The following is a 72,089-nucleotide window of genomic DNA, read 5'->3' as shown; positions in this document are numbered from 1 at the left end:
GCAGTTATATCACACTCCCTCAAACCTGAAATGGAAACACTATGTACTTACAATGGTGGCAGCAACTACCAGATGGCTGGAAACATCCTGTGCCTCATGACACTGCCCAGAAGAGTATCCTGGGCCTTGAAAGGCAAGTCTTTTGGTAACATGGTCCTCCGGGGAAGAATTCAGACAACAGGACTCATTTCTGAAACAGTCTCATAGACACCTTGCCCAAAGAGTATGGTATTGAGTGGGTATATCTCATCCCCTATAATCACGCACCAACCTCCAGCAAAATCAAATGATACAATGGACTGTTAAAGACTACAATAGAATAGCCAAAGATATGAATTGTATGATGTTAATTGCTATGTAATGCTTTATGTCATTAGTACTACGGCTCCTGTATGCCATATTAATGGTATTACAGTAAGAGTCACCCAGATAATGATGAATGAATTTTGATAGAACCAGAAAGGTGAAGTGGTGATGGAATCAGAACTGACTTCAACATGCAACAGTCCAACACCACACACAATCTCTTCTGCCCTGAAAGAGTGTTATGACAGATGGAGCCCAAAGTGATGGACTAAACAAACTCAACGGACATTTTAGAGGGATGGCCTATAGACTAAGAAAATGATAACTGTATGTGTGCATGTATTTATATATATTTTTATATATGGATAGGAAAAGTTTTTATTTATTTATTTATTTATTAATTGGGATGTGTTGGAAAGTGTGGGACCCAAGGATGACATAAATGGTCTAGAATAAGGGGTGGATATTGTCCTGGTTTTGGCTGGGATAGAGTTAATTTTCCTCCTACTTACTCGTATGGTGCTGTGGTTAGGATTTAGGAGGAAAATAAAGCTGATAACACACTGATGTTTTAGTTGTTGCAGAGCACTGTTTACAGAGGCAAGGACTTTTCAGCTTCTCATACTGCCCTGCTAGTGAGCATGCTGGGGGTGCACAAGAAGCTGGGAGGGGACAGAACCAGGACAGCTGACCCAGACAGTCCAAAGGGATATTCCATACCATATTGTTCATGCTGATCAATTAATATGGGGTGGCTGGCTGGGTTTGGGGGGGGTGCTGCTTAGGGACAGGCTGTGCATCAGTGGTGAACAATTGTATTGTGCACCATTTGCTTTGTACGTTCTATTATCATCGTCATCATCAGTATTGTTATTATTTCTCTCCATTTTCTGTCCTATTAAACTGTCTTTATATCAACCCACAAGCTTTTATTTTTTTCCCCTCACAATTCTCTCCCCCATCCCACTGGGAGGAGGACGAATGTGAATGGAAAAGGTGCTTAGCTGCCTGCCAGGCTAAACAACAACACTGCCTCAGAGAGACAGTACTGTTTCATCTGATTATTAAAAGTTCACTAACTGCTTCTGTGGTTGCACTGTAGTTGCTCTTCTAATATACATAGTACCATATGTTTTTATCAGAACTCGCAAATGATTAATGAGATAGAGCAAATTCTAATCCTTTCTCTATATAGATTTAATGCCTTATGCCTATTTGACACTAATTTCCCTTACACTTTATTGGTTTCTATACATTGCAGTGTAACTAAAGTGCCTTAGTTGCAAAAACTAATAAAGAATCCTGCCTAGATGTAGGTAACTAAACATAATTCTAGACACATTTAACAAAAAAAAAAATAAAAAATCTTATTATCAGAATTCCTTTGGAATCCTTTTAGAAAATCTACCTTTAGACTCAGTTGTATAACATTCTAACTTAAATAGTAGGAATTCTTAAGTTTGTTACTATAGTTTCCGAAGAACTAGTAAAGTAATTAAGATTTGTGGCATGGTGTTATCAACTGAGATGTTTTTGCCTGTCACTACTTCAAAGACCACACATTCAAAGAGTTGCTCAGTGTCCAGATAGAAAATGATGTTCCTCAGGGGTGTATATTAGGACTAGCACCACCTAACATCTTTTTGATGTGGACCAGTGGGACCTGTAATGTTTAATATCTTTATTAATGACATAGAGAGTGTGACTGAGTGCACCCTCAGCAAGTTTATGGACAACAAGATGAGTGGTGAGGTTGACACTGGAGGGAAGGGATGCCATCCAGAGGGACCTTGACAGGCTCAAGAGGTGGCCCCATGCAAACCTCATGAAATTCAACATGGCCGAGTGCAAGTGACTCGCGGAAAGCTGACTCCACAATCAGTAAGATTGTAAAGTAGGTAAAGTAGGTATGTTTATTCAGTGTTGGGCAGCACAGGGGGTAGTCCCACCAAAGTCATGCGCACCTAACGTGGCAACTTGCTTTGGTTATATGCAGTAAAGAGTTACATATGCATGAAGTTTCCCAATACGCCTATACATATGCATAACGTGTCCCTGCTTAGTATTAAAATTAGCTACAAGAAGTCATTTCCATAAATTCCTCTTGTCTGCGCTTGCGCAGTGCCTTGTGGTGGTGGGCGCTGAGGGTCGTGAGGATGAAGTAAGATGTCTTCATCAAGGTTGAACTTTTCACCTCATCTCTGCACATGTTCTCTGAGGCCTTGGTCACAATCTGGGCCATAAGGTTGTTTTGATCTGGTTCTTGGGGTCCGAGGGGCTCCTGTTATCTGGAGGCCTAAGCGCAGCACAGGCGCAGTACATCGCAAATATAGCACCTATTCATTCTTAATCAATCGCTCTCTAATTTATAATCCCAATGATTCAGTCCCCCCCTTTTCTGGAAAATCTAGTAAATTCTTTTACTTAATACAAACATTCTTCCCAGTCTCTATGATATGTACCCCTCAATGCCTTGCCATGCACTTTTGTCAAGGAAGCTAATATAGACATTCGTTGTAACAATTTCCAATTCCAAACAAGTATTATACAAGACAATATTAAACTTATACCAACTAATATCAATAAAACAATAATTGAGTGACACAATGTGTTCAAAATCCCAGCTGCAGTTGGTGACCATCCAAAGAGTGTATCCCACCAGTTGTGATTTGTATCTTGTTTTACTCTTTGCAAAACTCTTAGGTAATAACTTGTGATACATTGTGTTGTTAGACTTGATCAACTGGTGGGATACCACTGGTGCCAAATAGAGAAAATCACACCCGACGATTCTAACATAGTTACAAATACAAAAGTTAGAATGATTTTTGCTAGGGAGAGTTATGTTCTCCTTATCTACTTCTACAAAAGCACAAGCAGTTCTTAAACACACACAGCCTTGACCAACATATACAAGCACAGTCTTTTGACTAGTATTTGGATGAATTTCAAAGTGGCAAACACCTTGCTCCGTGTCAAGACATACATCCTGAACATCAATTGTGTTGCTTTCACAAATAAATCCCTGTTGTTCCCAGGTAACACATGATTCTAGATTTACAGATTGCCATTTCCCATTCTCCATCCGTGCCCATGTTCTATGCTCCGAAGGACAGAGCACTGTCTCCTCATGGTTTAATCCTAGTGCAATGATGGGGTGGATAACATAAACTGTGGCATTACGTATAGTAAGCACAAAGGCAGTAGCCATGTTAACAATGGGATCATAGGTAAAATTTACCAGAGTCCACCAAGATTGGAACTTCTTCTCAAAATCATTGCCATTGTCCCAAACAGTCTCTAGGACTTCAGCCGGAAAAATGCCTTCACTTCCTTCCCTAATGATCAAGGCAGCCATTGCCTGCATCCATAACTGTGCTTGCATACAACTAAGAGCTAAAGATACATTATCTTGAACCATACTAAGTGCATCTATTATTAGTTTGTGGTCTTGGTCTTCAGCCTTTTCCCATCTCGGTAACACCCTTGAAACTTGCCATTGGCTAGTTCCCAATGCCAATAAGGATGATTGTAGGGGCTGTTTTAGTTTTGTCCCACTGTTGTAGGAAGTACAGCCAAAACCAGCTAATTACTACAGTCTGTGTTAATATAAAATTATACCAGCAATCTTATTTACCTGTGTGGATACAACCTTCTTGTTGGCCACTTTTGGAAATCGGTTTTACTAAAATCCCTGTTACTTTCTCGTGGGTCGTTCCATTAATCATTCGGCACCCTATTTTAATTTCGTCCCCTACGGTTCTTTGGTGTGTCCATTCTTCCCCTAATTTTTGCCATTCTTATAATGTATATAAATGGTCACCATTTGTTCGCCAAATAACCACAACTGCTAACTTTCCATTAATGCTCTATCCTCTGTTGTTATGGCTTCGGACCAAGGCCACTCACCATTCTCTATTATCATAGAGGCACCTTCTTGAATCACAACCACAACTTATAAGCCATAGAAATAAAACAATTCTGTTAACTAAATTCCTACTAACTATATTACTAAATACTCCTGACCATAATGTCCTCATTCTACTTGACTGAGCTTTAGTTTCAGTTCACCGTCACCTGGCGTTACTTTCCAGGGGGTTCTGGAGCTTTCTTCACTTGAGAATGGTGAATCCAGGCACTCTGTTCCTTGATCTTAATTGCGGTGAAGGTTGTAAGGAGCACCTGGTATAGTCCTTCCCACTGTGGTTTCAAAGTTTTCTCTACAAGAGACTTAGTTAACTCTCAGGCTTTGGCAGTCCTAGTGGGGAAAGCCTCTGGCCATCCTGAAAAGGTATCTGTTAACACCTGATTCACAAGGTCCTGGAAAAAAACACACACAAAAACAAAACAAAAAAAAGCCACCCCAAACCCTTAAAACCACTAAACATTAATTGTGTTAAAATTGGCAAGTAATCAGAAAGAGATGAAGAGACCTGAAAGTCAATATCCAGAAAATCTCATTTAAATTTATTTGGAACCAGAAAACTTTTGGAAAATACTGGCGAAGGGGAATAAAGTAATGGACAGATCCCCACTTCAGAGTTTATCCACTTCACTAGGTGTGGAGTGTTACGGAGTTTAGGAGTCAATGTCATGACGTCATGGAGTTAACCCAATGTTCCAGTGAAGCTTCATCCTATTTAAGGGAGGGGGGAGGATAAAAAACAATTGTACAACACAGAAAGTTCCTCAAAGACAGAAAATCCATCTTGGGTAAAAAGTGGGCCCTTTTTATGTCATTGAGATGTAAGAGGGCGTAGGACACCACCCACCACCGCTTAGGTAACCAACAGGTGCTGTTAATTTCAGTCTTCTTCCTGAGACAGCTAATAGATGTTTTTTGTTTTCCATTAATTTCCCTTGAACAAGAGTTTTATTTCTCACATTGATTTCCATTTTCTCAGGCGATAAGTTGTTCCTCTTTTTCTGGTTTTGTTCTTATCAATGGAGAGGTATCTTCATAGCTCCCATATGAGGTATTTAGACACACTTCAAGGATGTCCTTGGTTTCCAGGCTAAGTTATTAGGCTGAGGGCCAAGTTCTCAGGCCTGGATCTCAGGCTGAGTTTTCAGGCTGGCAGACTTTTTATTTTGTCTGTGTTTAGCAGTCATTTTATGTCAGAACTTTTCTTATTACACTCAGGTTACCTCCATAACTGCTCCAATCCACTTCCCAGAGGAGGGGGGATGTTCATGGTTACGGTGTTTATCTTCTCAAGCAAACATTTTATATGTTGAGGCCCTGCTTTCCAGGAAGTGGCTGGAAATCTGCCTGCCAATGGGAAGGAGTGAATTAATTCCTCTTTTTGCTTTGTTTATATGCACAGCTTTTGCTTTTCTTATTAAAATGACCTTACCTTGATCCATGAATCTTTTCATTTTCCTTCTGTTTTCTCCCTGTGTTATGGGAGAGGGAAATGAGCAAGTGGTTACGCAGGTGTTTGGCTGCTGGTTGGGGTCAACTCACCACAATGTGCTATCAAGAAACTCCAGGCACAACTTTGGAGAGGGCTGACTTGGACTCCATAACTGCTAGGAAGGTGAAAAGAAGTGGAACATGATGATTTGTGACATTCAGAGGTGGGGGGGTGCGTGTGGTGTCTGTGGGACTATGCAAAACTTAGGAACGTATATTTAGGGGAAGGGGATGAGGGAAGAACAAAGAGGGGAACATGCAGAATGGGATATAAAAGGGGCCAGTCATGTAAAAAACAAGGCCTGCCAGCATGCATATCTGACTGAGACCTGCACCTGATCACTGCAGTCTGTCCTTTCTTCTCATTAAATCCTTTCTTATATCTCTCTCTCTGCAATCTCAGTTTTCATCCTGTGCATGTGTGAGTGCTGTAAGGACTAGGTGCCAGCCACTGCAGGGACTGGTATGAGTGGACTTGGTACTAGATACTGAAGTCAGACAGGGGGTGTATGCACCCCGCGTCTGTGGTGTCAGCAACTGGAGCAAGTGGTATTTCAGTGCCAGCTACTGGAATGAGTGAGGGTCTTGGTTCCAGTCATTGGGATGGGACCAGTGCGTGTCCCAGACACAGCTACTGGGAGGACTAGCGTGAGTGAGGAGCTCTGTTTCTCTAGCCACAGCTCTCTGTTCAGCCAGGCCGGTCTTCTTCCGCGACGGCTTGTCTTTGGGCATGCGGGGATGGTCTGCTCCTTAGCCTTTAAGATTTCCTTCTTGAAGAGTGCCCAGCCTTCTGGGGCTCCTCTGCACTTCATGACTGCCTCCCAAGGCACTCTGCCAACCAGTGTCCTGAACAGCTCAAAGTCTGCCCTCTGGAAGTCCAAGACAGCAGTTTTACCGATCATCCTCCTGACTTCGCCAAGAATAGAGAACTGTAGCTTTTCGTGGGCACTCTACCCAAGACAGCTCCCGACCAACACATCTCCCACCAGTCCTTCTCTGTTTGTGAACAGAAGGTCTAGCGGGGCACCTCCCCTCGTAGGCTCACTAACCAGCTGCATCAGGAAGCTATCTTCCACGCTCTCCAGAAACTTCCTAGACTGCTTCCTCTGAGCTGTATTGCATTTCCAGGATATGTGTGGGAAGTTGAAGTCCCCCATGAGAACAAGTGCTGGCGATTGCGCGACTTCTGCCAGCTGCCTGTAGAATTCCTCATCTGTCTCCTCATCCTGATTTGGAGGTCTATAACAGACCCCCCACCAGGATGCCTGCCCTGTTGGCCTTCCCGCTGATCCTAACCCATAAGGATTCAACCTTATCATTCCCAGTCTCTAGTTCCACAACATCAAAACACTCTCTAATATAGAGAGCCACACCACCACCCCTTCTGTGCTGCCTGTCCCTTCTGAAGAGCCTATGAAGAGCCTATGAAGAGTCATTGCAGCACTCGAGTCGTGGGAGTGGTCCCACCACGTTTCCATGATGGCAACCAAGTCGTAGCCTGCCTGCCGCACAATGGCTTCCAGCTCCTCCTGTTTGTTACCCATGCTGCATGCATTAGTGTAGATGCACTTCAGTTGGGCTTCTGGACTTCTCCCCCAGCCCTGACATTGTTCCCCCTGGCACACCTCTAATGAGCCCTACTTCATCCCCGTCCCCCTTTTTACCTAGTTTAGAGCCCCCTCAAGGCGCCCTGCCAGCTCCTGGTCTAGGATCCAGAACAATGGATCCTACAGAGCACGGATCCTAGAGAGGTCCTAGTTACAGAGCAATGGAAGCAGAGGAACTGGCAGCACAGAGGCAAACCCATCTAGGCTGCTGCATTGTAGCAAGATATTGCTGCCCGGGTAGAGAAGCTGGTTGTAAAAGTATGCCATGTAGATGCCCAAGAATCGTACCCAAGATTCAGGATACTGAAGAACATCGAAACAACCAGCAGGTGGATCAGGCTGCTTAGATTGAAGTGGCTCAGGTGGATCTGCACTGGCAACATAAGGGTGAATTTGCTGAGGCGATCGGCTCCAGGGCAGACATGTTCTCCAGCGGAGAGGGGGATTGTGGGAGGCAGTGATGAGGTGGCAAAGAGAAGCCCAAGAGCGATCAAAAGGAACTTCAGGGCTTTGGGGCGACTGGTTGAAGGATCAGGTGCACAGGTAGTGTTTTCCTCCATCCTTCTAGTTGTGGGGTCAATACTGAGAGAAACAGGCAAACCCAGATGATCAATACGTTGCTCCGGGGCTGGTGCCACCGACACAATTTTGGGTTTCTTGATCATGGGAAGGTCTACATGACACTGAGCCCATTGACTTCTGATGGGGAGCACCTTTCTCTGAGGGGGAAAAGGATTTTTGCCTGGGAGTTAGCAGGGCTGATTGACAGGGCTTGAAACTAGATTTGAAGGGGGAAAGGGACAAAACCATGACCACCAGTGTTAAGCTATGGGACTGCACGCCAGTTTTTGAGGAACTGCATGCTGGGGAGCCCCTTCAGTCTGCCCCATGAGGGGATGAGTTGAATGAAAGACATCTCAAGTGATTCTATACATACACACGCAGCATGAGAGAGAAGCATTTCAGCTCCCTGAAATGGTATACTAATACATGTAGTATGGGAAACAATCGGGAAGAAATGGAAATCTGCGTGCAGTCCCAAGGCTATGATCTCTTTGCAGTCACAGAGACATGGTGGGATAGCTTGCATGAGTCAGCAATGTGCCTTTGTGGCCAAGAAGGCCAACGGTATCCTGGGGTGCATTTGGAAGAGTGTTGCCAGCAGGTCAAGGGAGGTGAGCCTCCCCCTCTACTCAGCCTCGGTGAGGCCACACCTGGAGTATTGTGTCCAGTTCTGGGCTCCCCAGTACAACAGGGACATAGAACTATTAGAATGAGTTCAGAGGAGGGCTACTAAGATGATTAGAGGACTGGAGCACCTGTAATACAAGGACAGGCTGAGAGAGCTGGGCCTGTTTAGCCAAGAAAAGAGAAGACCGAGGGGAGACCTCATTAATGTATATAAATATATGAGGGGAGGATGTCGAGAGGATGGAGCCGGTCTCTTTTCAGTTGTGCCCAGTGAGAGGATATAATAAATGACTAAGTCCCAAATAGGGTTACAATCACAGTTTACAATGCATTAAACGAATAGAGGTAAGCAAACAGCACTGGGTGCGCCGGGAGTCTCTGCTCCACCAAGATGCGCACCAGTTACACCAAGCGGCTGGTTTTTATGCTCCTGGGCTCCTACATATTCATTATTACTTCTAGAAAAGGAAGCGTTATTATAATTAGTTTCCGGAATCCGAACCCTCCTACTGGCTCATGTGTATCAGTCTCCGGTGGTCCCTCTGGGGGTCTCTCATGCTGAAGGCTCATAGTTTTCCTCCCAGGCTTTTTTTCTTCTCCTTCTCCTTTGTCCAACTTGGCTGTATGTCAGAGACTTGTGCAGCGTCCCCTGAAAGCTTTGTCTTTTAGTCATACTTCAGCTTTCCCCTTCTCCTTAATCTCTTGGCCAGATAGCAGAGACTTGCATAGTGTCCCATGCAATAGTCATAATAGTTAGCAGCTATTCTGAAACCCCTTTGTACTCTTATCCCCTATTGACACAAATTGCTGGACCATTCCTTTTCAAGATACAAGAACATAAACTATATACGTTAACCACTCTGTTTTTCTTAGACTTGTGGTTACACAAGGGTATGTAAGACAGAAGGTCACATTTCATCATACCATGAGGCCCTAGCATTGTTCCATATTGACATGAATCAGATGAACATATCTCACAATCCCCCATCTCCTTTTTCATGGCATTGATTCGTGTTTCATTTCTAATCAAGTTAATACTTGTCAAATTGATGCCGACTTGATACCAATTTTGGATCTGTGTTTGTTTTTATTATCATCAGGGAATGGGTTTTATCTTTCCCTGGTTCTGGGTCAACAGGTACCGCAGATATTTGCATTCCTTGTATAACCGAGTGTATTAGTCTGATAATACAAGGTATTAAACATAGAATTATTAACAATGCTCCACATATCCCCAATACAACCAATTCTTGTATCTTGCAAAGGAATGTTTTAGCAATTTGTGTCAATAGAGAGCTCAAAGGGAAATGTATTTGTAGACTTTTCCTTGGAGTCTCTGATATCTGGGGGGGGGTTCAGAATAACTGCTAACTATTATGACTATTGCATGGGACACTATGCAAGTCTCTGCTATCTGGCCAGGAGATTAAGGAGACGGGGAGAGCTGAAAAACAACTAAAAGACAAAGCTTTCAGGGGACGCTGCACAAGTCTCTGACATACAGCCAAGTTGGACAAAGGAGAAGGACAAGAGGGAGGAAGACTATGAGCCTTCAGCACGAGAGACCCCCAGAGGGACCACCGGAGACTGATATGCATGCTCCAGTAGGAGGGTTTGGATTCCGGAAACTAATTATAATAACCCTGTTTTTTTTAGAAGTAGCAATGAATATGTATTAGCCTAGGAGCATAAAAATCAGCTGCTTGATGTAACTGGTGTGCATCTTGGTGGAGCAGAGACTCTCGGTGCACCCAGCGCTGTTTGCTTACCTCTATTCCCTTAATAAATTGTAAACTTTGACTATAGTCCTATTTTGAAGACTGAGCCATTTATAACAACTTGGGGCTCGTCCGGGATGGCTTTGGTTCCTGAATTCTGATTTGATTTAGGAGAGGCGCCCCACCATTTGGTGGCTCCTGTTCGAGTCAGGTCGGGACTAATGCCATCTTGAACCTGAATAAAGGTAAGCAAAGAATTTGATTTTGTTATGAGCTCCCTTGCCGGCTGCAGCACTGTATTTTGCCCATAATTCTGCACGCGAAGATCCGAACGAAGACGACGGAGTCGTAAGCATTTAAGGCGTATACCGTTCGGTTGGGTAGGATTTGGTTGCCTGTGTGTGTAAGAGTGTGACTGAGACGGAACTTAGTTCCGAAGTGAGTGTGGAGGTCTCCTAACCGCGGTTCCAGTCTCCCGCGAGGGATTTGGCCGGTGAATGACCGAAGCGATTCCTATAGGATTTGTGGGTGGATGATAGGTCCTAAACCCCCTGCAAGACACTCTTACTAAGGTAACCAAGGCCTGTGGGAATTGCCATAGTAAAATTCCTAGATGGGTCAGACAGAATTGAAGACCAAGGACCAGAAGAAAGGGAGCAAATTACCAGAAAGTCCATTAGGAATAATGATTAGAAATTGGAACAATAGGGGCCCCAGAAAATGAAAGAGTAAATTTAAAAATGGTCCAGTATTATATGATAGAATGACCAAAAGAACCCTTAAGACCCCATGTATTTTGATTGATATTTGGGTCCACGGAGGACGGGGTCTGTCAGGCTTTGAACATTAATGTTAATAGTAGAATACCCGTGGATCCGGAAGAGAGCAAGTATGCTGCAGCTGAAACATTGGAATTAGAAATTAGAGAGCAGTTGATTAAGAATGAATATGTGCTACATTTGTGATGTACTGCGCCTGTGCTGCACTTATACCTCCAGATAACAGGAGCCTCTCGGACCCCGAGAACCAGATCAAAACAACCTCATGGTTCGGACTTTAATCAAGGGGTCTGAGATAAGGAGGACTGTTCACAAAGGGACAGGTTATGCATATGTATAGGACTGTTGGGAAACTTCATGTATATGTAACTCTTTACTAGATATAACCAGAGCAAGCTGCCATGTTAGGCGTGCATGACTTTGGTGGGACTACCTGCCCCGTGCTGCATGGAACTGAGTAAACATACCTACTTTACAATCTTACTGATTGTGGAGTCAGCTTTCTGTGAGTCATTTTGGTGAGCCAGGCAGGAGACACTCTGCTCGGCTGTGGGATCAGCTGCGGAGCGGACGCCCCTAGGTGCACCCTGAGTGTTTTGCTCAGAGGGGACTCCACTCTCAGCCGCTCACCGCAGGAGCAGACAAAGATCTCTTGAAGCTGCGGACAAATGGTATGTTTTCAGCTGCTGGAGGGATGCTAACTGGAGTGTTAATAATTGTATGTGTTATTCTGAAACGTCCAGGTATTTTGTGTTGAAAGCATTTGTGTAAGTGTAAGGGTTTGAAACCAAGTGGAGTCACACCATGAAGAACACAGTCAGAGACAATACTTGTTTGGTTGGTTATCATTCTAAATTATATTCTTGTGGTATGAATGAGATGTGCTAGAGGCCTCTCTGTGTGATTGCGCGATTGTGCTGTGTGAGTGAGACGCAGCGTCACTGCAAAGCGAGTGCGGAGTTCTGATCCACGGTTCCGTATTCTTTGCAAGGGGAGCGGCCGGAGATGAACGAAGTGCGTGACAGACCGAAAAGAAGTGCTGTTTTATCCAAGTTTTGAGTGGTGGTGCCTAATATATGGGCCTGGCAGTGTATCTTGTGATCCTATTTTTGCTCTTAAATGCTTTGAGTGTGACAAGAAAAAGGCGGGAGCATTATCTAAGTAACTAGCAGTTGAGAAGCCTTGGTGTATTTGCTGTGGTGTGTGGTCAGTTTCCCAAGTACTGGGGGGGGAGGGGGCTGACTGATTGTCAAAGCGATAGAACGGAGAGAGTCATTTCTTTGGTGGTTCCGGCTTGAGCCCTGGGAATTTGGTAAGAAGGAGGAGAGCGAGTTTATTTAGGCGTCAATACCTTTTAAACTCCCATATTGACGGATACACAGGAGTGATTCCTTGTTTTGTATGGGCTTACTAACAAAGTGCATGAGAAAAGTTGGCATTCAGCTTGAAATTCGGTCCTGTTGAAATGTAAATTTTAGTGGAAAAGGTGGTAATGTTTGTCTAGAAGACGGAAGGCTGAGTGCTTCAGCTGTTTTCCTAAAGTTCTGTGGATTTATGATTGAAACAGGGCTCATTAATAAAATGAAATAGTAAAGTTTGTATGTGGGAAGAAGAGTTTAATCCCAGAGAATTGGGACATTTGGGAAGAAGATTAGGAGAAGATAGTAAAAACCCGCAGTAAAAAGGTTTGCGTGGAAATTGAAACAAAGGACAGTAACTAGTAAGGAACAGTAATAAATAAACAAATAAAAGGGAATGGGAAATCAAGGAAACGGGTAATATCCAAAACAAAGACGTTTTAAAGAAAGCCTCCTTGGGTGCATATTGGCACATTGGAAGGATATTGTTAGAACTGGGGGCACAGAAAGCAAGAGGACTTTCACTAAGTATTGCAATCAGAGGTGGCCATTATATAAAGTGAATGGCCACTTTATGCCAATATAATCGACTATAACACTATCTTGCAATTAATGTTGTTTTTGAGGAGAGAAGGAAAATAGGATGAAATGTAGTATACTGATAGGTTGTTTCAGCATCTTAGAGAGAAAAGGAGTGAAATTAATTGGCCCTTGATTAATTGGCCTTTGGTGTTGGCATGAGAAAAGTACAGGCTGGAGAAAGATAAAGGAAGAGTTAAAAGAGTTGTTGAAGGTGTTAAAGGTGTGGCATGTAGTATTTAACAGAGCTGTTTGAAGTTGAATGAGCAGGGAAAGAGGATGTAGGAATGTTAATAGTTCTGCCTCAACAGGAGGCTGTGATCTCAAAATCACCGGTGTGAGCCCTTTGGGGCAGAGGGACCATGACAGTCCCAGAGTTGTCACGGAAACAGAAACACAGTTAACCCTTAAAACAACCTGAGTTTATGAGTGAGCTCAGATTGCCAATGGGACCGCTCAGGGAACTGCTGACGATTGCATTCCCCTGACCGACCCCACACTGAGACTATAGTCACCCCGGAAATAATGAACGGAAAATACCAAAATCTGGTTAAATTGGGAATGGAGAATCTGTTCCAACAAAATCCAAAAGAAACCCCTACGGAATTTTTGGACCGACTATGAAATGCAATGGAAAACAAAACAAAACAAAGAAACGAAACTGGAGAAAATAGGGGCTAAATTAGAACAAGGAAAATGGATACTGCCAGACAGGCAAGAGATATTGCCAAAAGCTTATGCGAAGCAAATATTGGGACGTTTGCATGCACAAACACATTGGGGTACAAAGGCATTAAGTGATCATTTACTAAAACAATTTGGTGGTTTTTTTTGGGTTGTTGGGTTTTTTTTTGAAATAGCAAAGCAAATTACATAACCGTTGCTTAACTTGTCAGAAGATAAATAAGAAAGTGTTTCAACAAGCAGCCACGGGAGGCAGAAATAAAACAAAACAGCTTATAGGGCTTTTGAGAAAGTACAAGTTGATTTCACTGAATTGCCCAAAGTAGAGAGGATAAAATATCTATTGGTAATAGTAGATCATTTAACACAATGGGTAGAAGCTTATCCCGTAGCAGGAGCTACGGCACAAATGGTGGCAAAAATTCTATTAGAACACCTGATACCTAGATATGGGATAATCCAGTACATTGATTCTGACCAGGGCACACACTTTACTTCTAAAATAATAAAATTATTATGTCAGTCATTAGGTATTCAGTGGGAATACCATACTCCGTGGCACCCACAAAGCTCAGGGAAAGTAGAGAGAATGAATCAAACAATAAAACAACAATTGGCTAAATTAATGATCGAGACACAAATGCCCTGAACGAAATGCTTACCATTGGCACTTTTAAACATAAGAACTAAACCACACAGTGAGACTGGATTATCACCATATGAAATGTTATATGATATGCCTTATTCTCAAGGGATGACTCTAGGGAACAATGTAGTTGAGGATTGTAGCATCCAGAAAAATATAATTACTACTGGAAGGAGATTACAAGAGCTAAGAGAAATTGGAATGATGGCTCAAACACCACCTTTAGGATTTGCTATTCATAAGATACAACCAGGAGACAAGGTCTTAATAAATAAACCTGGAGAGAAGAATCACTGAACCCCCGAAGTGAGGGACCGTACCTTGTTTTACTTGCTACTGAAACAGCTGTGAGAACCGCAGAAAGGGGTTGGACCCACGCATCCAGAATAAAAGGACCAGAAACTACCAAAACTTGGAGGGTTGAGTCCGCTCCTGGGGAACTGAAACTCAAGCTAAGGAAGAACTAATATTCTGGCAACGAGGCTCTGCATGAATTAAGGATGCCAAATAAAAGGGACAAGCCTAAAGGGAGGAAAGGGAGAAGGCAAGATACAGATGCAGGACCCTCCACTGTGGTGTGTATGGTCTACCGAGGGAGGCAACCCCTATGGGTATTGACTGCCGAGTGAGAGGGCCTCAACTGGACTTCTCCCACGCTAAGGTCAGGTTGTCCCGAGAAAATAACATAAGAACCTCTTTTTTTTAAACCTATATAAAATTGTGATTCGTTTTCCAGGAGCTGGATCACCCTGACAGGCCGAACGGTAACACAAGCCTGAATCGACCCTGAAAGCAGGCCCAACCCCTTGATTGAAGGCGTTTGCCTATTATGATTCAGCTACGTGGGCAGAAGACAGATCCTGGGGCTATAGGACCCCAATATATATACTTAATAGAAGAATTAGGTTACTAGCTGTAATAGAAATAGCTATAAATAAAACCGGAGATGCACTTGGATTAATTGCAAAGCAAAATACCAAGATGAGAACTGCTTTGTATCAAAATCGCTTAGCTTTGGATTATTTACTAGCACAAGAAGGAGAAGTCTGTGGAAAATTTAACTTTAGTAATTGCTGTTTAAAGATTGATGATAAAGGTGTTTCTTCCTAGTAGCTGGAAGAATGCTATGTTCTGGTTTAGGATGAGAAGAATGCTAATAATATGCTGATGTTTTAATTGTTGCAGAGCAGTGCTTACACCAAGCCAAGGACGTTTCAGCTTCTCACTCTGTCCTTCCAGTGGCCAGGCTGGGGGTGCAAGAGCTGGGAGGAGGGCCGGACTGCTCGGGGTTAGGCTGGGCATCGGACAGCAGGTGGTGAGCAATTGCATTGTGCATCACTTGTTTCATACACGTTATTACTAGTAGTACTATTATTATCATTATTGTCATTATTATTGTTATTATTTTTGTCTTTATCTCAACTCACAGGCTTCACTTTCCCATTTCTCTCTCCGATTCTAAAGAAGGAGGGGGTGAGGTGAGCAAGAGGCCGTGTGTTGTTTAGCTGCCCGCTGGGTTAAACCACAACAGAAAGAAAAGCTGTAATTGAACTTGTAAAGGAAATGAAGAAAATTGCACATGTCCCAGTTCAAATTTGGAATGGAATCGATCTGAGGATTATGGGAGGGGGCTTTATGGGTGGTGACTGGTTTGCTAAAATAAGGATGGTTGTATTGGGGATATGTGGAGGATTGTTAATAATTCCATGTTTAATTTTACCAGACTAATACACTCGGTTATACAAGGAATGCAAATATCTGTGGTACCTGTTGACCCAGAACCAGGGAAAGAGAAAACCCATTCCCTGATGATAATAAAAACAAACACAGATCCAAAATTGGTATCAAGTCGGCATCAATTTGACAAGTATTAACTTGATTAGAAATGAAACACGAATCAATGCCATGAAAAAGGAGACGGGGGATTGTGAGATATGTTCATCTGATTCGTGTCAATATGGAACAATGCTAGGGCCGCATGGTATGATGAATGTGACCTTCTGTCTTACATACCCTTGTATAACCACAAGTCTAAGAAAAACAGAGTGGGTAATGTATATAATTCTTGTATCTTGCAAAGGAATGTTTTAGCAATTTGTGTCAATAGAGAGCTTGAAGAGAAATGTATTTGTAGACTTCCTTGGAGTCTCTGATATCTGGGGGGTTTCAGAATAACTGCTAACTATTATGACTATTGCATGGGACACTATGCAAGTCTCTGCTATCTGGCCAGGAGATTAAGGAGACGGGGAGAGCTGAAAAACAACTAAAAGACAAAGCTTGCAGGGGACGCTGCACAAGTCTCTGACATACAGCCAAGTTGGACAAAGGAGAAGGACAAGAGGGAGGAAGACTATGAGCCTTCAGCACGAGAGACCCCCAGAGGGACCACCGGAGACTGATATGCATGCTCCAGTAGGAGGGTTTGGATTCCAGAAACTAATTATAATAACCCTGTTTTTTTTAGAAGTAGCAATGAATATGTATTAGCCTAGGAGCATAAAAATCAGCTACTTGATGTAACTGGTGTGCATCTTGGTGGAGCAGAGACTCCCGGCGCACCCAGCGCTGTTTGCTTACCTCTATTCCTTTAATAAATTGTAAACTTTGATTATAGTCCTATTATGAAGACTGAGCCATTTATTACACAAGTGATGCACAATGCAATTGCTCACCATCTGCTGTCCGATGCCCAGCCTAACCCCGAGCAGTCTGACCCTCCTCCCAGCTCTTGCTGCACCCCTAGCCTGCCCATTGGAGTGAGAAGCTGAAACGTCCTTGGCTTGGTGTAAGCACTGCTCTGCAACAATTAAAACATCAGCATGTTATCAGCACTCTTCTCATCCTAAGCCAAAACATAGCATTCTTCCAGCTACTAGGAAGAAACACCTTTATCATCAATCTCTAAACAGCAATTATTAAGGTTAAATTTTCTTCCTTCTTGTGCTAGTAAATAATCCAAAGTTAAGCGATTTTGATACAATTCAGTTCTCATCTTGGTATTTTGCTTTGCAATTGACATTGTTCCCCCGGCACACCTCTAATGAGCCCTACTTCATCCCTGTCCCCCTTCTTACCTAGTTTAGAGCCCCCTCAAGGAGCCCTGCCAGCTCCTGGGTGAGGATCCATTTTCCCCTTAGAGATAGGTGGAACCCATCTGCAGTTATCAGGCTGGGTGTCAAATAAAGCACCCCATGGTCAAAAAAAAAACAAATATCTGTGATGGTACCAGCCTCTGAGCCACGTGTTTATCAGGTGGGCTTTCCGTGTTCTCTCTGTACCCCTCCCTGCCTCTGCAGGGGTTGTGGAATACACCACCTGTACTCCTGCTCCATCTACTAACTGTCCTAGTCCCCTAAAGTCCCATTTGATAGCCTTCAGGCCTCTCTCAGAAATTTAATCACTGCCAGCCTGGACTATCAATAGAGGATAGTAATCAGAGGGGTGAACTAGGTTGGGAAGGTTTCTGGCAATGTTCCTGACCCTGGCCCCAGGGAGGCAGCAGACTTCCCTACGGGTTGGGTCAGGCTGACAAATAGGGCCCTCTGTTCCCCTGAGAAGGGAGTCGCTTACAACCATTGTCCTTCTTTATTTCTTAGTGGAGGCAGTCTTGTGGCGTGGAGTCAACTTCCTTGCCCTAGGCATGGGCGGGGGCCCCAGCAAGGGTTAGGCGAGGGGGCGCTGCTGGGTCTGCCTACGCCTGCCTCATCAGCCTCCCTCGGGAGGGCTGCCAGGTCCTGGCGGCTCCCTTGACTGCCTCGAGTGGCCTTGATGCCAGAAAAAAAGCCCTGCCTACCTCGATCCCCCTCTCTGCTGCTGAATGCATCTGCCCTGGAGCTGATCGAAGTCCCAATCCATCCATTCCAAGCAGGAGACTGGGTTCTGATACGAACATGGAGGGAATCAAAGCTACAACCTGAGTGGGATGGACCTTTCCAAGTACTCCTGATTACTGAGACGACAGTAAGAACAGCTGAGAAAGGGTGGACTCACTACACCCAGGGGAAGGCATCAGTTGACCCTGAGACCTGAGAGAATGCTCCTATAGGAGAACCTTTAAAATTAAAAATTAGGAGGAAGTGTGAATCATAGCTGTAAACTAACCTTCAACTTCTCCTTAGGGAAAAATGATGAATATCACGTGTAATTGTGGAAAAGAGTTGGATTACATAGAATTAGAGTGTTTCCAGGGTGTTTTTTTATATATTAATATGCATATCATTCTTCATACTTATGGAAATTCAAGGGGCAATAATACTGATCCTAAATGTGGAAATGTTACCTGTGAGGTAGGGAATTATCTATACTGTACTGAATATGGTAATTACAGGAGTGCTAAAATATATAATGCACACCAAACACAGCATGGGAATCGTTATACTAATCAGATGGCCAGTCCCAAATAGCAAAGGGTGATATTGGCTATGTGGTAATAGGGCCAGGAAAGTTTTGCCCCTAGGATGGAAAGGAGCTTGCACCCTGGGGCAATAATTCCTAACATAACCATTATTGAGGATATGCAAAGCCAAAGCCCAGGTTTCCTTGAGACCCACATACGCAGAATCAAGATGACTTCAATTAATCCTCTAACGGAGAGAGGAAGGGCATTTCACAGTTTGATGAGGTTGTTTATCCTTTGGTTAGGGGTGAATGAATTAGAAAAAGCTATTGTGAATATCCCAGCCATAGTCAAAGAATTAGACAATAACAGTCTGTGGTGTAATTGCCTGAGGTAACTAGGGAAATAAAACTAACATTCACATTTTAAAGAAAATGTACAGCATTGAAGAGGCTTTCAGGGTAGGGCATAACTGCATTACCTGAGCCTTCCCTGGGCTTCCAACCTTAGATGCTATGGCGCTGGGGAAACTTGGTGTGCTAGCCCTAAGGAACAGTATGGAGCATAGAGTGGAGTGGAGACACCACGGCTAGGCTCTGTGACTAGGTGGGGACTCTATTGTTCTTGCACACACTGAGACTGATAAGCTGCACTTTTTGCCACCCTGAGCCAAAGACCTGTCATGTTTTGACAAATGCTGTACCCTAGTGTACTTTTTGCTCATTATAATATCATTATAATACCAAAACACACCTCCATCCCAAAAGCTACCCGCCTCCAAGGTGCAACCACCCCTTACCGAGCATGCGCTCTGAATTTCTCGGAGCCTATTACTTTAAACGGAGACGGGATAAATTTTCACCAATCACAACTAAAATATGCTTGACTAGAGTCACTCAAGCTCCACCTAAAAGACAGAAAATAATATAAATTGGCCTAAGAGAGAGGGGATGTTGGGGAAGATACCACCGTCAGGGGAGATACCATCCCGAGGGAATACAACATCCGTAGGACCCCCTGACTCCTGGGACCAGTCGACTGGCTGAGCCTCACTTTCCCTCCCATTGGGACGCCTTTGGGTGAGATTTGAACACTTGGTTATAAATCTTTCTAGAGTCTTTGATCTAACACGTTAATTTCTAGGCTGAGCACCTGTAACACCTGTGTATTTCATGCATGCTAGCTTGCTTTTGCAGACAGTCACTATTGCCGGCAATCCAAAGAACCTGTGTACCTGTTGCTGTAATAAATCACATTTGATTGCATTGTTATAGCTCTCATTAAGTGTAACTAGGGTAAGGGTGGTTATACATTATTGGTGAATCCGCGACCGTGATAGTTCAGTGTTCTGAATCCAACCAGACCCCAGACGGTTAATACGTTATTGGTGAATATCCAACCGGACCCCAGACGGTTAATGCGTTATTGGTGAATCCGACTGGACCCCAGACAGTTAATGCGTTATTGGTGAATCCGACTGGACCCCAGATGGTTAATGCGTTATTGGTGAAATCTGTGTTTGTGATAGTTCAGTAACCTGAATCCGACCGGGCCCGTAACGGTTAATCAGCTACACCCCTTAATGTGACACAGTCCAGATGCAATCCAGGCGCTGCAAGAGGAGATGAAAAGTCTGTCAAAGATGGTATTCCATAATCTAATGGTACTGGATTTATTACTGGCCTTGCAAGGAGGGGTTTGCACTATAATTAATGCCAGTTGCTGTATGTATGTAGATCAAACAGGGTGAACTGAGACTAATCTCAAAAATATTTGGGAGAAAACCAAGATCTTACGTGAGGTGGCCCAAGATGATGACCCTTCTTGGGGATTTAGAGACATTTGGGAAAAATTGACCTCATGGTTGCCTGGATGTGATTGGCTCAAGAAACTATTTGTTAGTATTCTAGTAATAATGGCATTGTGTATCTGTCACCCCCTGTGACATCTGAAGAAAAATATTGCACCCTAATGTTGGAAAAACTCAAGAGTGGGGGGATATGAAGAGGTACAAAAACAACAATAAGAGTAAGAAAAGAAGAGGGTGGAAATGTGGAAACAAAGCTGTGTTTTTGCAGTAGAATGTGTTTTTGCAGTGCAGAACTCCACTAACCTTAACCTTGCATATTCAAAAGTGCAGTGGCATAGCAGTGGGGAGTATGTTAAGCAGATAAGGGGAAGATCCCACTGTCCCAAAATAAGGAGAGCTAAGAAAAACAAGGCAAGCAGTGCGGAACCAGTAAAAACAAAAAATCACGGGCCCTCTAATCATGAGAGAAGAAGGAAAAAAAACAAACAAACAAACAAAAAGGAGAAATTAACATTTGGTCAAATAAAATTGTACATATATGGTATAGAACGTTGAGTAGGTTGTGAACCTGTAGTACTCGGCCAAAGAGGAAACGGGAGGAATTAAGTGTCAGGTAATAGGGAATATAAGGTTATGATACACTTCTGCTGTGTGCTCCTTCTTTCAGGACACCTACCATTGCAATCACGAATAAAAACGCTATTTCACTGAGATCCTCACCTGAGCCTTTTTTATTGGCTGCAGATTGTTTCTTACGGTACCATGGGGTCCATTCGTCAGGAGCAAACTCTTCAGAAGGGGAGCCAGCTCCTGCCAGATCATCTGCTCCTGCATTTGTGTTATGGTTTAACCTGGCAGGCAGCTAAGCAGCACACAGCCATTCACTCACCTTCCCTCTTCCTTCTCTGGTATGGGGGAAAGAATTGGGAAAAAAAAGTAAAAGCTTTTGGTTTGAGATAAAGACAATTTAATGGGACAGAAAAGGAAGAGAAAAAATAATAATAGTAATAATAATAATATGTACAAAGCAAATGATTCACAAAGCAATTGCTTACCACCTACCAACAGATACTCAGTTTATCCCCAAGCAGCAGTTCCCACCCCCCACCCTGGCCAGCCACCCCATATTAATTGTTCAGCATGACATCACATGGTATGGAATATCCCTTTGTCCAGTTTGGGTCAGCTGTCCTGGTTCTGTCCCCTCCCAGTTCCTCATGGTGGGGGCTCTCCACAAGCTGCAGCCTCCATCAGGGCAGATCCACGTGCTCCACTGTTGTCTCCTCCACGGGCTGCAGTGTGGAAATCTGCTCTGCTGTGGTACACCATGGGCTTGAGGGGACAACCTGCTCCACCATGGTCCTCTCCACAAGCCACAGGGGAGCTTCAGTTCCAGAGCCTGGAGCACCTCCTCCCCTTCCTTCTTCATTGACCTTGCTGTCTGCAAGGCTCTTTCTAGCTCCTTTCTCTCCCAGCTGCTGTTGTGCAGCAGTTTTTTCATTTTCTTAAATATGTTCTCACAGTGATGCAGCCAACGTTGCTGTAGTGGGTTTACGTGGCAAAGTTTTGGTAGCAGGGGGCCATAGGGGTGGTTTCTGTGAGAAAGATCTAGAAGCCGCCCCATGTTTGGGAAGGGCCCCATTGTTTTCCAGATCTGAGCCAATAAGCGATGTTGTTTTGCGCCTCTGTGAGAGAATATTTAAGAAAGGGGAAAAAAAACTGCTGGGGAACAGCAGCTGGGAGAGTGAAGGGAGTGAGGAACGGCACCAAGGTCAGTGAAGAAGGAGGGGGAGAGGTGCTCCAGGCGCCGGAGCAGAAGTCCCCTGCGGCCTGTGGTGAGGACCATGGTGAAGCAGGATGTTCCCCTGAAGCCCATGGAGTACCACGGTAGAGCAGGGTTCCACGCTGCAGCCCGTGGAGGAGACCACGGTGGAGCAGGTGGCCCTGCACCGACGGAGGCTGCCGCCTGTGGAAGACCCCTGCCGGAGCAGATTCTGGGCCAGACCTGTAGCCCGTGGAGAGGAGACCATGCAGGAGCAGGTGACCTGGCAGGAGCTGCTGCCCGTAGGGGAGCCAGGTTGGAGCAGTTTTCTCCTGAGGGATGGACCCCATGGTACGGACCCATATCTGGAGCAGTTCTGGAAGAGCTGCTGCCTGTGGGAAGCCCACGCCGGATCAGTTCATCAAGAACTGCATCCCATGGGTGGGACCCCACAGCACAGGGGACGAGAGTGACCGAGAAGGAGCGGCGGAGAAGTGCTGTAGACTGACCATAACCCCCATTCCCCCCGTTCCCCTGCGCCGCTCAGGGGGAGGAGGTGGAAGAGGGTGGATGGGGGGGAAGGTGCTTTTGGTTTCTTTCCTTTCCTTTGTTTCTCACTTCTCTAGCTTGTTAGTAATGAGCAATAAATCTTACTATCTTCTTATGCTGAGTCTGTTTTTCCCGTTACAATAATTATTGCGTGATTTTCTTGTCCTTATCTCAACCCTTGAGCCCTTTTCACATATTTTCTCCCCATTCCTCTTTGAGGAGGGGGAGTGAGAGAGCGGCTGTGGTGGAGCTCGGCTGCCCACTCGAGCGGAACCACCACAGTTGCTTATTGGCTCAGCTCTGGCCAGCAGTGGGACCCTTTGGAGATGGCTGAAACTTACCCTTATCTAACATGGGGCAGCTTCTGGATTTTTCTTGCAGAGGCTACCCCTGCAGCCCCCCCACTATTGAGCCCTTGCCACATAAAATCAGTACAGTTTTTTAATATTCTAATAACCTTTAATGAGCAAAAGTTTACTAAAAAAAGTTGAGTCTGGAATCTTCCTTCAACTGTTTTCCTCATTCTTGCTTTCATTCCTTACCTCCTTTCTTTTTTCTAGCTCAAGGCTACCAGTCTTGTAGTTTTCTTTAGCTCAGGACTACATTGGGGCCTGCCCCCACCCCTGCCAATGGCCCAGGACCCCATTTCAGCGCAGCCCAAGGTCATCAGTCCCTGCCCCAGAGATGCTGTAGGAATGCTGATCTTTAGCTCCACCTCAGCCCTGGCCTGTCTGGCCATGGGCCCCGCTGAGCAGGGCCAGATCTGTGTGCTGATATCCCAGTCTGTCCTTGGCCCATCCCATTACCTACTGCCCCCAACTGTTTCCCCACCAGCCTGCTTTGCTCCCTTGCTTGGGGTGGTGGAACAGGCCCTGACTGGCAAGGCCCTGCCCTGCCCATCCATGAAGCCCTCATGGCTGCAGGTTCTCCAGGCCTCAGGGAGCTGCCCACCTGCATGGTACCCTCACAACATGTTCCTTATCATGAAGGAATTAAAAAACAACTCTCCCTCTTCAGACCTTCATGTTGAGTACTGCCAACTACCTTAATGAACTGTTTTCATGCATAAAGTAGTCAAAAGTAATTCTAATCAATGAACTAGTGCCAAGATTTGCAAAATTATATATGAACCTCATCTATCTCAGATACCCCCTGTGGAATAAATGCTGGATGTGACTTATTGAGAAAAAAGGTATGTCCACATCTTAAGAGAAGGTACGGCACTGAGGAAACTTCCAGGGTGAGATGTGGCAGATATGCAAGGAATCTGTTCCATGACAGGGATAGACTCTAAGAGAAATAGCACAGAGGGTGGAGTGGAGACGCTGTGGCCAGGCTCTGTGATACCACTGAAGGGATGGGGAACTTGATAGTACTATGGAACTGATAGAATGCATGGCCAGTCCTGAGCCAAACTGGTAACAAAATAATTTGCTTGTTTGACTATTCTGAAGCAATTACCATTTTTTCGAAAAAAAAAAAGGATTTTAAAAGAAAAATATTTCAGAACATGAATTAATTCCAATTATAAACCGAGTATATAACCTGCAAATATATTTATTTTGCTTCCTCAAAGAGATTTTAGAAATAATTGTTAACATTTTTTTCATAAACAGCACTAAGCTATATCTTCAATTTTCTATTTTTGTTAAATGCACAATTACTGAAAAAAGAACACAATTCAAGGTCAGAAAAACTTTAAAACTGCATATTTTAAACAAATCATTCATCCTTATATTTCTAACCTGTCTATATCATTAGAACAGATACATGCACAAAAGGAGAGTGTTTTGCAGCTAGATATATTAGTTAGATTTGTTCTGAAATTTAAGCAGATGCACAGAAAAGACCAGTAACTAACCCTGCCCTGTCTCCTCTGGCTTTTTTGTCTGGGAGATGGTTCCAACTGTTTTTGTAAGAAAAATCACCTTGCAAAAGATTTAGAAAACTGTAATCTGTGGTTTGAATATCTTAACTGGGGAATCATGTTGAAAGTTAAAAAGCAGAGTTAGCATTAACTCAGTACTGTCAGGAGCTGCTCTGTGTGGCTGTAATCCCAGATTCAAGAGGTCAAAAGCACCTCTTGCTTTTCTTCCCAGAATAAAGTCACTGCTATATTCCAGATCCAGGAAGCATTCTCTCTTTAAGGACTCAGGTTAGGCGTGAAATTCAGATGTCTGCTGATTTGTGATGACTTATTATATTTCTGAATTTGAACAAGAATATGAACAGTATTCTGTATACAGCATAAGATAGCGTGGTGTCCTAATAAGCAAGAATGCACAGACAAAATAGAGTGAAATCCCTGTCTCACTGCAGGGAGTTCAACAAGGTCAGGTGCCGGGTCCTGCACCTGGGGCGCAATAACCCCAAGCAGAGCTACAGGCTGGGAGATGAGTGGTTGGAGAGCTGCCAGGCAGAGAAGGACCTGGGAGTGATGGTGGACAGTCGGCTGAATATGAGCCAGCAGTGTGCTCAGGTGGCCGAGAAGGCCAACGGCATCCTGGCTTGTATAAGAAGCAGTGTGGCCAGCAGGGCTAGGGAAGTGATCGTCCCCTTGTACTCGGCTCTGGTGAGGCCGCACCTCGAGTACTGTGTTCGGTTTTGGGCCCCTCGCTACAAGAAGGACATGGAGGTGCTTGAGCGAGTCCACAGAAGGGCAACGAAGCTGGTGAGGGGTCTGGAGAACAAGTCCTACGAGGAGTGGCTGAAGGAGCTGGGCTTGTTCAGCCTGGAGAAGAGGAGGCTCAGGGGCGACCTTATCGCTCTCTACAGGTACCTTAAAGGAGGCTGTAGTGAGGTGGGGGATGGCCTGTTCTCCCACGTGCCTGGTGACAGGATGAGGTGGAATGGGCTAAAGTTGCACGAGGGGTGTTTTAGGTTGGATGTTAGGAAGAACTTCTTTACTGAAAGGGTTGTTAGGCACTGGAACAGGCTGCCCAGGGAGGTGGTGGAGTCACCATCCCTGGAGGTCTTCAAAAGACGTTTAGATGTAGAGCTTAGGGATATGGTTTAGAGGGGACTGTTAGCGTTAGGTCAGAGGTTGGACTCGATGATCTTGAGGTCTCTTCCAACCTAGAAATTCTGTGATTCTGTGATTCTGTGGTACTTGCTGTTCTTCGACCCTCAGCAACCCCTCAACAGAAGCGTCCTCCGAGAGACTGGGCAAAGTAGACAACTGTTTAATGTCCTCTGTCTCTAAGGCAGCTATACTGAAAGCCCACCGGTACCTTTTTCAGTCCTTTGAAGATCCTCTCCTGAGACAGTCTATGCCAAGGATGCACGGAGCATCTGGGCCAGTCACAATACAAATACAGATGGGTTCTGTCCCTTTATAGATTGATGGCAGTCCAGTACACTGTGCACCGGTGTCTACTAAAGCCTTATACTTCTGTCTGTCTGACGTACCTGGCCATCAAATCCACACAGTCCAATAAACCCGCTTTTCTCTTTTCTCCCCCTGGCTGGAGGCAGGGCACCTGGTCATAATATTCATGTCTGTGTCTGGAGGAATGCCTGCTGGAAGTTGGAGCAGCAAGCTTCTTAGAGAACCCCCGTTTTGTGACTGTTTTTCCTTGCAACTCATGCACCCACGCCTCTAGGGTCGAGGTAGATTTTCCATCCCATTTTCTCATGTCCTCTCCATGGTCATGTCAGTAAAACCACAGGGTGGCACGGGGTGTGGACCGCTATATCTTCTTTCGTGCATGGAAGGATGCTTACTCCTGACAGCTGAGGCACTGGTTTGTACAGCTGGGGAGGGAGATAAACTCTCTTTAAGTTAGTGGACCTCTTCAGAAAGTTTCTCTAAAGTATTCTCTTTTAGTTGGTGGAACTCTTGAGAATGTTTTTCCACAGAAAACTGTGGAAACTGCGGAACTGTGGGGAAGAGGAGAAACTTTCTTTGTACTGCCGGAGTTGTTTAGCCAATTCATCCACCATGGGTTCCTCATGGTCTTTCCAGGTCATTACTGCCAATGAGTTGGCACGTGATGATGGTGCACTCAGTACAAACTTCTGCCACATGGGTCATGTACACTTGACTTCATCTGGATCTGTGGGTATTTGTTCGTTGTTTAAGTCCCTATAAATCACCTCCCGTACGGCTAATTCCCTCAGGTACTGGATTCCCATCTTGTCCTTCTTTCGGCAAGGATAGAGTTAATTTTCCTCCTACTAGGTGGTATGGTGCTGTGTTTGGGATTTAGGATGAGAATAATGTTGGTATCACACTTATCTTTTAATTGTTGCAGAGCAGTGCTTACATTAAGCCAAGGACTTTTCAGCTTCTCACTCTTTCCTTCAAGCAGGAAGGCTAGGGAGCTGGGAGGGACAGACCCAGGACAGCTGACCCAAACTGGCCAAAGGGGTATTCCATACCATCTGACGTCATGCTGAACAATTAATATGGGCAGGCTGGCCAGGGTGGGTGGGCTGGCTGCTCGGGGATAGGCTGGTCATTGGTCAGCGGGTGGTGAGCAATTGCATTGTGCATCGTTTGTACACATTATTATTAGTAGTACTATTATCATTGATATTATTTTCCTTTCATTTCTGTCCTAACTGTCTTTATCTCAACCCACAGGTTTTCCACAGCCTTTTTTTTTTTTTTTTTGATTCTCTCCCCCATCCCAGAGGGACTAGCAGAACAATCAGTGTCAATCTTGAGTATATTATTCACTGGAGAAGAATGCTTAGGAGGGGAATGATTTGGCAGGCAGCTACGCAAGAATGATGAAGAACTAACCCTCCAGAACAAGAGTAATTCCGATAGAGCAAAAATATCCGCTTATTCAACTGGGATAATAACAACCCACAACACAAAAATCATATGAGAGACTCAGGGCCAGAATAGAAAGTACTTGGGGATGAATCCTGAGGACACGGTAGCCCAAGGGCTCTTGAAAGTTCATTTTGTGATTAAAGCCTGGCCAGATATGCAGAAAAAGCTCCAGAAGGTGGGAGGATGGAGTGAACAGTGTAGGTAGTATAAAGGTGTATGCTAGGAGGGGAGATGAGAAGGAAAAGCAGAGAGCGAAACAAATGGTATTCACAGCGTACTGGGTAGTGAGGCAGAGGGTTGGAGATAGAGGGACTTTTGGGAGGAGTCAGACCCAGGATGGGAAGGAGAGGAAGAGTGATGAAGGAATGGCAGGCAAGGAAAGCTAACTGTGTTGTAGTCTAAATCCTAGCAGGGACAGGCTATGAGAAGATAAGTGTGGCCAGGCTGGCTTAATAGGAGTATCCGGAGTGGAAGAAAGAGGAGAGATTGCAATTGAGATGACTCAATTGTAAATATGTGAACTTAGGGATTTCTTACTTTCAATCCTTTCAAGTTTTTTATAAATACAAATATTGAGACCCTGCCAGAGACAGTAAGACAGCATAACTAAATAAATTACTAAGTCACACAGAATCACAGAATCACAGAATCACAGAATTGTAGGGGTTGGAAGGGACCTCAAGAGATCATCGGGTCCAACCCCCCTGCCAAAGCAGGTTCCCTAGAGCAGGCTGCCCAGGTAGGCGTCCAGACGGGCCTTGAACATCTCCAGAGAAGGAGACTCCACAACCTCCCTGGGCAGCCTGTTCCAGTGCTCCGTCACCCGCACCGTGAAGAAGTTCTTTCGCATGTCGGTGCGGAACTTCCTGTGCTCAGTTTTTTGACCGTTGCCCCTTGTCCTGTCCCCGCAAACCACAGAAAAGAGGCTGGCCAAATCCCACTGTCTCCCACACTTAAGATATTTGTAAACATTGATAGGATCCCCTCTCAGTCTTCTTTTCTCCAGGCTGAACAGACCCAGGTCTCTCAGCCTTTCTTCATAGGGAAGATGCTCCAGGCTCCGTATCATCTTTGTGGCCCTCCGCTGGACTCTTTCCAGGAGATCCCTGTCTTTCTTGTACTGGGGAGCCCCGAACTGGACACAGTACTCCAGGTGAGGCCTGACCAGGGCAGAGTAGAGGGGGAGGATCACCTCCCTTGACCTGCTGGCCATGCTCCTTTTAATGCACACCAGGATCCCATTGGCCTTCTTGGCCACCAGGGCGCACTGCTGGCTCGTGGTCAACCTGTCGTCCACCAGGACCCCCAGGTCCTTCTCCTCAGAGCTCTTCTCCAGCAGGTCATCCCCCAGCCTGTACTGATACATGCGGTTGTTCCTTCCCAGGTGCAGGACTCTACACTTGCTCTTGTTAAACTTCATTTGGTTTCTTCCCGCCCAGCTCTCCAGCCCGCCCAGGTCTTGCTGAATGGCAGCACAGCCTTCTGGCATGTCGGCCACTCCTCCCAGCTTTGTATCATCGGCTTACTTGCTGAGGGTGGACATTATTCCCTCCTCAAGGTCGTCGATGAAGATGTTGAAAAAGACCAGATCAGCACTGACCCCTGGGGAATACCGCTAGTCACAGGCCTCCATCCGGACTCTGCACCGCCAGTCACCACCCTCTGAGCTCGGCCAGTCAGCCAGTTCTCAACCCACCTTACTTTTGTGAGAAACTAATTTGTGTCTTTGCAGTAGAAAACTAACCTTCTGTATTCAAAGGTAGTTCTGTAGTCATAACAAGGAGAAATGCTAAGTAGATAAGTGGACAATAGAAGGCCTCAATGATCCTAAATAAGGTAGAAGACTGAGAAAAACAGGATGAGCAGTGTGGGAACTGTTAGCTCAAACTCCACCCTTGAAAGCCCTGATCCACCCGTTCCGAGCAGGAGATTGGGATCTGCTGCGGACATGGAGAGAATCAAAGCTGCAACCTGAGTGGGATGGACTGTTCTAAATGGGCATTCGAGTAGTAATTTGTTAGACTGGAATAATGGTGTTATTAATGGAGTGCTCTCAGACCCTGGGAACAAAGACATATTTGCCTTTGAGTGGAAAGACCCTGAAATGGGGCGGAAGCAGCAATACAGATGGACAATTTTACTTCAGGGTTTTACAGGGCCACCAATTTATTTGGGCAAGTTCTAGAACAAATTTTGGAGCAATTCCAACCTCCAAAGGAGGTATTACTGTTACAATATGTGGATGATGATCTTTTATTGTCAGGACAGGAGAAAACAGTTGTGAAGGAAGCCACTAACACGCTATTCGACTTTCTGGGAAAACAGGGCTTGAAAGTATCGGAAAATAAATTACATTACGTAGAACGAGAAGTCAAATATTTAGGGCACCTAGTGTCTGAGGGGGAACGAAGAATAAATCCGGAGGGGATTCAGGGAATTGTTGAGCTACCCCTACCCAAAACTAAAAAGAAGTAAAAAGTTTTAAGAGAAAGAGGTTTTTAAGGAATTAGGAGTCACAAAGTCCAAAGGAAAATACATACTCCCTGGTGAAAGGAAAATGCTGAATAAAGTGCTAATGAGGGAAATATTAACTGTTTTGCATCAAGAGGGTCACTGGGGAATTCAAGCAATGTGTAACGCTGTGCTATGGAAATATGTATGTGTAGGAATATATATATATACTCTAACCGAACAAGTATGCAGGAGTTGTGTAGTATGTCAAAAGGTAAATAGGAAAATTATCCGCGGTCAGCCCAAAGGGGGGTGAGAACCAGGAATTCAATGCTTCCAAAATGTACAGGGAGATTTTACAGAACTCCTTAGAGTAGATAGATTTACATACTTATTAGTCTTGGTCGATCATTTGTCAGGGTGGGTGGAAGCTTTCCCTTCAGTATCTGCAAATGTGGTAGCTAAGGTAATTCTAGAACAAATAACTCACAGGTATGGAATTGTTGAAAATATTGACTCTGATCAAGGAAATCACTTTATGTCAGACATATTGCAAGGGCTAATGTGTCTCTAGGAATCAAGTGGAAATTTCACACTCCTTGGCATCCTTCCTCTTCTGGAAGGGATCAGACAATAAAGAAGTTCTGGAAACTCGGCTCCCCTGAACAAAGTGCTTAGCTTTGGCACTTCTCCAAATTCAAACTGCATAAAGAAAGGATGTGGGAGTTTCACCATAAAAAAATATTTGGATTGCTGTACCTGGACAAAGGGAATTAATTACCTCAATTTGAGACAAAAGATGCTTTTCTTAAGAACTATATATACTGGGGCTGTTGTCCTCTTTGTCATCTCTCAGGGCCCGTGGACTGTTAGCTCAAACTCCACCCTTGAAAGCCCTGATCCATCCATTCCGAGCAGGAGATTGGGATCTGCTGCGGACATGGAGAGAATCAAAGCTGCAACCTGAGTGGGGCGGACTGTTATAAGTGCTCCTGATTACTGAGATGACAGTGAGAACGGCTTAGAAAGGGTAGACACAGACCTGGGTAAAAGCATCAGTTAACCCTGATACCTGAGAGACTGCATTAACAAAGACTTTTAAGGTTAAAACAGTTGAAACTATCTACTGTAAACCTTTAACTTCTCCTTAGAAGAATTCTTAATGAATTAATGAGTAAAAGGGATTGAATTACACCGAATCGGAGTGTTTCCAGGGAACACTCCCTGGAAGTGGGAAAAAAAAAGAAAGAAGGGGGGTATATTAATCCCCACCAGAAGAATCCTTATTAGTTTGTGATTTTTATTGTTTGTTTTTTTTTTTTTCTTCCTTAATTATTATTTATTAATTATTATAGAGGTGTATATATATTTAGAAATTATGTATTTTGAGTTTATTTTAGTAATATCTGTTCTCAATGGATGGAAGGAAAAATCAGCATTTCCAATTAATCCAGAACATTTCTTGAGTTCTCTCTCGAAATAATTGTTGGATTTGCACCCAGATGCCTAGAAAGACTGAAAAGGCCTTGTCCCTGATTGCTATTTCCAGCAGCAACTGAGTCTGGATTCTCTAGATTTCTAAAAATGACAGATCATACTCAGTCCCGGGAAGGAATAGATTTTGAAGTTGAGCTCCCTACACGTAGTCCTGGCTACAATATACTGTGTTATCAAAGGTGCCTTTTAAACAACAATGATAGAAAACTCAGGGGGCAATAGTACTGACCCTGGGTGTGGAAATATTATCCATGAAGTAGGGAATAATCCATACTGTACTGAATATGGTAGCTACAGGAATGCTAATATACATAACGCACACCAGATACAACAGGAGAATCCTGTAACCGGATGGCCTGTCCCAAATGGCAAGGGGTGGTACTGGCTGTGTGGCCATGTGGTGGTTTTACTCAGGTGGGCAGCCGAGCTCCACCACAACCGCTCTCTCACTCCCCCTCTCCTCAAAGAGGAAGGGGAAGAAAATACAACACAGAGAACTTGAGGTTTGAGATGAGAAAGGTTTAATTAAAGGGAAAGGGATTGGGGAGGAAAAAAAAGAAACAAAAGAAACAATGAGTCCACGCGGAAGCACAGAGAGAGGGGAAAAAAAATTATTCTCTACTTCCCATCAACGAGCGATGTTCGGCCACGTCCTGGGAAGCAGGGCCTCAAAACGCGTAGTGGTTGTTCAGGAGGAACAGCCCCCTCCCCCACGAGAGCCCCCCTTTTTATTGCTGAGTGTGACATCAGATGTTATGGAATATCCCTTTGGTTGGTTTAGGTCAGCTGCCCCGGCAATGTCCCCTCCCCATCACTTGCCTGCTGGCTCTTGGGGGCTTGGAAGAGGTCCTGATGCTGTGCCAGCACTACGCAGCAATAGACACAACACTGGAGTGATATCAGTGCTGTTCCAGCTACGAGTGCAGAGCACAGCACTGTGCGGGCTGCTGCAGGGAAAAGGTGACTCCAGCTCAGACAGACCCAACACAGGCCATCAAGCCAGGAAGGTGTTGCCCCTAGGATGGAAGGGAGCTTGCACCCTGAGGGCAATAATTCCAAATGTAAATATTATTGAAGACCCACAAAGCCAAAGCCCCCTTGAGACCACACGCAGAATTAAGCAGGATTCCAGATAATCCTCTAGGAAAATTCTCTAGCATTTCACAGGTGGTTTAGGGGTGAGTGAATTAGAAAAAAGCTATTGTAAATATCTCAGATGTTTCTAGAAGATCTAGAAAGTAACGGTCTGGATGCAAGAAAAAGGAGATAAGTTGGCAAAAATAGTACTCTAGAATTGAATGGTATTAGATTTATTAATAACCTCATAAGGAGGAATGTGCACTGTAATTATACTAGTTGCTCTATGTATGTAGATCAAATGGGACGAATTTGACTGATCTCAAAAATATATGGGGGAAAACAAAAACAAGATCCTACATAGAGTAGCTCAAGATGCCACTTCCTGGGGATTTAGAAACATTTCTGAGAAAGTAACTTTGTGGTGACCCGAATAGAATTGGCTCAAACCACTATTTGTTGGTATTGTAATAATAATGGCATTGTATATCTGTCATCCCCCGTGACATCTGAAGATTGTACCTTAATGTTGGAAAAACTCCAGAGTGCGGTATGTGAAGAGGTACAGAAACAACAATAGGAGTAAGAAAAGAAGAGGGGGGAACTGTGAGAAACTCAGTTGTGTTTTTGCAGTACAAAACTAACCTTCTGTATTCAAAGGTAGTTGTGTAGTCATAACAAGGAGAAATGCTAAGTAGATAAGTGGACAGTAGAAGGCCTCACTGTTCCAAAATAAGGTAGAAGACTGAGAAAAACAGGATGAGCAGTATGGGAACAGTAAAAAAACAAAGATCACAAGTTCTCAAAACATAAGAAAGGAGAAAGAAAAAAAAAAGGAAAAAGGAGAAATTAAAGGGTTGATCAAAAAAAATTGTACATATATGGTATAGAGGTGCGTCGAGTAGCTTGTGAACCTGTAGTACTCAGCCAATGAGGAAATGGGAGAGGTGATCAGGTGTCGGGTAATAGCGAATAAAAGGTTATTATATATTTACTATGATGCACTCCTAATTGGCTGGACGCCCGCCACTGCAATCACGAATAAAATAGCTTCACAGAATACCCTGTCTGAAGAAAATTATTGAGATTTTTCTCACAATTTGGGGGCTTATCCGGGATCTTGTCTCCTACTGAAGGGTTCTTGCCACCACAGACAGGAAGGTGCACCCCGCTGATTTCAGCGGTCTCGTCGGGGGTGGTGGGTTCTCTTGGTACATGTATGGCCAGCAAATGACCAAGACTGTTAATCTGAAGACAGGCTCTGCGAAGCTCTGGGGAGAAGGCAGGCCAGCACTGACATACCACAGACACAGCACAGACACAGCACGGACACAGCACAGACACAGACAGGCACAGGGATTACTGCTGATAACCTAGACTGGGAAGCCGTGCACGGACCAAGGTAAGGGAAACTTTACCATATCTTGCCCCGGGGTGGGTTTGGGGAGACTCTTGTGTGGAGTGTGAATGAGACGCACTTATAGTGTGAAACGAGTGTGGAGTCCCAATCAGTGAGGTTCTGTAGTCCTGCGAGGGAACAAACAAATTCCCCTCTGCCAGAGACGGACGAAGCGAAAGATAGACGAGCAAAAGAGAGTCTCGGGAGTTTGGGCCCTTAGGTGCACGGTACCCTGAGCATGGTGAAGTGAGGTGCTCAGCAGTACACCCCACCTCTGTCCTAATCCTAGGTGAAGGCATGTGGTACCCTGTGGGTGGTAGCTACAGGAATGCTAATATACATAACGCACACCAGATACAACAGGAGAATTCTGTATCCGGATGGCCTGTCCCAAATGGCAAGGGGTGGTATTGAAATTTTTCTCACAGTTATGTACTGTGAGCAAGATATTTGTGTATTGATTGATAATGTGGTGGTTTCACACTGATGTGCAGCTCAGCTCCACCACACTGCTCTCTCACTCCCCCTCCTCAAAAGGACAGAGGGACAAAATACGATGAAAAAAAGGTTCATGGGTTGAGATGAAAACTCACCAATTTCTCTCACGGGCAAAACATGCGCGGGCAGATTCATGTAATTTACTGCCTATTTCTCCTGGTTTTGGCTGGGATAGAATTAATTTTCTTCAGAGTAGCCGATATGGTGTTGTTTTGGATAATGGTGATAACACACTGATATTTTAGTTGTTGCAGAGCAGTGATTACACAGAGTTAAGGATGTTTCAGCTTCTCATACTGCCCTGCCATTGAGGAAGCTGGGGGTGTACAAGGAGCTGGGAAGGGACAGAACCAGAGCAGATGACCCAAAGTGGCCAAAGGGATATTCCATATCATGTGATGTCATGTCGAACAATTAATATGGGGTGTCTGGCTGGGGTGGGGGCACCGCTTGGGGACTATCCAGGCATCAGTCAGCAGGTGGTGAACAACTGCATTGGGCATCACTTGCTTTGTATATTTTATTATTATTGTTGTTCTTGTTGTTGTTATCATTTTCTCCCTTCCTTTTCTGTCTTATTAAATTGTCTTTATCTCAACTCATGAGTTTTTACCATTTTTTCTCCCGATTCTTTCCCCATCCCACAGTGGGGAGGTGTGAGTGACCGTCTGTTTCGTGCTTAGCTGCCTACTAGGTTAAACCACAACATTATTGCTAACAACAGACTAGAGCAGTGAGAACTAAAAGCATACTAAAAACACCTTCCTCTCATCCACCCTCTTCTTACTCCACCCCCTGAGCAGCGCAGGGGAATGTGGGTTATGGTTCCAAAGAACTTCGTCTCTGCCAATCCTTCATCTTCACTCTTTTCCCCTACTCAGTTTAGGGACCCTTTCACAGGATGCAGTCCTTCATGAACTGGTCTTATGTCGGCTTCCCATAGACATTAGTTCTTCAAGAACTGCTCCAACATGGGACCATATCATGGGATGCAGTCCTTCAGGAACAGACTGATGAAGAATGGGAAAGGTTGGGCATCGGTCAGCAGGTGGTGAGCAATTGCGTTGTGCATCACTTGTTTTGTACACGTTATTATTAGTAGTAATATTATCATTATTATTATTATTTTCCCTTATTTTCTGTCCTAATGAACCATCTTTATCTCAAACCACAGGCTTCATTTTCCTGATTCTCTCCCCCATCCCAGAGAGGGAGGGGGGAGGGTGAGCGAACGGCTGTGTGGTGTTTAGCTGCCGGCCGGGTTAAACCACAACAGTCCTTTTTGTGCGCAACGAGGGGCTCAAAGGGTTGAGATAACGACAGATCTGACCAGAGTGTGTTAAACCAAAATTGTTGTAAGCATTAGATCTGCTTAATAGTTGCTAGTCACAATGTTGATTGCTTTGATCTCAGGTCTGCTGTGCCTGTTTTCCAAATTGAGTTATATAGCACGTTACTTACTGTATGTGTTCCCTGTCATGCTGTTTATCCTTTCTGGGGGCTGGTTCAAGATGATTATTTTACTGTGTGGTGTAACAATGGCTTATGATATGATAAAATTTCTGGTCATGAGACTAATCTGGTATTTGTACTCAGCACTGCTGTCGACTCTATACTTTGGAAACCATATCTCAGAAACTATTAACAATTACACCTATTGCCTTTTTTTCTTCAAGGAAACAATCTGTGGAGGGGACAGGGGAAGATATTTTTTCCTACTTGTTCACTCTCCCTTTCTCCTTCACCGCCCTCTTATCCTCCGGGCTAGTTATGAGAGCTCTTCAAGATGTTGAATATCCCTGGGATGTTCAGACCAGCATGTTCTTATTGTTATGTCTCCTGAATGTGCTTCAGGTTTTGTTTAAGGTTAAACAACTACTTAGGAATGCCATCCAGAGATCTGTCCTGAGGCAGGATAATTATTAATGCCAGGATAAGTGGGAGGATATGGGCAGGCATCTAGAGCAGTGGGCACCTCTAGCGCTTTGGAAATTCACCCCTGAACAAGTGCAAAATCCTAAAAAACTGGTTGAGTGTTAGAAAAAGGTGTGTCATCACCCTGGCAATACCAGAGATACACAAATCACTGCAACATGTTGGGGCTTGACCTATGCTTACCGAGCTGCAATCAATTGGATTGTGCCTAAAGATAGTCATTTGGGGAGAATGATAAGGATTTGGAAAAACAACCCAAAAACTAGGGAAAAAAGATTTAAAAAATAATAATAAAAAGGTTAGATACTGTGTAATTGTCTGGCCTAAAAAGCCAATAAAAGGAACTTCAGTATTTTGGCCAAAATATGGGTCTGATGAAAATTCAGGCTTTGAATTTATGTGTAAACAATAAGACTCTTTTTTCAGAGGAGGAATCACGTTATACTCCCTATAATCCTAATATTGCACCAGAGGCAGCAGCTGCTCCAGGAGGGGAGACAGGGACTGCAATGGACGCTGTCCCTGGAGAAGTCGCGCCGAGGAGCACGGAGCAGCGGGAGTTGAGGCGGGGATCCCGGTGGGCCTCAGGACCGTGCAGGGGCGCCGCAGTGCCAGTGCCACTCCTCCCCTTACCAGCAGAGAGGTTATCAGTTTTAAGAAGGAAATGAAGTCTTTAATTGAGGGCCTACGAGAACAGTCAAATCCATTTCTAAGGACTAATTGGTATTCCTAGGGGGAAATGTCAATCTTGAGTATGCTATTCCCTGGAGAAGAATGTGTAGGGGGGAATGGTTTGGCAGGCAGCTATGCAAGAATGATGAAGAACTAACACCAACACCCTGCCCCGGACCGAGAGTAATTCCGATAGAGCAGAAATATCTGCTTATCCAACTGGAATAATAGCAACCCACAACACAGAAATCATATGAGAGACTTGGGGTCAGAAAAGAAAGTACTTGGGGATGAATCCTGAGGACACGGTAGCCCAAGGGCTCTTGAAAGTTCATTTTGTGATTGAAGCCTGGCCAGATATGCAGAAAAAGCTCCAGAAGGTGGGAGGATGGAGTGAACAGTGTAGGTAGTATGAAGGTGCATGCCAGGAGGGGAGATGAGAAGGAAAAGCAGAGAGCAAAACAAATGGTATTCACAGCGTACTGGGTAGTGAGGCAGAGGGTTGAAGATAGAGGGACTTTTGGGAGGAGTCGGGCCCAGGATGGGAAGGAGAGGAAGAGTGATGAAGGAATGGCAGGCAAGGAAAGCTACCTGTGTGGCAGCCTAAATCCTAGCAGGGACAGGCTTTGAGAAGATGTTTTAAGTGTGGCCAGGAATATCTGGAGTGGAAGGAGGAGAGATTGCTGTTATAAATTCAGAGTAGGGGACTCGGGGCTTCTCAGAAAGCTAGTTTATAAATAAGATTTATAAATCTTATAAATAAGATTTATTACCTATTGCTGACGGGCTGATGCGGTGAGAAACAAAGAAACAAGCTGGGGGCACCTTCCCCCATCCACTCTCTTCTACCTCTTCCCTGCCCTGAGTGGTGTGGGGGTGGGTTGGGAGTGGGGGCTGCAGTCAGTCCATGGTGCTTCATTTCCAATGCACCTTCACAGTCACTCTCTCCCCTGCTCAGCTGTGGGGTCCCTCTCGTGGGGTGCTGACCTTCCTGGTCTGGTCCTGTGTGGCTTTCTCCATGGGCAGTGGCTCTTTGGGAGCTGCTCCAGGTGTAGGTCTGTGCCGCAGGGTCTATTTGTCAGGAGCGGGTTGGTCCGGCTTGGGACCCCCTGGGGTCCACCCCCCTCCCAGTCACCTGCTCCTGAATAGGCTCCTCTCCACGGGCTGCAGCATGGAGATCTGCTCCACTGTGGTACACCATGGTCTGCTAGGGGTCTGCCTCTCCTGGAGCACCTCCTCCCCCTCCTCTGCACTGACCTTGGTGTCTGTAGGGAGGTTTCTCACTCCTCACTCTCCCAGCTGCTCTTGTGCAGCATTTTTTTTTTCCTTTTTTTTGGATGTGCTCTCACAGAGGCACAAACTGCTTTGCTCATGGCTCGGCCTGTGTGGTGCCAGGAGTTGGACTCGATGATCCATATGGGTCCCTTCCAACTCAGGATATTCTATAATTCTATGATTCTATGACTCCTTTTGCGTAGGAGGAGTCAAGTTATCCAGCTTGTTGGGTGCAGGGGGTAAATAAGTTTTTACTGAAAAAGGGTCAGAACCAGAAGAAAGAAGAGTCAGAGAGAAGGACAGGTCAATGGGAACCCTTGGATAATTTACCGCCTCCCTTTAATCCTAATATTACACTGGTGGCATCAGCAGCAACTCCAGGGAGGGAGGAAGGGACTGCAATTAATGCTGTCCCTAGAGAAGGAGTGCATTCTAGGCTCTGGCAAGAATTAGAACAATGTAGGTATTAAGAACTTCCCCTTCCCTGGTGGTAGTGGGTTTATGTGGCAAGGTTTTGGGGGAAGAGGGGGGGAGGGGGACATAGGGGTGGCTTCTGAAAGAAGAATCCAGAAGCTGCCCCATGTTAGGTAAGGGCCCCGCCACCGGCCAAAGCTGGGCTAATAAGCGATGCTGTTTGCACCTCTGTGAGAGCATATTTATGAAAGAAAAAACAAACAAACAAACAAACAAACAAAAAACTGCTGGGGAACAGCAGCTGGGAGAGAGAGAGGAGTGAGAAACAACTTTGCACATGCCAAAGTCGGTGAAGAAGGAGGGGGCGAGGTGCTCCAGGCACAGGAGCAGAAGCTCCCCTGTGGCCTGTGGTGAGGACCATGGTGAAGCAGGTTGTTCCTCTGCTACCCATGGTGTACCATGGTGGAGCAGGGTTCCACGCTGCAGCCCATAGAGGACACCACGGTGGAGCAGATGGACCTGCACAGGTGGAGGCTGCGGCCTGTGGAGGACTCCCATCGGAACAGATTCCAGGCCATACCTGTAGCCCATGAAGACAGATTCCAGGCCATACCTGTAGCCCAGTGGCCACTCCAAGCCCTGCGACAGGCCTGAAGGCTGAGCCAGGGAAACAGACTGTACCAGTGTCAGCTGCACCTGTATCCAAGATGAAACAATGGATGACAAAGTCAGGTCATTTAGAATGCAGATGAACTCATACTAGGGATGAAGAAGAAGAAAGGGCAGGCTACTCCAAAGTCGCTGGGCCATCAGAGGAACAGAAAGACGAAGAGGAAGATATCACATAAGAACATCAATAACTACCCAAGTCTTATCCCAGAATGAGCTGTAGGATATGCAAAAAGATTTCAGTCATTGTCCAGTTGAACACCTTGTCACTGGCTGCTCTGGTGCTGGGACAGTGGAGCATTAGAGGGCAGGGAAGCCAGGCAGCTGGGATCCCCTGCTAGGGACGCAGGCATTGACAAAGCAACTGGAAAAGGAGTACAAGGCTTCAGCCTCTGGAGCTCCTGTCACCTGTGAAGTATCCCTTCAAGGAAGAACTTGTATGTCTACCAGGCAAGTGGACCACTATGGAGAAGGGAATCCAGTACCTGAGGGAATTAGCCGTACGGGAGGTGATTTATAGGGACTTAAACAACGAACAAATACCCACAGATCCAGATGAAGTCAAGTGTACATGACCCATGTGGCAGAAGTTTGTACTGAGTGCACCATCATCACATGCCAACTCATTGGCAGTAATGACCTGGAAAGACCATGAGGAACCCATGGTGGATGAATTGGCTAAACAACTCCGGCAGTACAAAGAAAGTTTCTCCTCTTCCCCACAGTTCCGCAGTTTCCACAGTTTTCTGTGGAAAAACATTCTCAAGAGTTCCACCAACTAAAAGAGAATACTTTAGAGAAACTTTCTGAAGAGGTCCACTAACTTAAAGAGAGTTTATCTCCCTCCCCAGCTGTACAAACCAGTGCCTCAGCTGTCAGGAGTAAGCATCCTTCCATGCACGAAAGAAGATATAGCGGTCCACACCCCGTGCCACCCTGTGGTTTTACTGACATGACCATGGAGAGGACATGAGAAAATGGGATGGAAAATCTACCTCGACCCTAGAGGCGTGGGTGCATGAGTTGCAAGGAAAAACAGTCACAAAACGGGGGTTCTCTAAGAAGCTTGCTGCTCCAACTTCCAGCAGGCATTCCTCCAGACACAGACATGAATATTGTGACCAGGATTAGAGGGGCCCTGCCTCCAGCCAGGGGGAGGAAAAGGACAATCGTGTTTATTGTATTCTATGGCCTGGCACGTCAGACAGAAGTATAAGGCTTTAGTAGACACCGGTGCACAGTGTATTGGAATGCCATCAATCTATAAAGGGACAGAACCCACCTGTATTTATGGAGTGACAGGGGGATCCCAGAAGTTAACTGTATTGGAGGCTGAAGTGAGTCTGACTGGGAATGAGTGGAAAAAGCACCCTACTGTGACTGGCCCAGATGCTCCGTGCATCTTTGGCATAGACTATCTTAGAAGAGGATATTTCAAGAACCCAAAAGGGTTCTGGTGGGCTTTTGTCATAGATTCCTTAGAGACAGAGGACATTAAACAGTTGTCTACTTTGCCCAGTCTCTCGGAGGACGCTTCTGTTGAGGGGTTGCTGAGGGTCGAAGAACAGTGTTAGAAATGGCTCAGTCTTCAAAATAGGATTAAATAAAAAAATAGGATTTATTAAAGGAATAGAGGTAAGCAAACAGTGCTGGGTGCACTGGGAGTCTCCGCTCCACCAGGATGCACACCAGTTACATCAAGTAGCTGATTTTTATCCTCTTAGACTAATACATATTCATTACTACTTCTAAAAAAAATAGGTTATTATAATTAGCTTCCGGGGTCCAGTCCCTCCTACTGGAGCATGCACATCAGTCTCCGGTGGTCCCTCTGGGGGTCTCTAGGGGTCTTTCATGCTGAAGGCTCGTAGTCTTCCTCTCCAAGTTTTTTTCTTGTCCTTCCCCTTTGTACTCCTTGGCACCGGGTCAAGTTTATACAGCATCCCTTGCAGGTCTTGTCTCCTAGACGACCTTCAGCTTCTTTTTTTTCTTCTTCTTAATCTCTTGGCCACCTGGCCAGATATCAGAGGCCTGCATAGTATCCCATAACAGTTACTAGTTATTATCAGTTGTTCTGAAACCCCCAGACATCAAAGACTTCATACAAACACAAATAGCTTTCTTATTGACACTTCACCAGTAATTAAAACATTCCTCACCAGCCATTCACAGGGACAGTCACACCTATAGCAGTGTTAAGTTAATCTCGAAGAAGACAAAAAAAAGGCTGTAACTGTTAGAAACAGAAGTTCGGAATAACAAAAGCAAACAGGTTCATAAATTTGAGGAGTACTTTCTGAAGACTTGATAAATTGACTAGAATGAGGGGGAGACTGGGACACACTGCATCTGTGGTTCAAGAATTAAATTGCCAGTGCAGGGCCCAGAGGCAGACAGGACTGTTCTTTATTGACACGAATTGTTAAAACATTCCTCACAACAGCAAGTGCCAATCACTATCACAACTGTGCACCAGTGGCAATATTGCACCAAACGAGACTCCCTGATTCCCATCCGTAAGCTAATTCATCAATTGGAGAGCCAAGGAGTGATCAGTAAACTCATTCACCTTTTAATAGTCCCATATGGCCAGTGCAAAAGTCTCATGGTGAGTGGAGACTAACAGTGGACTATCGTGGCCTGAACGAAGTCACACTACTGCTGAATGTTGCAGTGCCAGACATGCTAGAACTCCAGTACAAACCAGAATCAAAGGCAGCCAAGTGGTACACCACAATTGATATCACTAATGCATTTTTCTCCATCCCTCTAGCAGCAGAGTGCAGGCCACAGTTCGCTTTTCCTCGGAGGGGTGTCCAATACACCTGGAATCGACTGCCCCAGGGGTGCAAATACTGCTCTACCATTTGCCATGGACTGATCCAGTCTGCGCTGGAACGGGGGGAAGCTCCTGAACACCTGCAGTACATTGATGACATTATTGTGTGGGGTGACACAGCAGAGCAATTTTTTGTTATCAACAAAAAAACAGCTTTGTCTTCAGTAGTTAGCAAAAAAGAAACACAAACTTTTCTAGGTGTCGTGGGGTTTTGGAGAATGCACATTCCAAATTACAGTCTGATTGTAAACCCGCTGTGCCAAGAAATCTTTAAGAAGAACGATATCAAATGGGGCCCCGAGCAACGACAGGCCTTTGAACAAATTAAGCAGGAAATATTTCATCCAGTAGCCCTTGGGCCTGTCCGAACAGGATCAGATGTAAAGAATGTGTTCTACACCGCAGCCAGGGAGAAAGGCCCCACCTGGAGCCTCTGGCAGAAAGAACCTGGGGAAACTCGAGGTCGACCCCTGGGGTTTTGGAGTCAGGGATACAGAAGATCTGAGGCCCGCTACACTCCAACCGAAAAAGAGATATTGGCAGCATATGAAGGAGTTCGATCTGCTTTAGAAGTGGTCGGTACTGAAGCGCAGCTCCTCCTGGCACCCTGACTACTGGTACTAGGCTGGATGTTCAAAGAAGGGTCCCCTCTACACATTATGCAACTGATGCTACATGGAGCAAGTGGGTTGCACTGATTACTCAGCAGGCTCAAATATGAAACTCCAGTCACCCAGGAATCCTGTAAGTGATTATGGACTGGCCAGAAGGCAAATACTTTGGGATATCACCAGAGGAGGAGGTGGCCTGTGCTGAAGAAGCCCCACTGTACAACAAGTTACCAGAAAATGAGAAGAAATATGTCCTGTTCACTCATGGAACCTGTTGTATTGTGAGAAAGCATCGGAGATGGAAAGCTGCTGAGGGAGAAGGTGAATGGTGTCAGTTTGCAGAAGTGAAATCTGGCTTTAGATATTGCTGAACGAGAAAAATGGCCAGTTCTCTATCTCTACACTGATTCATGGATGGTAGCAAATGCCCTCTGGAGGTGGTTACAGCAATGTAAGCAGGGGTGGAAGGTCTGGTGTGTACCTCAAGGGGATTTAATACTGGGTGAGAATAGCCCATGAATTGAATTGTATTATGTTAATTATTATATAATACTGTATGTCACCATTACCATTATTGCTATATGTCAATGTCCTATTAATGGTATCATAGTAACAGCCACATAGATAATAATGAATGAATTTTGATAGAAATGGACAAGCACAGAGATGTGATGGAACAAGAACAGGCTTCAACGTGTGATGATCCAATATCACACACCATCTCTTCTGCCCTGAAAGACTGCTGTGACAGATAGAGCCCGAAGTCAGTCACGGACTATGCAAACTCAATGGACATTCTATATACCATAGATTACAATGGTGATTAATTGGAATGTATTGGAAAAAGTGTAACCTGAGTGTGACATAAATGGTATGGAATAAGGAGTGGAGATATGTCCTGGTTTCATAGAATCATAGAATCATAGAATATCCTGAGTTGGAAGGGACCCTTAAGGATCATCAAGTCCAACTCTTGACACCGCACAGGTCTACCCAAAAGTTCAGACCATGTGACTAAGCGCACAGTCCAATCTCTTCTTAAATTCAGTCAGGCTCGGTGCAGTGACCACTTCCCTGGGGAGCCTGTTCCAGTGTGCAACCACTCTCTCTGTGAAGAACTTCCTCCTGATGTCAAGCCTAAACTTCCCCTGCCTCAGCTTAACCCCGTTCCCGTGGGTCCTGTCACTGGTGTTAATGGAGAAAAGGTCTCCTGCCTCTCAACACCCCCTTACGAGGAAGTTGTAGACTGCGATGAGGTCTCCCCTCAGCCTCCTCTTCTCCAGGCTGAACAGGCCCAGTGCCCTCAGCCGTTCCTCGTACGTCTTCCCCTCCAGGCCTTTCACCATCTTCGTAGCCCTCCTCTGGACACTCTTCAACAGTTTCATGTCCTTTTTATACTGTGGTGCCCAGAACTGCACACAGTACTCGAGGTGAGGCCGCACCAGCGCAGAGTAGAGCGGGACAATCACCTCCCTCGACCTACTAGCGATGCCATGCTTGATGCACCCCAGGACACGGTTGGCCCTCCTGGCTGCCAGGGCACACTGCCGGCTCATATTCAACTTGCTGTCTACCACGACCCCCAGATCCCTCTCTTCTAGGCTGCTCTCCAGCGTCTCATCGCCCAGTCTGTACGTGCAGCCAGGGTTTCCCCGTCCCAGGTGCAGGACCCGGCACTTGCTCTTATTGAACTTCATGCGGTTGGCGATCGCCCAGCTCTCCAACCTATCCAGATCCCTCTGCAAGGCCTTTCCACCCTCATTCGAGTCCACAACTCCTCCAATGAGTTATGGAATAAGGAGTGGAGATATGTCCTGGTTTCAGTTAGGACAGAGTTAATTTTCCTCCTAGTGGCTGGTAGGGTGCTATGTTTTAGATTAGGATGGAAAGAGTGCTGATGGAGGTGGAAGAGAGTGGATGGGGGAAGGTGCCCCCAGTTTGTTTCTTTTTTTCTCACTGCTCCAGCCCTTCAGTAATAGGTAATAAATTTAATTAAATTCCCTACACTAAGTCTGTTTTGCCTGTGACTATAATTATGGAGTGATCTCCCTGTCCTTATCTCAGCCTTTGAGTCCTTTTTCATTTATCAGGGGTTCTCAGTGGAACCAACTTTCTGAGAATCCCTTACTTCCTTATTTTCAATGTACAACAGCAAACAATCTCTCATTCTTCCAATCCGGACATCCCAATTTGAAGTGACCAGCACTGCCACACTTGAAACATCTTCTCTGTCCCTGATGTGATTTAGGCTGCCACACAGGTAGCTTTCCTTGCCTGCCATTCCTTTGTCTCTCTCTCTCTCCCATCCTGGGCCCGACTTCCCCTAAGAATTTCTTCCTTCATCTCCAACCCTTTGATTCATTACCTGATTCACTGTGGAGACCATTAGTTTCGCTCTCTGCTTTTCCTTGTCATCTCCCCTCCTGACACACACCTTCAGGGCCTCCCACAGGAGGGCCCCCCAGTGACTGTTCACTCCATCCTCCCACCTTCTAGAGCTTTTTCTGCATATCTGTCCAGGCTTTAATCACAAAATGATCTTTCAAAAACCCTTGGGCTACAGGGTCCTCAGGATTCATCTCTGAGTACTTTCTCATTCTGACCCCAAGTCTCTCATATGATTTCTATGTTGTGGGTTGTTATTATCGCAGTTAGATAAGCAGATATTTCTGCTCGATCAGAATTACTCCTGGTCGGGGGGTGTGTGGGGGGGTGGGTTGGTTCTTTCCCATTCTTGCATAGCTGCCTATCTAATCATTCCCCTCCTAAAAATTCTTCTCCAGTGAAAAACATACTCAAGATCGACATCACGCCCCCACCCCCAGCCAGGAATACAAATTAGGCCTTAGAAACTGATCTAACTGATCTAACTGTTCTGCTAGTCCTAAAGGGTCCTCAATTAAATACTTCATTTCCTTCTTAAAACTACTAACCTCTCTTCTGATAAAGGGGCCGTGCACATAACCTCTTTGTCCTTGCCTCACTGGGTCCTCTCTAAGAGGCCCTCTCTAAGGGCCTCTCTACAGTTGGTGTTAGTCCTGTTAGTATGAGTGTGGTGGTATTACTCGGGTGGGCAGATGAGCTCCACCATGGTCGCTCTCTCACTCTGCCTCCTCACAGGGGAAGAAGGAGAAAATATGACACAAAGGGCTCAAGGGTTGAGATAAGGATGGGGAGATCACTCAACAATTATCGTGATGGGCAAAACAGACTCAGAGTAGGGAGATGGTAAGATTTATTGCCTATTACTAACAAGCTAGAGAAGCGAGAAACAAAGGAAAGAAACCAAGAACTCCTTACCCCATTCACCCTCTTCCACCTCCTCCCCTCGAGCGGCAAAGGGGAATGGGGGCATGGGGTTTGCAGTCAGTCTATAGCACTTCATCTCCACTGCTCCTTCTCGGTCACTCTCTTCCCCTGCTCCAACGTGGGGTCCCTCCCATTTTGATGCAGTCCTTCCCAAATTGATCCTGCATGGGCTTCCCACAGGCAGCAGCTCTTCAAGAACTGTTCCAGATATGGGTCCATACCACAGGGTCCATCCATCAGGAGCACACTGCTCCAACCTGGGTCCCCCATGGGCAGCAGGTCCTGCCAGGTCACCTGCTCCTGTTTTGTCTCTTCTTCATGGGCTACAGGTATGGCCTGGAATCTGTTCCGATGGGGGTCCTCCACAGGCCGCAGCCTCCACCTGTGCAGGTCCATCTGCTCCACCGTGGTGTCCTCTATGGGCTGCAGCGTGGAACCCTGCTCCACCATGGTACACCATGGGTAGCAGAAGAACAACCTGCTTCACCATGGTCCTCACCACAGGCCACAGGGGAGCTTCTGCTCCTGTGCCTGGAGCACCTCGCCCCCTCCTTCTTCACCGACTTTGGCATGTGCAAAGTTGTTTCTCACTCCTCTCTCTCTCCCAGCTGCTGTTCCCCAGCAGTTTTTTTTTTTGTTTGTTTGTTTGTTTGTTTTTTCTTTCATAAATATGCTCTCACAGAGGTGCAAACAGCATCGCTTATTAGCCCAGCTTTGGCCGGTGGCGGGGCCCTTACCTAACATGGGGCAGCTTCTGGATTCTTCTTTCAGAAGCCACCCCTATGTCCCCCTCCCCCCCTCTTCCCCCAAAACCTTGCCACATAAACCCACTACCACCAGGGAAGGGGAAGTTCTTAATACCTACATTGTTCTAATTCTTGCCAGAGCCTAGAATGCACTCCTTCTCTAGGGACAGCATTAATTGCAGTCCCTTCCTCCCTCCCTGGAGTTGCTGCTGATGCCACCAGTGTAATATTAGGATTAAAGGGAGGCGGTAAATTATCCAAGGGTTCCCATTGACCTGTCCTTCTCTCTGACTCTTCTTTCTTCTGGTTCTGACCCTTTTTCAGTAAAAACTTATTTACCCCCTGCACCCAACAAGCTGGATAACTTGACTCCTCCTACGCAAAAGGAGTCATAGAATCATAGAATTATAGAATATCCTGAGTTGGAAGGGACCCATATGGATCATCGAGTCCAACTCCTGGCACCACACAGGCCGAGCCATGAGCAAAGCAGTTTGTGCCTCTGTGAGAGCACATCCAAAAAAAAGGAAAAAAAAAATGCTGCACAAGAGCAGCTGGGAGAGTGAGGAGTGAGAAACCTCCCTACAGACACCAAGGTCAGTGCAGAGGAGGGGGAGGAGGTGCTCCAGGAGAGGCAGACCCCTAGCAGACCATGGTGTACCACAGTGGAGCAGATCTCCATGCTGCAGCCCGTGGAGAGGAGCCTATTCAGGAGCAGGTGACTGGGAGGGGGGTGGACCCCAGGGGGTCCCAAGCCGGACCAACCCGCTCCTGACAAATAGACCCTGCGGCACAGACCTACACCTGGAGCAGCTCCCAAAGAGCCACTGCCCATGGAGAAAGCCACACAGGACCAGACCAGGAAGGTCAGCACCCCACGAGAGGGACCCCACAGCTGAGCAGGGGAGAGAGTGACTGTGAAGGTGCATTGGAAATGAAGCACCATGGACTGACTGCAGCCCCCACTCCCAACCCACCCCCACACCACTCAGGGCAGGGAAGAGGTAGAAGAGAGTGGATGGGGGAAGGTGCCCCCAGCTTGTTTCTTTGTTTCTCACCGCATCAGCCCGTCAGCAATAGGTAATAAATCTTATTTATAAGATTTATAAATCTTATTTATAAACTAGCTTTCTGAGAAGCCCCGAGTCCCCTACTCTGAATTTATAACAGCAATCTCTCCTCCTTCCACTCCAGATATTCCTGGCCACACTTAAAACATCTTCTCAAAGCCTGTCCCTGCTAGGATTTAGGCTGCCACACAGGTAGCTTTCCTTGCCTGCCATTCCTTCATCACTCTTCCTCTCCTTCCCATCCTGGGCCCGACTCCTCCCAAAAGTCCCTCTATCTTCAACCCTCTGCCTCACTACCCAGTACGCTGTGAATACCATTTGTTTTGCTCTCTGCTTTTCCTTCTCATCTCCCCTCCTGGCATGCACCTTCATACTACCTACACTGTTCACTCCATCCTCCCACCTTCTGGAGCTTTTTCTGCATATCTGGCCAGGCTTCAATCACAAAATGAACTTTCAAGAGCCCTTGGGCTACCGTGTCCTCAGGATTCATCCCCAAGTACTTTCTTTTCTGACCCCAAGTCTCTCATATGATTTCTGTGTTGTGGGTTGCTATTATTCCAGTTGGATAAGCAGATATTTCTGCTCTATCGGAATTACTCTCGGTCCGGGGCAGGGTGTTGGTGTTAGTTCTTCATCATTCTTGCATAGCTGCCTGCCAAACCATTCCCCCCTACACATTCTTCTCCAGGGAATAGCATACTCAAGATTGACATTTCCCCCTAGGAATACCAATTAGTCCTTAGAAATGGATTTGACTGTTCTCGTAGGCCCTCAATTAAAGACTTCATTTCCTTCTTAAAACTGATAACCTCTCTGCTGGTAAGGGGAGGAGTGGCACTGGCACTGCGGCGCCCCTGCACGGTCCTGAGGCCCACCGGGATCCCCGCCTCAACTCCCGCTGCTCCGTGCTCCTCGGCGCGACTTCTCCAGGGACAGCGTCCATTGCAGTCCCTGTCTCCCCTCCTGGAGCAGCTGCTGCCTCTGGTGCAATATTAGGATTATAGGGAGTATAACGTGATTCCTCCTCTGAAAAAAGAGTCTTATTGTTTACACATAAATTCAAAGCCTGAATTTTCATCAGACCCATATTTTGGCCAAAATACTGAAGTTCCTTTTATTGGCTTTTTAGGCCAGACAATTACACAGTATCTAACCTTTTTATTATTATTTTTTAAATCTTTTTTCCCTAGTTTTTGGGTTGTTTTTCCAAATCCTTATCATTCTCCCCAAATGACTATCTTTAGGCACAATCCAATTGATTGCAGCTCGGTAAGCATAGGTCAAGCCCCAACATGTTGCAGTGATTTGTGTATCTCTGGTATTGCCAGGGTGATGACACACCTTTTTCTAACACTCAACCAGTTTTTTAGGATTTTGCACTTGTTCAGGGGTGAATTTCCAAAGCGCTAGAGGTGCCCACTGCTCTAGATGCCTGCCCATATCCTCCCACTTATCCTGGCATTAATAATTATCCTGCCTCAGGACAGATCTCTGGATGGCATTCCTAAGTAGTTGTTTAACCTTAAACAAAACCTGAAGCACATTCAGGAGACATAACAATAAGAACATGCTGGTCTGAACATCCCAGGGATATTCAACATCTTGAAGAGCTCTCATAACTAGCCCGGAGGATAAGAGGGCGGTGAAGGAGAAAGGGAGAGTGAACAAGTAGGAAAAAATATCTTCCCCTGTCCCCTCCACAGATTGTTTCCTTGAAGAAAAAAAGGCAATAGGTGTAATTGTTAATAGTTTCTGAGATATGGTTTCCAAAGTATAGAGTCGACAGCAGTGCTGAGTACAAATACCAGATTAGTCTCATGACCAGAAATTTTATCATATCATAAGCCATTGTTACACCACACAGTAAAATAATCATCTTGAACCAGCCCCCAGAAAGGATAAACAGCATGACAGGGAACACATACAGTAAGTAACGTGCTATATAACTCAATTTGGAAAACAGGCACAGCAGACCTGAGATCAAAGCAATCAACATTGTGACTAGCAACTATTAAGCAGATCTAATGCTTACAACAATTTTGGTTTAACACACTCTGGTCAGATCTGTCGTTATCTCAACCCTTTGAGCCCCTCGTTGCGCACAAAAAGGACTGTTGTGGTTTAACCCGGCCGGCAGCTAAACACCACACAGCCGTTCGCTCACCCTCCCCCCTCCCTCTCTGGGATGGGGGAGAGAATCAGGAAAATGAAGCCTGTGGTTTGAGATAAAGATGGTTCATTAGGACAGAAAATAAGGGAAAATAATAATAATAATGATAATATTACTACTAATAATAACGTGTACAAAACAAGTGATGCACAACGCAATTGCTCACCACCTGCTGACCGATGCCCAACCTTTCCCATTCTTCATCAGTCTGTTCCTGAAGGACTGCATCCCATGATATGGTCCCATGTTGGAGCAGTTCTTGAAGAACTAATGTCTATGGGAAGCCGACATAAGACCAGTTCATGAAGGACTGCATCCTGTGAAAGGGTCCCTAAACTGAGTAGGGGAAAAGAGTGAAGATGAAGGATTGGCAGAGACGAAGTTCTTTGGAACCATAACCCACATTCCCCTGCGCTGCTCAGGGGGTGGAGTAAGAAGAGGGTGGATGAGAGGAAGGTGTTTTTAGTATGCTTTTAGTTCTCACTGCTCTAGTCTGTTGTTAGCAATAATGTTGTGGTTTAACCTAGTAGGCAGCTAAGCACGAAACAGACGGTCACTCACACCTCCCCACTGTGGGATGGGGAAAGAATCGGGAGAAAAAATGGTAAAAACTCATGAGTTGAGATAAAGACAATTTAATAAGACAGAAAAGGAAGGGAGAAAATGATAACAACAACAAGAACAACAATAATAATAAAATATACAAAGCAAGTGATGCCCAATGCAGTTGTTCACCACCTGCTGACTGATGCCTGGATAGTCCCCAAGCGGTGCCCCCACCCCAGCCAGACACCCCATATTAATTGTTCGACATGACATCACATGATATGGAATATCCCTTTGGCCACTTTGGGTCATCTGCTCTGGTTCTGTCCCTTCCCAGCTCCTTGTACACCCCCAGCTTCCTCAATGGCAGGGCAGTATGAGAAGCTGAAACATCCTTAACTCTGTGTAATCACTGCTCTGCAACAACTAAAATATCAGTGTGTTATCACCATTATCCAAAACAACACCATATCGGCTACTCTGAAGAAAATTAATTCTATCCCAGCCAAAACCAGGAGAAATAGGCAGTAAATTACATGAATCTGCCCGCGCATGTTTTGCCCGTGAGAGAAATTGGTGAGTTTTCATCTCAACCCATGAACCTTTTTTTCATCGTATTTTGTCCCTCTGTCCTTTTGAGGAGGGGGAGTGAGAGAGCAGTGTGGTGGAGCTGAGCTGCACATCAGTGTGAAACCACCACATTATCAATCAATACACAAATATCTTGCTCACAGTACATAACTGTGAGAAAAATTTCAATACCACCCCTTGCCATTTGGGACAGGCCATCCGGATACAGAATTCTCCTGTTGTATCTGGTGTGCGTTATGTATATTAGCATTCCTGTAGCTACCACCCACAGGGTACCACATGCCTTCACCTAGGATTAGGACAGAGGTGGGGTGTACTGCTGAGCACCTCACTTCACCATGCTCAGGGTACCGTGCACCTAAGGGCCCAAACTCCCGAGACTCTCTTTTGCTCGTCTATCTTTCGCTTCGTCCGTCTCTGGCTGAGGGGAATTTGTTTGTTCCCTCGCAGGACTACAGAACCTCACTGATTGGGACTCCACACTCGTTTCACACTATAAGTGCGTCTCATTCACACTCCACACAAGAGTCTCCCCAAACCCACCCCGGGGCAAGATATGGTAAAGTTTCCCTTACCTTGGTCCGTGCACGGCTTCCCAGTCTAGGTTATCAGCAGTAATCCCTGTGCCTGTCTGTGTCTGTGCTGTGTCCGTGCTGTGTCTGTGCTGTGTCTGTGGTATGTCAGTGCTGGCCTGCCTTCTCCCCAGAGCTTCGCAGAGCCTGTCTTCAGATTAACAGTCTTGGTCATTTGCTGGCCATACATGTACCAAGAGAACCCACCACCCCCGACGAGACCGCTGAAATCAGCGGGGTGCACCTTCCTGTCTGTGGTGGCAAGAACCCTTCAGTAGGAGACAAGATCCCGGATAAGCCCCCAAATTGTGAGAAAAATCTCAATAATTTTCTTCAGACAGGGTATTCTGTGAAGCTATTTTATTCGTGATTGCAGTGGCGGGCGTCCAGCCAATTAGGAGTGCATCATAGTAAATATATAATAACCTTTTATTCGCTATTACCCGACACCTGATCACCTCTCCCATTTCCTCATTGGCTGAGTACTACAGGTTCACAAGCTACTCGACGCACCTCTATACCATATATGTACAATTTTTTTTGATCAACCCTTTAATTTCTCCTTTTTCCTTTTTTTTTTCTTTCTCCTTTCTTATGTTTTGAGAACTTGTGATCTTTGTTTTTTTACTGTTCCCATACTGCTCATCCTGTTTTTCTCAGTCTTCTACCTTATTTTGGAACAGTGAGGCCTTCTACTGTCCACTTATCTACTTAGCATTTCTCCTTGTTATGACTACACAACTACCTTTGAATACAGAAGGTTAGTTTTGTACTGCAAAAACACAACTGAGTTTCTCACAGTTCCCCCCTCTTCTTTTCTTACTCCTATTGTTGTTTCTGTACCTCTTCACATACCGCACTCTGGAGTTTTTCCAACATTAAGGTACAATCTTCAGATGTCACGGGGGATGACAGATATACAATGCCATTATTATTACAATACCAACAAATAGTGGTTTGAGCCAATTCTATTCGGGTCACCACAAAGTTACTTTCTCAGAAATGTTTCTAAATCCCCAGGAAGTGGCATCTTGAGCTACTCTATGTAGGATCTTGTTTTTGTTTTCCCCCATATATTTTTGAGATCAGTCAAATTCGTCCCATTTGATCTACATACATAGAGCAACTAGTATAATTACAGTGCACATTCCTCCTTATGAGGTTATTAATAAATCTAATACCATTCAATTCTAGAGTACTATTTTTGCCAACTTATCTCCTTTTTCTTGCATCCAGACCGTTACTTTCTAGATCTTCTAGAAACATCTGAGATATTTACAATAGCTTTTTTCTAATTCACTCACCCCTAAACCACCTGTGAAATGCTAGAGAATTTTCCTAGAGGATTATCTGGAATCCTGCTTAATTCTGCGTGTGGTCTCAAGGGGGCTTTGGCTTTGTGGGTCTTCAATAATATTTACATTTGGAATTATTGCCCTCAGGGTGCAAGCTCCCTTCCATCCTAGGGGCAACACCTTCCTGGCTTGATGGCCTGTGTTGGGTCTGTCTGAGCTGGAGTCACCTTTTCCCTGCAGCAGCCCGCACAGTGCTGTGCTCTGCACTCGTAGCTGGAACAGCACTGATATCACTCCAGTGTTGTGTCTATTGCTGCGTAGTGCTGGCACAGCATCAGGACCTCTTCCAAGCCCCCAAGAGCCAGCAGGCAAGTGATGGGGAGGGGACATTGCCGGGGCAGCTGACCTAAACCAACCAAAGGGATATTCCATAACATCTGATGTCACACTCAGCAATAAAAAGGGGGGCTCTCGTGGGGGAGGGGGCTGTTCCTCCTGAACAACCACTACGCGTTTTGAGGCCCTGCTTCCCAGGACGTGGCCGAACATCGCTCGTTGATGGGAAGTAGAGAATAATTTTTTTTCCTCTCTCTGTGCTTCCGCGTGGACTCATTGTTTCTTTTGTTTCTTTTTTTTCCTCCCCAATCCCTTTCCCTTTAATTAAACCTTTCTCATCTCAAACCTCAAGTTCTCTGTGTTGTATTTTCTTCCCCTTCCTCTTTGAGGAGAGGGGGAGTGAGAGAGCGGTTGTGGTGGAGCTCGGCTGCCCACCTGAGTAAAACCACCACATGGCCACACAGCCAGTACCACCCCTTGCCATTTGGGACAGGCCATCCGGTTACAGGATTCTCCTGTTGTATCTGGTGTGCGTTATGTATATTAGCATTCCTGTAGCTACCATATTCAGTACAGTATGGATTATTCCCTACTTCATGGATAATATTTCCACACCCAGGGTCAGTACTATTGCCCCCTGAGTTTTCTATCATTGTTGTTTAAAAGGCACCTTTGATAACACAGTATATTGTAGCCAGGACTACGTGTAGGGAGCTCAACTTCAAAATCTATTCCTTCCCGGGACTGAGTATGATCTGTCATTTTTAGAAATCTAGAGAATCCAGACTCAGTTGCTGCTGGAAATAGCAATCAGGGACAAGGCCTTTTCAGTCTTTCTAGGCATCTGGGTGCAAATCCAACAATTATTTCGAGAGAGAACTCAAGAAATGTTCTGGATTAATTGGAAATGCTGATTTTTCCTTCCATCCATTGAGAACAGATATTACTAAAATAAACTCAAAATACATAATTTCTAAATATATATACACCTCTATAATAATTAATAAATAATAATTAAGGAAGAAAAAAAAAAAAAACAAACAATAAAAATCACAAACTAATAAGGATTCTTCTGGTGGGGATTAATATACCCCCCTTCTTTCTTTTTTTTTCCCACTTCCAGGGAGTGTTCCCTGGAAACACTCCGATTCGGTGTAATTCAATCCCTTTTACTCATTAATTCATTAAGAATTCTTCTAAGGAGAAGTTAAAGGTTTACAGTAGATAGTTTCAACTGTTTTAACCTTAAAAGTCTTTGTTAATGCAGTCTCTCAGGTATCAGGGTTAACTGATGCTTTTACCCAGGTCTGTGTCTACCCTTTCTAAGCCGTTCTCACTGTCATCTCAGTAATCAGGAGCACTTATAACAGTCCGCCCCACTCAGGTTGCAGCTTTGATTCTCTCCATGTCCGCAGCAGATCCCAATCTCCTGCTCGGAATGGATGGATCAGGGCTTTCAAGGGTGGAGTTTGAGCTAACAGTCCACGGGCCCTGAGAGATGACAAAGAGGACAACAGCCCCAGTATATATAGTTCTTAAGAAAAGCATCTTTTGTCTCAAATTGAGGTAATTAATTCCCTTTGTCCAGGTACAGCAATCCAAATATTTTTTTATGGTGAAACTCCCACATCCTTTCTTTATGCAGTTTGAATTTGGAGAAGTGCCAAAGCTAAGCACTTTGTTCAGGGGAGCCGAGTTTCCAGAACTTCTTTATTGTCTGATCCCTTCCAGAAGAGGAAGGATGCCAAGGAGTGTGAAATTTCCACTTGATTCCTAGAGACACATTAGCCCTTGCAATATGTCTGACATAAAGTGATTTCCTTGATCAGAGTCAATATTTTCAACAATTCCATACCTGTGAGTTATTTGTTCTAGAATTACCTTAGCTACCACATTTGCAGATACTGAAGGGAAAGCTTCCACCCACCCTGACAAATGATCGACCAAGACTAATAAGTATGTAAATCTATCTACTCTAAGGAGTTCTGTAAAATCTCCCTGTACATTTTGGAAGCATTGAATTCCTGGTTCTCACCCCCCTTTGGGCTGACCGCGGATAATTTTCCTATTTACCTTTTGACATACTACACAACTCCTGCATACTTGTTCGGTTAGAGTATATATATATATTCCTACACATACATATTTCCATAGCACAGCGTTACACATTGCTTGAATTCCCCAGTGACCCTCTTGATGCAAAACAGTTAATATTTCCCTCATTAGCACTTTATTCAGCATTTTCCTTTCACCAGGGAGTATGTATTTTCCTTTGGACTTTGTGACTCCTAATTCCTTAAAAACCTCTTTCTCTTAAAACTTTTTACTTCTTTTTAGTTTTGGGTAGGGGTAGCTCAACAATTCCCTGAATCCCCTCCGGATTTATTCTTCGTTCCCCCTCAGACACTAGGTGCCCTAAATATTTGACTTCTCGTTCTACGTAATGTAATTTATTTTCCGATACTTTCAAGCCCTGTTTTCCCAGAAAGTCGAATAGCGTGTTAGTGGCTTCCTTCACAACTGTTTTCTCCTGTCCTGACAATAAAAGATCATCATCCACATATTGTAACAGTAATACCTCCTTTGGAGGTTGGAATTGCTCCAAAATTTGTTCTAGAACTTGCCCAAATAAATTGGTGGCCCTGTAAAACCCTGAAGTAAAATTGTCCATCTGTATTGCTGCTTCCGCCCCATTTCAGGGTCTTTCCACTCAAAGGCAAATATGTCTTTGTTCCCAGGGTCTGAGAGCACTCCATTAATAACACCATTATTCCAGTCTAACAAATTACTACTCGAATGCCCATTTAGAACAGTCCATCCCACTCAGGTTGCAGCTTTGATTCTCTCCATGTCCGCAGCAGATCCCAATCTCCTGCTCGGAACGGGTGGATCAGGGCTTTCAAGGGTGGAGTTTGAGCTAACAGTTCCCACACTGCTCATCCTGTTTTTCTCAGTCTTCTACCTTATTTAGGATCATTGAGGCCTTCTATTGTCCACTTATCTACTTAGCATTTCTCCTTGTTATGACTACAGAACTACCTTTGAATACAGAAGGTTAGTTTTCTACTGCAAAGACACAAATTAGTTTCTCACAAAAGTAAGGTGGGTTGAGAACTGGCTGACTGGCCGAGCTCAGAGGGTGGTGACTGGCGGTGCAGAGTCCGGATGGAGGCCTGTGACTAGCGGTATTCCCCAGGGGTCAGTGCTGATCTGGTCTTTTTCAACATCTTCATCGACGACCTTGAGGAGGGAATAATGTCCACCCTCAGCAAGTAAGCCGATGATACAAAGCTGGGAGGAGTGGCCGACATGCCAGAAGGCTGTGCTGCCATTCAGCAAGACCTGGGCGGGCTGGAGAGCTGGGCGGGAAGAAACCAAATGAAGTTTAACAAGAGCAAGTGTAGAGTCCTGCACCTGGGAAGGAACAACCGCATGTATCAGTACAGGCTGGGGGATGACCTGCTGGAGAAGAGCTCTGAGGAGAAGGACCTGGGGGTCCTGGTGGACGACAGGTTGACCACGAGCCAGCAGTGCGCCCTGGTGGCCAAGAAGGCCAATGGGATCCTGGTGTGCATTAAAAGGAGCATGGCCAGCAGGTCAAGGGAGGTGATCCTCCCCCTCTACTCTGCCCTGGTCAGGCCTCACCTGGAGTACTGTGTCCAGTTCGGGGCTCCCCAGTACAAGAAAGACAGGGATCTCCTGGAAAGAGTCCAGCGGAGGGCCACAAAGATGATACGGAGCCTGGAGCATCTTCCCTATGAAGAAAGGCTGAGAGACCTGGGTCTGTTCAGCCTGGAGAAAAGAAGACTGAGAGGGGATCCTATCAATGTTTACAAATATCTTAAGTGTGGGAGACAGTGGGATTTGGCCAGCCTCTTTTCTGTGGTTTGCGGGGACAGGACAAGGGGCAACGGTCAAAAAACTGAGCACAGGAAGTTCCGCACCGACATGCGAAAGAACTTCTTCACGGTGCGGGTGACGGAGCACTGGAACAGGCTGCCCAGGGAGGTTGTGGAGTCTCCTTCTCTGGAGATGTTCAAGGCCCGTCTGGACGCCTACCTGGGCAGCCTGCTCTAGGGAACCTGCTTTGGCAGGGGGGTTGGACCCGATGATCTCTTGAGGTCCCTTCCAACCCCTACAATTCTGTGATTCTGTGATTCTGTGATTCTGTGTGACTTAGTAATTTATTTAGTTATGCTGTCTTACTGTCTCTGGCAGGGTCTCAATATTTGTATTTATAAAAAACTTGAAAGGATTGAAAGTAAGAAATCCCTAAGTTCACATATTTACAATTGAGTCATCTCAATTGCAATCTCTCCTCTTTCTTCCACTCCGGATACTCCTATTAAGCCAGCCTGGCCACACTTATCTTCTCATAGCCTGTCCCTGCTAGGATTTAGACTACAACACAGTTAGCTTTCCTTGCCTGCCATTCCTTCATCACTCTTCCTCTCCTTCCCATCCTGGGTCTGACTCCTCCCAAAAGTCCCTCTATCTCCAACCCTCTGCCTCACTACCCAGTACGCTGTGAATACCATTTGTTTCGCTCTCTGCTTTTCCTTCTCATCTCCCCTCCTAGCATACACCTTTATACTACCTACACTGTTCACTCCATCCTCCCACCTTCTGGAGCTTTTTCTGCATATCTGGCCAGGCTTTAATCACAAAATGAACTTTCAAGAGCCCTTGGGCTACCGTGTCCTCAGGATTCATCCCCAAGTACTTTCTATTCTGGCCCTGAGTCTCTCATATGATTTTTGTGTTGTGGGTTGTTATTATCCCAGTTGAATAAGCGGATATTTTTGCTCTATCGGAATTACTCTTGTTCTGGAGGGTTAGTTCTTCATCATTCTTGCATAGCTGCCTGCCAAATCATTCCCCTCCTAAGCATTCTTCTCCAGTGAATAATATACTCAAGATTGACACTGATTGTTCTGCTAGTCCCTCTGGGATGGGGGAGAGAATCAAAAAAAAAAAAAAAAAGGCTGTGGAAAACCTGTGGGTTGAGATAAAGACAGTTAGGACAGAAATGAAAGGAAAATAATATCAATGATAATAGTACTACTAATAATAATGTGTACAAACGATGCACAATGCAATTGCTCACCACCCGCTGACCAATGACCAGCCTATCCCCGAGCAGCCAGCCCACCCACCCTGGCCAGCCTGCCCATATTAATTGTTCAGCATGACGTCAGATGGTATGGAATACCCCTTTGGCCAGTTTGGGTCAGCTGTCCTGGGTCTGTCCCTCCCAGCTCCCTAGCCTTCCTGCTTGAAGGAAAGAGTGAGAAGCTGAAAAGTCCTTGGCTTAATGTAAGCACTGCTCTGCAACAATTAAAAGATAAGTGTGATACCAACATTATTCTCATCCTAAATCCCAAACACAGCACCATACCACCTAGTAGGAGGAAAATTAACTCTATCCTTGCCGAAAGAAGGACAAGATGGGAATCCAGTACCTGAGGGAATTAGCCGTACGGGAGGTGATTTATAGGGACTTAAACAACGAACAAATACCCACAGATCCAGTTGAAGTCAAGTGTACATGACCCATGTGGCAGAAGTTTGTACTGAGTGCACCATCATCACGTGCCAACTCATTGGCAGTAATGACCTGGAAAGACCATGAGGAACCCATGGTGGATGAATTGGCTAAACAACTCCGGCAGTACAAAGAAAGTTTCTCCTCTTCCCCACAGTTCCGCAGTTTCCACAGTTTTCTGTGGAAAAACATTCTCAAGAGTTCCACCAACTAAAAGAGAATACTTTAGAGAAACTTTCTGAAGAGGTCCACTAACTTAAAGAGAGTTTATCTCCCTCCCCAGCTGTACAAACCAGTGCCTCAGCTGTCAGGAGTAAGCATCCTTCCATGCACGAAAGAAGATATAGCGGTCCACACCCCGTGCCACCCTGTGGTTTTACTGACATGACCATGGAGAGGACATGAGAAAATGGGATGGAAAATCTACCTCGACCCTAGAGGCGTGGGTGCATGAGTTGCAAGGAAAAACAGTCACAAAACGGGGGTTCTCTAAGAAGCTTGCTGCTCCAACTTCCAGCAGGCATTCCTCCAGACACAGACATGAATATTATGACCAGGGGCCCTGCCTCCAGCCAGGGGGAGAAAAGAGAAAAGCGGGTTTATTGGACTGTGTGGATTTGATGGCCAGGTACGTCAGACAGACAGAAGTATAAGGCTTTAGTAGACACCGGTGCACAGTGTACTGGACTGCCATCAATCTATAAAGGGACAGAACCCATCTGTATTTGTATTGTGACTGGCCCAGATGCTCCGTGCATCCTTGGCATAGACTGTCTCAGGAGAGGATCTTCAAAGGACTGAAAAAGGTACCGGTGGGCTTTCAGTATAGCTGCCTTAGAGACAGAGGACATTAAACAGTTGTCTACTTTGCCCAGTCTCTCGGAGGACGCTTCTGTTGAGGGGTTGCTGAGGGTCGAAGAACAGCAAGTACCACAGAATCACAGAATCACAGAATTTCTAGGTTGGAAGAGACCTCAAGATCATCGAGTCCAACCTCTGACCTAACGCTAACAGTCCCCTCTAAACCATATCCCTAAGCTCTACATCTAAACGTCTTTTGAAGACCTCCAGGGATGGTGACTCCACCACCTCCCTGGGCAGCCTGTTCCAGTGCCTAACAACCCTTTCAGTAAAGAAGTTCTTCCTAACATCCAACCTAAAACACCCCTCGTGCAACTTTAGCCCATTCCACCTCATCCTGTCACCAGGCACGTGGGAGAACAGGCCATCCCCCACCTCACTACAGCCTCCTTTAAGGTACCTGTAGAGAGCGATAAGGTCGCCCCTGAGCCTCCTCTTCTCCAGGCTGAACAAGCCCAGCTCCTTCAGCCACTCCTCGTAGGACTTGTTCTCCAGACCCCTCACCAGCTTCGTTGCCCTTCTGTGGACTCGCTCAAGCACCTCCATGTCCTTCTTGTAGCGAGGGGCCCAAAACCGAACACAGTACTCGAGGTGCGGCCTCACCAGAGCCGAGTACAGGGGGACGATCACTTCCCTAGCCCTGCTGGCTACACTGCTTCTTATGCAAGCCAGGATGCCGTTGGCCTTCTTGGCCACCTGAGCACACTGCTGGCTCATATTCAGCCGACTGTCCACCATCACTCCCAGGTCCTTCTCTGCCTGGCAGCTCTCCAACCACTCATCTCCCAGCCTGTAGCTCTGCTTGGGGTTATTGTGCCCCAGGTGCAGGACCCGGCACCTGACCTTGTTGAACTTCATGCAGTTGACCTCAGCCCATCGGTCCAGCCTATCCAGATCCTCCTGCAGAGCTTTCCTACCCTCGAGCAGATCGACACACGCACCTAACTTGGTGTCATCTGCGAACTTACTGAGGGTGCACTCAATGCCCTCGTCCAGATCATTGATGAAGATATTAAAGAGGACTGGCCCCAGCACCGAGCCCTGGGGGATGCCACTAGTGACTGGCCTCCAGCTGGACTTGACTCCATTTACCACGACTCTTTGGGCCCGGCTATCCAGCCAGTTTCTAACCCAACGAAGCGTGCGCCACTCCAAGCCAAGAGCAGCCAGTTTCTTGAGGAGAATGCTGTGGGAGATGGTGTCAAAAGCCTTGCTGAAGTCAAGGTAGACCACATCCACAGCCTTTCCCTCGTCCACCCAGCGCGTCACTTTGTCATAGAAGGAGATCAAGTTCGTCAAGCAGGACCTGCCTTTCATAAACCCATGCTGGCTGGGCCTGATCGCCTGCTTGCCCTTCAAGCGCCGCATGATGACTCCCAAGAGGCATGATGACTCCCAAGAGGAGTACCAATCCCAGCTCCCAAGAGGAGTACCAATCACTTCCACAACTGTGCAGTGGCAGCAATATTGCGCCACTCACCCTTTAATATTCCCAAACGGCCAGTGCAAAAGTCTCATGGTGAGTGGACACTAACAGTGGACTATCATGGCCTGAATGAAGTCACACCACTGCTGAATGTTGCAGTGCCGGACATGCTAGAACTCCAGTACAAACCAGAATCAAAGGCAGCCAAGTAGTACACCACAATTGATATCGCTAATGCAAGTTCTAGAACTTGCCCAAATAAATTGAACAAACTAATAAGGATTCTTCTGGTGGGGATTAATATACCCCCCTTCTTTCTTTTTTTTTCCTACTTCACAGAATCACAGAATCACTGAATTTCTAGGTTGGAAGAGACCTCAAGATCATCGAGTCCAACCTCTGACCTAACGCTAACAGTCCCCTCTAAACCATATCCCTAAGCTCTACATCTAAACGTCTTTTAAAGACCTCCAGGGATGGTGACTCCACCACTTCCCTGGGCAGCCTGTTCCAATGTCTAACAACCCTTTCGGTAAAGAAGTTTTTTCTAACATCCAACCTAAAACACCCCTCGTGCAACTTTAGCCCATTCCACCTCATCCTGTCACCAGGCACATGGGACAACAAACCAACACCCACCTCACTACAGCCTCCTTTAAGGTACCTGTAGAGAGCGATAAGGTCGCCCCTGAGCCTCCTCTTCTCCAGGCTGAACAAGCCCAGCTCCCCCAGACGCTCCTCGTAGGACTTGTTCTCCAGACCCCTCACCAGCTTCGTCGCCCTTCTGTGGACTCGCTCAAGCACCTCCATGTCCTTCTTGTAGCGAGGGGCCCAAAACCGAACACAGTACTCGAGGTGCGGCCTCACCAGAGCCGAGTACAGGGGGACGATCACCTCCCTAGCCCTGCTGGCTACACTGTTTCTTATGCAAGCCAGGATGCTGTTGGCCTTCTTGGCCACCTGAGCACACTGCTGGCTCATATTCAGCTGACTGTCCACCATCACTCCCAGGTCTTTCTCTGCCTGGCAGCTCTCCAACCACTCATCTCCCAGCCTGTAGCTCTGCTTGGGGTTATTGCGCCCCAGGTGCAGGACCCGGCACCTGACCTTGTTGAACTTCATGCAGTTGACCTGGAAGTCACCACTTCCCTGGGGGGAAGCTCCTGAACACCTGCAGTACATTGATGACATTATTGTGTGGGGTGACACAGCAGAGCAAGTTTTTGAGAAAGGGAAGAAAATAGTCCAAATCCTTCTGAAGGCTGTTTTTGCCATAAAACATCATCAAGTCAAAGGACCTTCACAAGGGATCCAGTTTTTAGGAATAAAATGGCAAGATGGACATCATCAAATCCCAATGGATTTCTCCACCAACTAGCAAAAATAAACACAATCTTTCCTAGGTGTCGTGTGGTTTAGGAGAATGAACATTCCAAATTACAGTCTGATTGTAAACCCAGTTAATCAAGTAACCCGTAAAAAGAATGATTTGAAATGGAGCCCCTAGCAACGACTAGCCTTTGAACAAATTAAATGGAAGATAGTTCATGCAGTAGCCCTTGGGCCTGTACAAGCAGGACCAGATGTAAAGAATGTGCTCTACGCCGCAGTTGGGGAGAATGGCCCCACCTGGAGCCTCTGGCAGAAAGAGCACTGGGAAACTCAAGGATGACCCCTTGGGTTTTGGATTCAGTGATACAGAGGATCCTTTTTCTTTTCCTTCTCCTCTCGTGACTAGAGAGCCCGTGATTTTTGTTTTTACTAATTTCCTAGTGCTCATCCTGTTTTTCTTAACTATCTTTATTTTGGGACTGTGGGACCTTCCCCTTATCTGCTTAACATACTCCCCAGTGCTATGCCGCACAATCACTTTTGAATAGGCAGGGTTAGTGGAATTTTCCACTGCACAAACACCTTCTATTGCAAAAACACAACTTTGTTTCTCACATTTTGAAATGAGTAATTTCCTATGAAAGCATCATGCTTTCCGTGACCAAAAGTTGATGCTTTGCTGTGGAAACTATTTGATTTTATATATGATCTTTCTGGTCTTTCCAGCTTCAGAACAAGGTTGATGCTAACTACTAATAGCAGAACAGTGGCCATTAGAAAGTTCAGCGTTCTTCCTGTGATCATTTGTTTTTCTGAATGTCTATCAGGTGTGTGATTGAAGCTAGTCAGGACTTTTTCACCAAGATCTTGATTTTTTGTAGAACCAGAATTAATTTTCATTTCTAGAAAGGCATACATTACTTCCACTAACAACCTTCTTTGTACTAATCAAAGTACCAATAATAGTTCTGAAGTTTCTATTTTTCTGTGTAATCCTAAGTTTTTTAGAATGTGATATTATTCAGGACAACTTAGCTAACAAATTTTATATCAGTCTGAGACAGTATAATGAAGAAACTTCTGTATGATTAACCAATAAGAAATTGAAGGACAGTGTTGCAGTTAGTGCCATTTCACATAGTTTTATGGAAAATGGTTTTAATCAAGCAAATATTCATTTTTATGAGATAACTGGATTGATAAGAGTAACTGCATAGTACTACAATGTGCTGTTTGATTTAGCAATGCATGACATTCAGACTATAGATTATCAGGATATCAGTAAAGTACACATTATTATGGGTTAAGAACTGGCTGACTGGTAAACCTCAAAAAATAGGTATCAATTATCATATAAGTGCATTTCTAACAGGATTCTTATTGACTAATTAATGACTTTTTTTCAACATTTTATTAACTACCTAAAAGTAAATATAAAATCACAACTGGTATTATTTTCTCATGATATAAACTTTGGACGTAAGAGAAATAATGATGGCTATATAGCAGTCATACAGCATATCCTAGATTTGTAGCTAATTTGGGTCAGTCAAAATATTTCATAGTATGTGCAAGTTAAATGCAAATTCATGCATCTAGGGACAAATATTGTACACCATACATATGAAATGGTGGTTATTTTGGAAAGCACTAATCCTGTAGAGGTTCAAAATGTACAAGCAACTCAACATTGTCTCATCTTGAGACTGATGAAAAAAGACTAAACTTTTCTAGAAGGAATTAGTCAATGTGTACAGGAAGACCATTTTGCTTTTATGTACAACTCTACTGGGTCTGGCTGGGATGGAGTTACATTTCTTCATAGCAGCCCATATGTTGCTGTGTTTTGGATTTGTGGCTCAAACAGGGTTGATAACTGCACTGCACTGGGATGGGGCAGGGGGGGAGAGAGAGAGAGAGAGAAAGAGAAGGTTCAGGGTTCTTTCTGGATCTCAGTAAGAAAGGTCTGAGAACAAATGGTCCTGTTTTCGGATGGGATAGAGTTAATTTCTTCCTAGTAGCTGGCATGGTGCTGTGTTTTTGATTCAGGATGAGAATAATGATGATAACACACTGCTGAGCAGTACTTGCACTAAGTCAAGGACTTTTTCTGCTTCTCATACTGCCCTGCCAGCAAGGAGGCTGAGGGCACACAAGAAGCTGGGAGAGGACACAACCAGAACAGGTGACCCAAAGTGGCCAAAGGAATATTCTGTACCATATGACGTCACGCTCACTCATAAAACTGGAGGGAGGTAGCCAGGGGGGCTACCTGGCTGCTCAGGGACTGGTTGGGCACTGATTAGCTGATGGTGAGCAATTGCATTGTGCATCACTTGTTTGTTTCATATTTTTTTGCTTGTTTGTTTGTTTGCTTCTTTCTTTCTTATTAAACTGTCCTCCTTTTTCTATTCTCTGTCCCATCCCACTGCAAGGGGGAGTGAGCAAATGGCTGCATGGTGCTTAGCTGCCTACCAGGTTAAACTACAACATGTACCCATACGTGTGGAGGAAGAAGAGTTTAGTTGAGAAAATGATCTTGATTGCAGCAATACTTGAGCAAATGAAAGATTTGTTTTTCAGTAATTTAGAGCTTCCTTTTTATTTTGTCTTCTCAATTTCAGTTGCTAAATACAAGAGAAAATGTTTTTCATAGTTTAAAGTTATGAAGAAAAGTCATTTCTACTGAAAATGTAGAAAAAAAAAAGAATATATATATTTATGAAGAAAAAAAAAATCCCATCTTTTGGAATTAGTAATCACAAGGAAAGAGGTAGAATGGTGGTGTGGGAGGCAGGGACCTGGTAGCAGAAACAAGATCCCTGATACATAATCACAGTAATAATGAAGAACAACTTCATATGCCATCTGAAATAGCTGCTGCTTTTTGCTAATATCACAAACTGGTTTATTCTCAATAGAAGTAAAACTGTCACTGAGGGGCCTGCTATGTTTTGTATAGTTAAACTCAGCCCATTAGTATATATGGATTTCACATAAAGGGAAATTATTAGTTTTCCTTGTGTTTTCTGATCAAATTAGGAGTAGGTGGCCAGTGACAAAAGCAATGGGTGAAAGGAATTTACCCAGGAAGTTTTGTTTAAAGAGCTACATTCTGGAAAATCAATGACCAAAGATTAAAAACTATACCTCTCTAATATATTGAGAGCTGAATCTTCAAAGTCTCACCTCTCTGTTTGGAGAGCACTGGGTCTAGGGATTTAAGTAGCAATTTTTTATTGTGAAATATCTCCTGGCATTGTTTTTTCCAAACCTTGGTCCTCCCTACCTCAAATGGGTGAAAAATTGGGTGTGGAGTATTGCTTCATAAATTAAGGTTGCAATAAAGCCTTGTGCTTGGAAGTTGTATGGGGTTGTCGCGTTAAGGGGTGTAGCTGATTAACTGTTACGGGCCCCATCGGATTCAGGGTATTGAACCAGTTGGACATTCACCAAAAACGCGTTAACCATCTGGGGGTCCAGTCAGACATTCACCAAAAACGCATTAACCATCTGGGGGTCTGGTTGGATTCAGAACACTGAACTATCACGGATAACCACCCTTACCCTAGTTGCACTTAATGAGAGCTATCACAATGCAATCAAGTATGGTTTATTACAGCAACAGATAATCAGGTTCTTTTGGATTGCCAGCGATAGTGACTGTCTGCAAAAGCAAGCTAGTATGCATGAAATACACAGGTGTTATAGGTGTTACAGGTGTTACAGATGTTACAGGTGTTACAGGTGTGCAGCCTAGAAATAAACCCGTTAAAAGGATCAAAGACTCTATAGAGATTTATAAGCAAGTATTCAGATCTCACCCAAAGGCGTCCCAATGGGGGGGGGAAGAGAGGCTCAGCCCGTCAACTGGTCCCAGGAGTCAGGAGGTCCTACGGATGTTGTATTTCCTCGGGATGGTATCTCCCCTGACGGTGGTATCTTCCCTAACATCCCCTCTCTCTTGGGCCAATTTATATTATTTTCTATCTTTTAGGTGGACCTTGAGTGATTCTAGTCAAGCATATCTTAGTTATGATTGGTGAAAAGTTCTCCCGTCTCCATTTAAAGTAATAGGCTCCGAGAAATTCAGGGCGCATGCTCAGTGAGGGGTGGTTGCACCTTGGAGGCGGGTAGCTTTTGGGATGGAGGTGTGTTTTGGTATTATAATGATATTATAATGAGCAAAAAGTACACTAGGGTACAGCATTTGTCAAAACATGACAGGTCTTTGGCTCAGGGTGGCAAAAAGTGCAGCTTTGTGCACAAGAACAATCGAGGCCCCACCTGGTTACAGAGCCTAGCCATGGTGTCTCCACTCCACTCTATGCTCCGTGCTGTTCCTTAGAGCTAGCAAATCAAGTTTCCCCAGCGCAATAGCATCTAAGGTTGGAAGCCTAGGGAATGCTCAGGTAATGCAGTTATGCCCTACCCTGAAAGCCTGTACCTTTTCCTTAAAAATGTGAATGCTAGTTTTCGTAGTTACTTCAGGCAATTACACCACAGGGGTGCTACAGAATTTATGGGATTATAGAGCAGACTAGATTAAATTGACATTTTGAGTTGTTAGTAATTACATGGACTAGATTAAATTGACATTTTGAGTTGTTAGCAATTACATTTGAAGATCTTCCTAGTCAAGGCATTCAACTTTTCTTTTGAGTCCCACTTTTTCAAACTGCTGTACAAATTTTTGAGAGCTACATTCAATTAGTTTCTTAACCTCATTTTTTTCCACAAAAATTTCAACAAAATGTGCACTGCCATTGCAACAAATCAAGCAAATGCTTGAGGAAAATATAAATTCCGGTCCTTGTCCACATTAAAATTCAATCCTAGCACAGCTGCCCTCTAAGTGTAGGGTTATTTGATCCCGCACAGCCTTTCTGGCAGGCAAGGCTCCGGCAGTGCCTGCTGCCGTGGTGGTTTTACTCAGGTGGGCAGCCAAGCTCCACCACAACCGCTCTCTCACTCCCCCTCTCCTCAGAAGGAAGGGGGAGAAAATACAACACAGAGAACTTGAGGTTTGAGATGAGAAAGGTTTAATTAAAGGGAAAGGGAATGGGGAGGAAAAACAGATACAAAAGAAACAATCAGTCCGCGTGGAAGCACAGAGAGAGAGAAAAATTATTCTCTACTTCCCATCAGCAAGCAGTGTTCGGCCACGTCCTGGGAAGCAGGGCCTCAAACGCGTAGTGGTTGTTCAGGAGGAACAGCCCCCTCCCCCACGAGAGCCCCCCCTTTTATTGCTGAGTGTGACATCAGGTGTTATGGAATATCCCTTTGGTTGGTTTAGGTCAGCTGCCCCGGCAATGTCCCCTCCCCATCACTTGCCCACCCCCAGCCTGCTGGCTCTTGGGGGCTTGGAAGAGGTCCTGATGCTGTGCCAGCACTACGCAGCAATAGACACAACACTGGAGTGATATCAGTGCTGTTCCAGCTACGAGTGCAGAGCACAGCACTGTGCGGGCTGCTGCAGGGAAAAGGTGACTCCAGCTCAGACAGACCCAACACAACTTCCACCCCTTATTCCATAACATTTGTGTCACAATCAGGTACAGTTTAGTATATAGATGTTCTCATCACCATTGTTTTCTGTCCATTGAAGCATTTTATGTCTGTACTTCTCTTTATTCTATAGGTCTTTTCCCAAAATGCTCATAAAAACTGTTGATGGTTTCAGCTTCATCTGTCAAAGTGGTCACTCAGGGCAGGCGAAGTTGGTTTTCTTGACACCAGCACCAGCTTAGGTCACATCACTGTTGCACTTGCCCGGTTCCTTGCAAAGTTGACCTGTCCTTGGTTCTGCAGTGTCCTCCTACAACACATAACTTGGATAACAGATTAATTTTCTCCCAGTGTTAAATCTCCTTGTGGCACACACTTGATATCCCCATCTTTCTGCATTACCCACCAGGTATACCCTGGTCCTTGGGCAAAGACAATCCCACGAGTGGGTTTGCCTTTTCCCATGGCAGGGGCAACCCACGCTGCCTTCCCCATCCACTTCCCCACATGCACTACAGGGACTTTAGCTTCTCCCACAGTGTGTAGGGGTTTTGTTTTAGCAGGACCAGGACGGCTTTCAGACCCCCTGTTGTTAACTAGCCAAGTGGCCTCTGGTAGATTTATATCCCAATGTTTCCATGTCCCAGCACCCAATGCTCGCAGCATAGTTTTTAACAGTCCATTGTACCTCTCAACCTTCCCAGAGGCTTGTGGGTGATAGGGGATGTGGTACACGATTCAATGCCATGTCTCTTGGCCCAGGAAGTGATCAAATTATTTCGGAAGTGACTCCCATTGTCGGACTCAATTCTTTCTGGTGTACCATGTCGCCACAGTACTTGTCTTTCCAGGCCCAAGATAGTGTTTCGGGCTGTGGCATGGTTTACTGGATATGTTTCCAGCCACCCAGTAGTTGCTTCTACCATGGTGAGTATGTAACGTTTACCTTGGCGGGTTTGTGGAAGTGGTCCGATGTAGTCAATCTGCCAGGCCTCACCATAACGAAATCCAAGCCATCTCCCCCTATTCCAGGGAGACTTTACCCTCATGGCTTGTTTGATTGCAGCACAGGTATGTGCACACTCATGGGTAACCTGTGTGATGGCCTCAATGGTAAGGTCCACCCCTCGATCACGAGCCCATCTGTATGTGGCATCCCTCCCCAGATGTCCTGATGTTTCATGGGCCCATCGAGCTACAAACAGCTCACACTTACGTCCCCAGTCCAGGTCCACCTGAGCTATTTCAATTTTTGAAGCTCTGTCTACTTCTTCATTGTTCTGATGTTCTTCGGTAGCACGATTCTTAGGCATATGGGCATCTACATCTACATCTACCTTTACAGCCAGGTTTTCTACCCGGGCAGCAATATCTTGCCACAGGGTAGCAGCCCAGATAGGTTTACCTCTGCGCTGCCAGTTGCTCTCTTTCCATTGTTGCAGCCACCCCCACAGCGCATTTGCCACCATCCATGAGTCAGTATAGAGATACAGTACCGGCCACTTTTCTCTTTCAGCAATTTCTAGGGCCGGTTGTATAGCTTTCACTTCTGCATACTGACTCGACTCACCTTCCCCTTCCATGGCCTCCACAACTTGTCGTGTGGGACTCCACACAGCAGCTTTCCACTTCCGATGGCTCCCTACCACACGGCAGGATCCGTCAGTAAACAACACATACTGCTTTCTGTCTTCTGGCAACTCATTGTATGGTGGTGCCTCTTCAGCACGAGTTACTTCTTCTGTTGGTGCTCCGAAATCCCTGCCCTCTGGCCAGTCCATAATCTCTTCCAGGATTCCCGGGCGGTTGGGTTTTCCCATTCGAGCCCGCTGTGTAATTAACGCTACCCATTTACTCCACGTAGCATCGGTTGCATGATGTGTAGTGGGGATTTTCTCTTTGAACATCCAATGTAACACAGGTAGCCGTGGGGCCAAGAGAAGTTGTGCTTCTGTACCAACAACTTCTGAAGCGGCTCGAATCCCCTCATATGCTGTTAATATTTCCTTTTCAGTTGGGGTGTAATTGGCTTCTGATCCTCGATAGCCCCGGCTCCAGAACCCCAAAGGTCGGCCTCGAGTTTCTCCTGGGGTCTTCTGCCAGAGGCTCCAGGTGAGGCCATGCTCCCCAGCTGCAGTGTACAGTATGTTTTGCACAGCTGGTCCAGTATGGACAGGCCCAAGGGCTACTGCACGAGCTATTTCTTGTTTGAGATGTTCAAAGGCCTGTTGTTGCTCAGGGCCCCACTCGAACGAGTTCCTCTTCTGAGTCACTCGATATAGAGGACTCACAAGCTGACTATAGCCGGGCACATGCATTCTCCAAAATCCCACAAGACCTAGGAAAGCTTGTGTTTCTTTTTTGCTAGTTGGCGGAGACATAACTGTTATTTTGTTGATCACATTTGTCGGAATGTGGCGACGTCCATCCTGCCATTTTACCCCCAAGAACTGGATTTCCTGTGCAGGTCCTTTGACCTTATTCTGTTTAATGGCAAAACCAGCTTTCAAGAGAATTTGAATTATTTTCTTCCCTTTCTCAAAAACTTCTTCTGCTGTATTACCCCATACAATGATATCATCGATGTACTGCAGGTGTTCAGGAGCGTTCCCCTGTTCCAGTGTCGTCTGGATCAGTCCATGGCAAATGGTAGGGCTGTGTTTCCACCCCTGGGGCAGTCGATTCCAAGTATACTGAATGCCCCTCCAAGTGAAAGCAAATTGTGGCCTGCATGCTGCTGCTAGAGGGATAGAGAAAAATGCATTAGCAATATCGATTGTAGCATACCACTTGGCTGCCTTTGACTCTAGTTCGTACTGGAGTTCTAGCATGTCTGGCACTGCTGCACTTAGTGGTGGTGTGACTTCATTCAGGCCCTGATAGTCCACTGTTAGCCTCCACTCGCCATTGGACTTTCGCACTGGCCATATAGGACTGTTAAAAGGTGAATGAGTCTTGCTGATCACTCCTTGGCTCTCCAGATGGTGAACTAACTCATGGATAGGAATCAGGGAGTCTCGGTTGGTGCGATATTGCCGCCGGTGCACAGTTGTAGTCGCAATTGGCACTTGCTGTTCTTCAATCCTCAGCAGTCCTACAGCAGAAGGGTCTTGTGAGAGACCAGGCAGGGTAGACAGCTGCTTAATCTTCTCTGTGCTCAAGGCAGCTATGCCAAAAGCCCACCGGTACCCTTTTGGATCCTTGAAGTACCCTTTCCTGAGGTAGTCTATGCCGAGGATGCACGGAGCCTCTGGGCCAGTCACGATGGGGTGCTTTTGCCACTCCTTCCAAGTTAGACTCACTTCAGCTTCCAATATGGTTAGCTCTTGGGATCCCCCTGTCACTCCATAAATACAGATGGGTTCTGCCCCTTGGTGGCCTGATGGCATTAGGGTACACTGTGCGCCTGTGTCCACTAAAGCTTTATATTTTTGCGGTTCCGGTGTGCCAGGCCATCAAATCCACACAGTCCAGTAAATCCGGTTGTCCCTCTCCTCTACCTGGCCAGAGGCAGGGCCCCACTAGTCTTGGTCGGAGTATCTATCAATTAATTCTTCCAAATGTGAAGCAGAAGTCTCTTTGTCAGGGTCAGGAGTAATACTATTCCTTCTACTGCCTCTGGGGGACTGTTCAACAGAAACTGGAGCAGCAATCCTCTTAGGGGCCCTCTTTGTTGCTGCTGTATCTTTCCGTAGCTCACGTACCCGAGCAGCTAGGGCCGAGGTCGGTTCACCATCCCACTTCCTCATATCTTCCCCATGGTCACGTAAATAAAACCACAAGGTACCTCGCGGTGTGCGTCCCGGATTCTCCCTTGTTTGAGCCGGGGACTGCTGGCGCTTGATGGCCGAAAGATTTTTTCGTTTAGGTGAGGACGAAGCTATGTGTTCATCTAGCCGTTAGGACAGTCTCTCC

Source organism: Anas platyrhynchos, chromosome W (assembly GCF_047663525.1).
Source record: "Anas platyrhynchos isolate ZD024472 breed Pekin duck chromosome W, IASCAAS_PekinDuck_T2T, whole genome shotgun sequence".
NCBI lineage: Eukaryota > Metazoa > Chordata > Aves > Anseriformes > Anatidae > Anas > Anas platyrhynchos.
The sequence above is the reverse complement of the archived record's forward strand: the minus strand, read 5'-3'. Positions refer to the sequence as shown.